Here is a 71,621-nt window from a genome sequence, read left to right on the forward strand (position 1 = left end):
GTCATAATGATTATTCAAATATTTCCATGTTAAGAATATCATGAAATGAGATTTTAACAGCATCTCTCTTCACTTCACTCTTAAACCTTACAGTTCAGACAGTGTGAGGCCTCGTTCAGCTCTTTCCACGGTGTCATCACTGGAAGAGTGAGCACCTTTGTCCTTTACATGCCGATTAGTCCACATTGTTGAGCATTAACACACTCTTCCTCTTTTTGTCACCTGAAGCTGCAGACGGTGTTCTATTCAGAAAACACTCATTGCTGTGGTCTGCTTACCAAACTAAATGGTGGTAGCTTACAAGACCTGAACAGGACAAAACTCCAGAGCAGCTGCTGGTGTTTGTTCAGATGTCATCTGGAATTATAACTCTGTTATTCTCAGAAATTTAAATGTCTGGAAGAACCGGCTGCTGGTGGTCAAAATGCTTTTATTCATGATAATGTCACTGCCAGTTCAGCTGCCAGCCCACAAAACAGATAATGACTCGAGGTTTTTTTCTATAAATAAACATAGGTTTACTTCATATGTATAACTTGGTGTTTTTACTTTTACCTCAATATTTCACACTGCCTTGTTTGGTGTCATTCTTCCAAGCACAACCACACAAGTCTGAATTTAAAGGGTTTTTTTTATTTTTGTTTTTTCATTTTAAAACACAGTATTAACAAAATTAATCTAAAATAATACAAATATAAATCCGAGTAGGAAAAAGTTTGATTTTTTTACTGTGGAAAACCACATACACGTTCAAAGAATCATTTTTATAACTTGAAATGTAAGCTTTTCATTTTCCAGCAGGAACCTCAGAAAGATCCCGGGGTTTAAGCTAACCAGTCCAGCGACGGGAGACTGTGTAGAAAACAGAGAAGATATTGATCACAAAACAAAGAGATTTTTCCAACGTTCAGTCTATGATATTGATGCACTGCAGTAGCAGGTGAATGCAAAAGAAACATCTTAAAAGCACAAACAAATAAGAGAACAATAATATCAAGCCCACACAGAACACTGGGTCTTTGCTTCATAGCACGCTTCACGGGTTTTTATTTCTGGTGCCCAGAAGTCTCCCATTCTCATATCTTCCTCTGCATATGACGTGCAGAAAAAAACAGTCAGTAATTTCTTGCACGCTTTAAAATTTAGGTGCTTATGATATGTTTTCATAGCTCTTTGATTCCCGGCACGTCACGTCAAACATGCCAACATGGTTTTGTTGACCCTGCAGGCTAAACCACCAACTCCATCAAACAGCAGGGAAAAGGGTTTCGCTTGCTGCTTTTGATTGCACATATCTCACACTTGAACTTGACAAACCACTGTTATGCAAACCATACATACTTCGGACTGTTTTGAATGTGGGCTGTGCTGCGCTCAAATGCACTTTCAAAACACATCTTAAGTTCACAGTTGTCTTTCACACAGCATGTATTCTCCAGACCACTCGTATCTTTTCATTAACACTGTTATTTTCTCAGATATACTCAAGCCAGTATCTTGCCTCTGTTGTTTCCCTTTCTCTCTCTCTGTTTCTGTCTTCCTCTTTTACAACCTCTCTTTCTCCTTTCCTCCCCTCTCTGTTCTTTCTTGTCCACTTCTTCCACATTATCTCACCTCTATAATTGCACAGTTTCTTGTGGCCATGGGAGCATCTGGCTGCTGTTTCCAGTTTGTGCTCTCTAATTATCTCCCCAGAAAACACAAGAAATCAGCCACCTAAATGACGAGCATTTGCAGAAACAAACACAAACAGAGCAACAGCTGAAAACTGTTTGCAAAAGTGTGCCTTGTACATTCTTAACATTCTCATACTGAAAATCAAAAGTTCACAAAGTTTTGTGAATAAGGTTCTCATTGTGGCTGGGTGGGCACACTGCCTAATCAAACACTGTATTATTTCAGGGAGGACACGGAGCTCAAGCTCAGCTGAAATCCCAGCAGATCAGCTGATGCCAGTGCACATCAACTGATGGCTCTGCAGAGGCATTTTCGTGCATCTAATTTGGCAAACCTCATATACAGCCCACGGCTTAAGCTGCTGTCCCCTGTGTACATGTGCTGCATGCTACAAGCTGCCCTGAAACCACTTTCCGATCCTTGTTCAGTTCCATATCTACCAGCTCTCTACTGGGGGTGTGCCGGTGCTCTCGCTGCCCTACACTCCTTGCAGTATCTGCACAAAGAAGACTGATGCCAAATCTAAATAAGTGTAAATGGAGATTTACAATCTTCTCTCAACTATAGGGGTCCTGACTGTAATCTAAAAAAACAAATCTCACAACAGCAAGAAAAAAAACAAGATATCGAAAACTTCAGAATCAATCTGCCCAGCTCCCTGACAAACAGTTCATGTCATGAAACGTGTAAATGTCAGTTTGTGGTTTTAGGAGTTGTTATAATTGGAACTATTGGTGAACGGCCAGTAGCAGCAATAGTTTTGTTAAAGCCCAAGATGAATGGATTTATAGTTTATCTGGTCTTCGTGCTGGATAAACTGGGTTTTTCCTATAATAATAAAACTTTTCAATCACAGTAATCATCTCATTTTGACCCATATCTAAACAGATATCTGCGTATGAATGTGTCAACCCCACAGGGCGTCTTGCTGTTTCCCAACGTTTACGACTTCATCCTTCGCTCTGTGTCTGACCAGCTCTGCCAGTTATAGCTCAGATGAAGCCACATGATCCATGTCTCTAAAACATGATGATGAACTAAGACCAGATTGGCTAACAAGCAGTTCAATAAGCAGAGATCACTTGAACATGATTTATTCAAACAGAGAAATTAATGTACTTGGCAAACAGACTCTGATGACCCGTCATGGTCGAACAGAATCCTGGTGGGAGGATTTAGGACAGGACCTCCTGGAGTCTGGACGCTGGTGGTGGTGAAGATGAAGACTGAGGCTTGGATGGAGATCTGACTGACGTGTCTGTTAGTTCGAGATCGGGACAACGTGGGCTGCATGAATTGCCGAGAGCACAGAGTCAGACCACACAAAGCCGAGGCTGATTGGCTCAAAGAAGACAGGCAGGAAGATGATTGGACTACAGCAATGATATCATCATTGAGACAGTGTGGGGAAGTCATAGTGACATAGACAACAGAAAAGCAGACTAACACCAGGGAGATGAGTGATTACAGATCAACAGATCAACATTACTGAACTTACACTTCATTACTTGATGGCCATCAAGCAGCTGCTTTACTGAATAAAAGCTCCAAAGCAGGCAAGTCAAGGTTATTGACTTCTCACAACATGAAGTGCTAGAACCATTTCCCCTCTCCTACTGACACTCATCGGAGCGTTTTACACAGAGACAGTTGAATAAGGGCGGTGACCTTTAATCAGTTATGTCAATAAAAAACAAGGATGTCACCATTTGTTCCTGGCACGGTACAAATGTGGCTTAGAGTTGATACTGTAGTTCTGTCCACTGCAAAACAAAAGGCTGCATATGTTTGCACAGTGATACACAATCACAATCTTTGCTTTGCTAAAGTCTGCAAACTTAGTTTTTCAACTTTAGACTCTTATTAAAGGTTTCAGATGTACAGTAATGTTTCATAATTGCCAGAAAAGCTGATGCAAGCATGGAAAAGTCATTCACAGCCAAAAGAACAAACTGGATCTCAGTGGATTGTTGGACTCTTTGGTAGTAAACAACCAAAGCTTCTATTTTCTAGAAGAATCAGGTTTTGTTTGTGGTTTATATGACAAGACCACAATTTTATTGTAAGTTACTGTAATATCCTAGTACAAACACTGTAATGAAAATTTTGGAGTAATCCAGTTAATGCACATCCCAAGATCTTTGAGGTGCATGAATAATAATAATAATAATAATAATAATAATAATAATAATAATAATAATAATAATAATATTGTATAAGCTGGGAAAAATACATGGATGTGGTTCTGCTACGATAACAATATTAAAATCCATCATGTGTGTTCACTGTTAACTTATCATTTCATATCACTGTGTAGTTTATAGAGGGAAGCCCACAAATTTGTGCTCAGAGATGTAATGAAGTACATTGTTATGTTTGTTGTAAACCCAACACATACTGACTAACAGACTCTGGATGTTCTCTTATGATCATACTAGTCTGTGACTGTGAGCTTGCATGTGCTTTCAGTTTCTATCTGCTCGGCAGTTCTGTGTGGAGTACAGATGTACTGGGACAGTTTATCTGTGTTCAACTACCATCAGTAGACTGCAAATAGAGTACAAATAAATTCTAAAGAGGCTTCAGTGCCATCTTGTCTTTTGCTTAATGATTTTTCTGGTTTAATTATATGTTTGAAGAGACTGTGGCCGTGCAGCCTACAAGCTGAATGGTCCCGCTTCCCACAGTGCTCATTATGTGAAACGCTGCCCGTATCCGTTCTTTCTTCCATGGTGGTGAAGTGTTCACTTCCTCTGCACAGAGCTTGCGATTTGCTTGCTCCTTTTATCAGCAGTTTTGGGGAAACCCGACCAAAAGCATCTTTGTGGCACACAGTAAATGATCTGGCTCGCAGATGTTCGGATTGTCCTCATTAATCTCCTTATGAAGATGCTTTACTGCTTTTTGGTTAAACTCACAGAAAGACAGTGAGACAGCATCCTCCAAACCCGACCCAAGAGAGGATAGATAGGAAGACAGAGAAAAACTGGGGCCCACCTTTTGTAGCTCTGTTGTTTTCCTGTTCAGTTTTCACTGATTTGATCCAAGTGACCTCAGAATCTACTGCAGGCAACTCCCCAGCAATTCATTCCAAAGCAAATACGCAGAAAATATTATCTGCCAGTAGTAGGGAAGCTGAAAACAGTGCTCATTTGGGATTAAAGTAATAGATGGAGGACAGAAATATTATACACATTTTATTTATGTCAGTGTCCTCTTTCAGGATCTCCTGCTACAGTTTAATACACCATTGCAGGACTCCCACATTTGCACCTGGATGCTGGTGAGCACAGCCACAGACTCCCAGTGTTGGGGATCATGATGTATGAATCTGCACATAAGACGGCCAAAGTTTGAAGTCTTCTTCATGCAAGAAGCTTCTCCACAAATTTTGGTATTTCCAGTGTTTTTAGCTGTCCTTTGGAAAAAGATGAATATGTCCATGGGCTTTGAAAGCAAAGCAGCGATCTGGGATTTGAACAAAGTTGAAAAATTCATTTCTTGTGAGCGAAGACGACCTTCAGGGAAAAGTGTTTATCAAAACCACAAAAGACAGACATGTGGAACATTATTGCATTGTTTGTGTCTCATTTATCATCCGTATCTGGACATATGGAGGAAGATGGTCACATGACATGCTGCTGAGTTACATATATTTTTACCATTTTTAGTCACTTATGTTTTTAATTTCAACATGAATTTGGAGCATTTCTTATATTTGAAGCAGTTCGGCCTGATCTCCCGTGAATTGTTTCCATACAGCTAAACCTGATTCTGAATTATGTTTCACAAAAACGTAGCTAGCAGTTAAAAAGATGGATGATGTCTGCTTAGGTGGTGAAGGATATCACAAGCTTTTCACAGAGGACGCTAAAGTTCAGTTCTGGTGCAAGATCACAATTTCTTCCAAGCCAAGGTCCTTTTTTTGGGTCTCCTGCACGACGAGTGTTACCCCAAATAAAATGTATATAATTATATTTTTAAAAGAAAGATCGGTATGAAAGATATTACAAGCGATTTTTATAAAATCACAGCAAAGCATGTAATAGAAACACCAGTCCATGGTGTCAGTTTCACACTTTGCCTCTCCAAAGCTTCAAATAGATGCACACGTTTCAGTTGTGGTACCAGCAGGGGGAGATAATATATTCAAAGCAGTCACCGAGGAAGACGTGATGTATAGTGATGTGCAAGTACCACTGATTTCCTTTCCAATCTGAGACTAAGTAAAATTCAGGGTGGTATCAACAATACTGCTCCAATACCGATACTTTGTACAAAACCTTAATGTGTTATTGTATTTCAAATTATAGCTTCAGAATGATTACAGGACATCAGACTACTTGTTCGTACTGTTTAATATTGAAGAATTATCATATAGAAATAAAAAAAACCTGAAGTTGTGTGTTAATTGACGCTGTTTGACACGTATATCTTGTCATTTAACATGCATATATTTGCCTGGACATTTCAACAAAAACATTTAACATTCACACTTACCCTCATTCACAGTAGTGCTGTGCCACACTACAACTTTTAGTATTGATCCAATACCAAGTAAATACAGGGCCACTATTGCTGATATCAGTACCAATAATTTTAAGTTATTCAGGCAGCTTATTGGGGGAGAGTAGCATGCCATAACTTATCAATTTGCAAATTCTGAACACACTTTAGGGAAATAATGGAGTTTGATATAATCTTTATTTCACCAGGAAGTGAAACACCTGAGAAATAAACATTTTTAGCACTACTATGGAGTGGCTCATACTGATAGTGGTTTACATGTGAGAGACAGCCGGCTTCGTCAGTATTGGGTGGTGGTCTTAATTAACGGGTCCTCCCGTGTAATGAAGGGAAGACTTCACCTGCTGGGCAGCCTGTATAAGCAGGTTTTCTCTCGCGATGTCTCAGGCACCCAGCTTTGTTTTATTCCTACTTTGGTTTGATTGTGTTATAGTCATCTGTAACTGAAGTCACATCCTGATAGCATGTAGTTTTTATTTCCTAGTAAATTTGCTGAGAAACTGTTGTTGTGTGGATCTCCCTTCTTTGGCCCTGAATGAGCCTGGCATAACATGAAACTGGGGGAGACACAAGTCCCTTGTTGTTTTAGGAAGATCATACACCATAATAATCTGCTCACGCAGATATGCAGAGCCACTTGGTACCCCTGCTATGCCCCCTATGAATAATGGAGCTCGAGTATCCTGGGCCTGCATAGTGGGTAGTAGCACAAAGCAGGACCCTGCCCGGGTCTGGATCAGAACATGCTTGTCTGGTTGCTGCTTAGCAGATTCTGCAGTAAGATTTTTAATCCTGCTTCTTTCATCACACGTGTCCTTCTGGGGGAAATTAAGCTAATGTGGAAGTACCGTAAACTTTGTTTCTGAGGGCCTACAGTGGGAGATTATGAGGTGTGAGAAAATGGCCTTACTGCTCAGTAGATCTAAGAACTCAATAAACATTTTCCTGATAAGTTTAAAGTTGCTAGTTTGAATCTATCCATCCATTCTCTTCTGCTAATTCTTATCAGGGTAAGAAAAACCAGACAGACAGCTGGTCACACTCACATTCACACCTATGGACAATTTTGAATCATTGGTTGACCTTACCCCACTGATTGTCTCTGGACTGTGTGAGGAATAAAAAACGAGTTTAAAGTTCCCATGCTAATTAAAATGAGGGGAAAGCAGGACGCTCTCTGGGTCAGGCTTGCCCGTCTGATTGATGGGTAACAACATAGAGCGTGACATGTTGTTTCTCAGTCACGTTCGGCATCTGGTTTAAAAAAAAGTTCAGAGGGTGGAAGCCAGAGTTGAGAATTCACCCCACTACTCGCTTAATTTATGACCTCAGTGAACATTTTCCTTTTGTGTTCCTGGTTTCAAATGATCGCTGCAGGTTACCGTGGCTACATCTGTCTTTTTTATAGTCTGTGACTTTGTGCATCATTAGCTGAGTGGGCACTGACTAACAGGCTGTCATCGTGTCTGCAGCCTAAAACTTTTAAATGTTTCTGTGTGACAGACGCCTCAGAAACTAGCAAATATGTTAACTCTTCACTACATAGAGAACAGAGGACAGCTACAGCAAACAAAGAAATGAACCCCTGTGTCTGTAATATTTTATTGCCATCAGATGAACTGTCATTGTGGCAGATTAGCTCTTTTTCAACCAAGACTTAAACACTTAAAAGTTCAGGTCTACAGTTTTCACTCAGTGTCTCCAGGCAGGTTTTACTCCAGCTGCTGGTAGGACAATAATTCAGTGAGGGTGAAGGAATATTTTAAAAGGGGCAGGATGACAACTGTACATGTATGCACATGTTGCCCCACACAGATAAATATGTGTGTGCCTAAAATAGCAAGGTGGGCTGTTCCACACGTGTAGAGCACTCTGTGAGGAGATCCCAGGGAGGCGAGCGTCACAATTCAGCTTACACAAAGAAAAAAGAGGCGAGGAGATGAAAGAGACTAGTGAGGGACGCGGCAAGCATGAGAGCATGACATGGCTGAACCACAGGAGGAGGAGGAGGCTGTGATTAATGACATTCAAGCTGTGAAGGTGTCTCAGTGCAGAGCCAACCTCCCCATTGTATCCTCCTCCTCCTCTCGCAGTCACTTCTCTCCATCTGTTTTGATGCAGCTCATAACAGATCGTCACATTATCCTCCCTCCGTCTGGAAACCGCAGCAGCCTTGGGATTCAACCCAGCACCACACTCCTCTCAGTGCTGCACCTGGGAGGCAGCTGTACACAGCGCATTACCTGACTGGACATTTGAAGCAAACCCTCGGAGCCCTTTCTTCTTCTTCTTACGTGCTCACTGGAAACACTTAGGGTTTTGATTCAGCAGGAGCCTCTGCTTTGCTGCTACAGCTCCTTCAGCTGCTGCGAGGAAGTTTATGAGGAGCCAAGGTGCTTTTGCTCCTTTGATTTCTCACCTGGATGCTGAGGAGGTCAACAGGATGGACCTCACCTACATTTGTCTCCTCTTCACGGCTCTAATGTTGATCCAGCACAGCGAAGGTAAACCCGTTTTTATATCTGTCCAATTAGATGTTTGTTACTAGATGGGTGGGATGTAAGGACTCTGTTTACATGGTATAATTTACATGATCCTCTTAAAAGACAATGCATCACTAAGCAAATTAAGGAATATGTCATTCTTTGTGATCTAAGTATTTCTCCAGATGCTGATTAATTTTTATTCCACTTTCAGGACTCAGTTTGATTTTATTAGCCAGTGAGTTAATAAACAGGTTTGTGGACTACCATGGCAACTTGTTAATTTTGGAGCCCTGAAATTAATAAAAGGTAGAAAAGAGTTATCAAGCTTACAAAAATAATAAACAAGTGGTTAAATAAAAAATAATGACCTTTTTCTGTATCCCTTACATAAATACTGCTCATTTTTAATACCGTCACAGCTTCTGCAAATCAAGTATCAAAAATCGATTAGGAATATTTAAACAGTCTTTGAGATGTCAATAAATTATGAATTTATTCATTTTCATGAAGGAAAAATCCACAGCACTACACGTTATTTTTCATGACGTGAAAGCACTGCAACCTCAATGTTTTAATGTTCACATTATTCATATTTTAATTGAAAGCAGAAACAACATCAGGACTGTGAGGCTTTATAATGAGATCTGCAGCTAGGCGCTCTGTTCTCTGGTTTCCACAGTCGAGCTTATCGTGACATTTTATTATTCAAAAAGCAATCAGAGGTCATGTAGCGTGTAAGGACTCCCTCTGTTGTCGCTTTCTAGCTCTTGGATGATGAAGTTTTACAGTGTCAGTGTCACGGCACCCTGTGACCTGCTGCGCGTGAATATATAATCATACCCTTGCTCTTTCAGCAAATTCCTGTGATGAAGGTCCTACGAACAGGTAGCTGTGGAGGGGCGTCTCACACTTCAAACATGATAGAGGTCAAATTTAAAAAGAATATGTCTAATTCAGGCTAAAAATGTCAAAAGTGCGTTTATACTTCTCTCACTCTTCAATGTTGATGAAACTGGAACTAAAAGTAACTTTCCAACGTCACCATCTTCCAACACAGGATTGCTTTGTGTTTTAAAACGGCTGGTCTGGTTATAGTAAAACACCGCCAAATGTGATCTTTTCTGGGACCAAAAAACCAATGAGAATAATACTGGAATAAACTGTAGGTTCAAAATACGAAACCCCAGTGAGCAGCTTCACGGTGGATTCAATGACTGCAAAGTGCCTGTTGCTGCAAATCAAGCTCAAACTGTCACCCTTCTACCACCATGCTTCACAGTTAGTGCTCTCCAAGAAAAGTACTTTCTTTGACAGAAGAGGCTTTCTCCTGGGAACCCTTATAAATAAGGCATACCTGTTCACTCTTTCTCAGTTCAGAGAGCTGTTCACTTGGAGGTGGCTGTAGCTCAGATCACCCTCTAATTGGAAGGTTAGTGGTTCGATCCCTGTCTGCTCGAGTCAGCATGCCAAATATCTTTGGGTATGTTAATAACCCCAGGTTTCCTGCACTGGAGTTTGAATGATAGATAGATAGATAGGTAGATAGATAGCACGTAGTTAGGAAATACATAGAAGATGTTTTCGTGTGAATAAGGCAAGCCATATAGAGTGCTCTGAGTAGAGGAGTGCTGTATAAGACACCAATATTAAATAAATTCTAACAACAGCTGATCAAGCTTAAATGTGCAGCTGTTGTTTAACGCGACATCCGCTGGTTTCCTCTTTCTGGCGCAAAGTGGGCAATAAACAAACAAGAGAGAAAAGCTGATCAGCTGATCATTGATCAGTTTCATGATCATGTTCATTGAAGTAGAAACAGGAGAGGGAGGGCAAAGAATGAGCGAAGAAGAGGCAGCTGTGCAGCGTAAAGACAGAATAACTCCAGCTTTGTGTCTTTTTCCATCCTAGCTGAAGTACGGGACAAACTGTGCTCCTTTTCAGCTCAATACAAAACGCGTAATATTTTCTCTCAATGCGGGACGATTCCGTCTTTTTAAAGGAAGGTTGGCAACTCTACTAACGAACCTTATGAATAAAATAAAGTTCACTATCAGTAACATCATAGCACCCACCCAGCTGTATAGAAACTCCGTCATGCTAGCTAGCACGCAGTACGAGTTATTGTAACTGACTGTAAAAAGTCAGCGCAACAAAAATAAACTCCACCTAAACTTGGTTTATATCTGACCCAGATAGACTGCAGGTCATAACTTCTTACCTGAAGTTCAGTTCACCTGACACTCGGACCGGCGGCCGCCTCGGGTCTCTCCTCCTCCTGCCTCCCCTTTCTCTCATCCTCCTGCTGTCCTCCACCACTTGCTAATGTTACTGAATCTGTGGAAGCTCCGCGATAGCCACCACCAAACAACTGAGTTATTTTTACACACCGGCCAGCATCTGGCCAATCCACCACTTTTCATTGTTTATACCGTTACCAAAAAAAAAAAAAAAATCATCGGCCCATAAAAACGAAAAATCACCATAGACGGGTAAGACGGGACGATTTAGTCTGTGAAGCTGAGCGTGAGCCACACAGAAATCCAACCATGAACACAAAACGACCTCTTGTAGCCTCCAGCTAACATACCTGAGGGCTGCTGAAGAAATAAGTCTTACAGCTGTACATGCTAAGGACTGTGCGGTAAAACCCTTTTCATTGAAAATTAATTATTTTTCAAATGACTGATGAGTCAAGTAAAACTGTGGATTTAATGAAAGCTGGTATAATCTGGTCTTTAGCTGAGTTTGGGTAACAATGCCTGGTTTAGGTGTTCTTCAGACTGTTAGCACATTCAATCCCCAGATATCTGTGTGAAGCAGCTAGTAAAAATGTTTTCAGAAACCTTGATGGTAAGGCCCTCACAGAAGGAAGAAGTAATTTTAAAAAATACAAAAGAACATTATTTCACATTAGCCCGAGGTATAGCTTGAGCCTGCCAGGAACTTTAAAAATCAAAGCAGGCTGGGATATTTAACTTTTTGAATAGGTCTACCTGCAGAACTGGATTGTGGATCTTTCATTTCTAAAACTAGGGCTGTGTTGTGTTTTCATACTCCTAAATTTCCTGCACAAGTCTAAACCAGGCTTTCTATTATAGAAGAGTCATTTACAAAGAAAGCTTTGTAGGCTTGATAAAGGTGCCTACATAGTGAATAAAAATTAATTAATTATTTTAATGTACAAATTTTGAATTGAAACACTGGCAATAAAATCATGGTTTGTCAAACAGACTCATTTCATGGTGCAGGCGATGAAGGACAAACACATTAAAGGGTGTTTTAAAGAGTTATTTGTGATTTGAACTCATTTAAACTTTTGAAACACCAAAGACATAAAGTGGAATAACCAGTCTAGGTAGCAGCAGACCAGTGACCCCTCTGTTCTCAAAGATAACATTCCTGGTTTGGTCTTTAGGTTTGTTGGCTTGAACCACACGCAGTGCATACAATGGCTTACAGAGCCGATCTTCTCAAAATAATTTACAAGCATAACCAATTTAAATCATACTTTATGCTCATTCTTGCATGATGAATTTATATTTGTGATAATAATGTTGTCACATGTACAGTACGTGTCAAAGAAGCCTGACACCAAGTCTAATTTAGCGTGCCACATGCCAGCCAGCTGAAGTACAGCTGGGCACATTTATGTGCAATCCTGGTAAGAACAAGCCTGGGCCTTTGGTGCAGCATTACAGTATGACCCTCTTGGTGTTGCTGAATGAAAACCCACATCCTCAGGTAGATCTTAAAGGTTAAAGGACGGGGTGGCTACTTGCAGTTGCATGTTTTCTTTTACATTTACACACCACAAGCTAGAGCTAACCGTTGTGTGCAGTTAAAAGGAAAATATAAATGGAAGTTGGCTGAACATCTTCTCTATGAAACAAGAATTACTGAGGTTTGTCATAACGTGTGAGCACATTCTGAGAAACACCAGCGTGCTTCCTGTTTCTACATCAGTTGAAATCGTCATTATGAAATAGTACTTGTGGTTTCGGGTGTCCTGACCAACACTCAATCTACTCATTTCCTCTTGTTCAGCAGTGTGCATGCTCATTACTGTCACAGGGTACTACTTATGACTGAGGTGAGGCGAGGAGCTGCCTTTTCCATGAAATATTTAGCATGCTGAATTACTGGGTACATGCTACCTCCATCATCTTAAACAAATATAGTTTGGGTAGAGTCTTTGTTAGCGTGAGGACCTCAGAGAATTTTTAAAGCACCTTTCTGTCAACATGTTGTCCCTACTCTTTCTCTACTTTTCTGGCTGCGGCTGTGTTTTTTTCCGCTTACCAAACTGTCTACCGTTTTTCTTGCCATTTTTCTGTCTCCTCTATCTCCACCTTCCCGTTGGTCTTAATCTGTGCTGCGTGTTTTGTATTTGTCTATCACAGCCAGACATCTGAGCCTTGTTAGGGATTGCTGGAGAAAGCAGCACTTTGAAATCACAAGACAACACCACAGCCTTTGTCTTCGAGCACTGAGGACACTAAATAAAACCTAACAGCCTGTATAACAACAGAAACAGCCTGAGCTGGTTGAAAATGTGCAGATGGGTGGTAATTTGAAAGAAAAACTACAACCCTGACCCTTACAGTTTGAGCCCTACACTTCTGTTCCTGTCCATTTTTCCTTATAGTGAGACTGGTCACTGCAAATCAATGCAAAGTAATAACTCATATCACCCTTCTCTCCTGGGATAATGATGCCCCAGTCCACTAAATGATTAGATTAGGAAGAAATGGTGGGACTTGTACCCTGGGCACTCACCGGATTTCAGGCCAGCTGACTTTAGAATTAAACAAATGAAGTAAAAGAATTTGGAAGAATGGTGTTGGTATCTCCAACAGAGATCGGCAGGTTTGGACAGCCAGTAGCTAAGAGCAGGTAAACTGTTCTGGTAGCAAGGGCACAACACTTTACTAAAATATTTGGGAATTTTTTTTTTTTTTTCATTTATTTCATTCATTTTACTAATCCTTGAACACAATCTTCATGCCACTATGTAACCCTCTTTTACATTTCCTATCCCAAATATTTTGGAACGGAACAAGCCATCAGCTGTCAAACAGCTGTTTGGTAAAAAGCTTAAAAATCTACAAAGACAATCTTCAAAAAGTCACAAATCTCTAATGTTTTGGCAAATAACATGAAAGGGTTAATTTCTTCATCAAACTGCAACCTGTGCGTCAACAAAGGATAAAGTCAGGTTACCTTCTGTAGCTCAGGTGTCATCATAATCACTAACTTGACGCTCGCCGTTCTTCGCTCTGTGCTCACCCGTGCTCAGTCTGGAGCAACATGACAAAGCAACATGTCCAGGGTGGCCGTCAGACTTTCATCAGGGATGGTTGATGGAAAGTGTATTTTGTTTTTAAACTCTCAAGTGTAATTTTATTCTGCCTTTCGTGAAATAAAACTGGAGACACTGGGGCTTCAAATTAGGCTGAGAGTTTACTCTGGCTTTAATGTTGGCCTCAGTACCTTTTTATAATCTCCGAACGTTGTGCCCGCCAAGGGTAGAACGTTCGGAGACAATGCCCAAGAGTGCGCTCAAACTAAATACAGTGTTTTACTTCTTACACAAAACCACTGCATACCTTCTGTTTCTTTTCATGTGTTTATGAATGCTGAAGAATTCAAAGGACTGAATGTTACCGAGTCTTTTCCTGGCTGAGAGGTTTGTACCTGCACACTGACTTCTGCCAGTCCAAACAACCAGCTCATGGATTAGCAGCTGATCCATGTGTATATTGTCAAATATTGTCAAACCCCGCGGAGCCTACCAGACTCTCATAACAGGGGCAAGAAATTAAACTTTGGCTCAGCAGTCCGCACACGATGCAGGATCCTGAACAGGGGGTTTGCCTCTTGGTATTTCCCATGATTTTATTTTTGTTCTTAAGCCAAAGATGCAAAATAGCACACAAGCTTGCATGAATACTTGCACATGTACATAAAGTATGCAGGTTCATATGCACAGGCATGTGGATACCTGTGCTAAAGAATCACAAAATACTAAATGCAAATTATGGGAAAGGAAATGTGCATCACGCTGAGAGCTGCTTAAAGGACTGAAAGGGTGCCAAATACAGAGACGAGATCATAAGGTCCAGGAAAAGTTAAATGTTTACATCCATAAAGTGTAATTCACTGCCTGTGGCAAGGAAACAATAAAGAACCAACTTTCAGCTTGAAGTCTGATATCACTCATGCTCCTATAGAGAACAAGACTGGCAAATATCCAAGTAAGATTTCAGGGACAGTGCTTCCCCCACAGTATGTGTAAAATTTATTATGCCGAGCTCAAGATCAGTCTGATATGTTGTTGTTCTTCTTATTATTATTATTATTATTAGTAGAAGTAGTAGTAGTAGTAGTAGTTTTGTTCTGGCATTCATTAAGAGCATCACATTCATGGTCTCTTTTGTATTGTATTTGTGTCACTTTTATCTGTCACAGCTGCTTTGAAATGTTCCCTGATATGCAAACGACTGATGGATCTGAATTATGGATTCAAATGTTTACTAAGACTGATATTAAGATTCTCAAAGCTCACATTATGATGTTTTAGTGGCAGACAGCATCAGTTTGCAACTCAGGTTCTGGAAATGACACTAACCAGACAAGAACTGAACCCAAGGTGCTGACTGAACATTTTGGCACCTTGTTCCACACAGTGAGCTCTGCAGGAAGAATAAACTCAAAGTGGTGTTGCGTGACTTTTGTGATACATGATGTGACTTCTTACCCAGCTCGTGAATTAAATTGTCTTTTCATTTTACTTTTATTCTCTATGACGCGTTCCTCTTAGATATTTTCTGCTTGTGATTGAATTAACACGAGAAGCTCTGATGCCCACCCAGTTTTTGTTTGTTTATTTCTGGAACAGTTAGATGCTTAGCTTTCATTGGCTTCTGCCCAAGACAAACAAAACCTGAAACTTGAAGGTTTGAAAAACATCTGGAATCAGCTGAAGATGCTCAGCCTAAGCAGACCTAAGCAGACCCTGTATTTCCTCTGTCTCTGCAGGTTTGTGAGTATTGTAATTAACACAAACGTCTTTGGGACTGTGCACCAACCCAGTGTGAGTGTGAGTGATCCATTGAGTGTCCACCATCAGTCAATATCAGACCCCTAACTATAACCTTTTGGTGGCCTAAAATTGCCCCAGGAGGTTGTCTTTACCTCATTCAGCAGAGGTCATTTTGTCTTTATGATATAGTCATAAAATCTTGGCCTTTGTCATACAAAAAGGAGTATTTAATTAAATAAGGTGATAAGTTCAAAGAAGGCTGCGATGATAAAATAAAGATGATAAATGATATTTCAATTTTCTTCTTGACAGATCTCAGCCCTGAAATCAAAACGTTAGTGAGGATGAAGCGAAAGGCGCCGACAGGTGATGGCACTGAAAAGTTCACTTTTTTTTCCCCCGACAAACTTGAGGATTTGTGATACGCTCAGTGCTGCAAACATCTGCACGCTGCACTCTGTCATTATTAGTATTATTCTATCCTTTCTGCAGACCGCTCAATCAGTGTCCATGTCTCCGATTTTGCAGTAATTACAACAAGCTGCTTCTTTCGTCTTCAGTCAGATGTCTTAACTTAATCAGAGGGCAGGACAAATGAGCGATGGAGACATCTCCCTGTTCAAAAGATGCAAACCAGCGAGGATGGTTGCATCTGTACAGCAATCTCTGATGCTGTACGTACACATAAAACATGCATATTATATATTCTGTTAAAGAATATAAAAGCAATGATGGAGAAACTCGAGCCACCGCACAGCTGGGTGCCACGTGTTCAAACTGAGAAAGGCAAGGTCGACGTTGATGCCAGTTTGGTTTTTTTTCTGGCATATTTCTGGCCTTTGGACTTGACATCAATGCTCTAAAGTGACATTTTGGAAGCAACACTCACTCAGTCATCCTCTGGCACAGCCTCGGAAAAGATGAATAATAATGACTAAATAGGAACATAATAATTCAATATCACAAAATGTGAAACTGGTTAGTGTCATATTATCTTTTTAGCTTTCGATGCAAACGAGTGGCCTTTCAAGCAGTTGAAAGTCTTTATTGAGGAATTTAGTTTTGATGACAGAGATTTAACCTGACAAATCTCTGAAGGTATCTGAGAGGCAGCATTATTTGACTGTTTCCTCATGCAGGCCAGGATTGAAACCTCTAAGCTGCTTGTCTAACCTCGTCTATGTACAGTATGTAAAGGTCCCACTCAAGGATGTGTGTTTTTAGGAGGAAATGTGAGGACCATGGATAAAAAGTGTGAAATCTCCATGCCAAATGGATTCAAACCTCAGTATCGAGAAAGTCCCTCAGTTCAGGTGAGTTGGACTTGGCTGTCCGAGAAGTAACTGTGCAAACCAGTTTGGAAAATGTGTTTGTTTAATGTGTCTTCATGCTGCAAGACAAACTCCAGATACAGAAGCACTGAGACGTGAAATTTCCCAAAAACTTTTAGCCGAAGCAGAACTGATTTTTTATTTTACCTTGACTAATAACTAATAATAAATATAATTCCTGGTGTACTTGCACCAGCTTCAGTTACATAAAGAGGAACTACACTTTACAGGTCATTTTTCTTCTGTCAGATTAACAGTTGTTTTTATCTTTAAACAAAGATTTAGTTTTTTATTTGACATTCTTGCTTTGACTGAAACTCCACTGATCACGCCTCCGCTCAGTTTCTACCAACCAGTAAGGTGATGTGAAACATCTGTGGTGTCGACCCCACTGTGAGGTCAGGAAGTCTGGATCAAGCCTGAAGTGCTTTTAGGAAGTTGAAGCTAAACTGGGATTAAAATCATTTTACATTTTGTAGAGTTTTCTTCTCAAGGCATTTTATTCACATTCAGTGTTTCAAATCAGTCCGAAGGTTTCCTCTTAAAGAAAATCATCACAGATCCTTTTCAGAATATACTTGTGAAGTAAAGCAGAACAGGAGGTCCATTATCCTCCTCATCGTGTCGTGTCTGATATCGTAATGATGTCTGGCAGAAAGCTGCTGTGCTGACAGATGTGTCCATCTGGCACTGAAACATTCAGGTGTGCAAAAACACACATAACTTCGATATGACGTTGCAAACAGAAGCAGGTAGCTTTGTGTGGTTCCCGGTCTGTACTTGCCTAAATAAAACCTCCTCACTCCTCCATAACAGCACCCTGCTGCTCAGCATATACAAAATGCTCTGTATCAGTGCAAAGTGCATGCATATGTGTTAAAAATGTGACGCAAAATGAAATTCGAGCATAGGCGGGCTAGGCTCAGTCTCAGATACAGAGCAAGAAGTTTTGGCATCTGGAATCTGCCACTTAAAAAGAGCCATTTAATGTTGCCTTTTATTGGAGGTTTTCCGTGCTGGTCTACCTCCGGGTAGTCCCAGAAAATCCTGGAGAGATTATAAATCTCAGCATCCCCCAAAAGGATTTTGAAAATGTTGCTTGAGAAGTGTTTTACTGGGATGCTTATTGTAGTAAAAGGACCTCCACTGACTGGTGTGTCTGAGAATGCTCATCCTGCTGATGACGGCTGGGGTTAGTTGAAATGTGAGCCTTTATGAACTTTCTTTGGAAAATGTGCATGAATAAAAACCTAATGTGATTCTCTGGGACACAGCCGGGTGAAGAACAGAGCTACACCTAAGTTCATTTTGAGAAAAGGTGTTATTTTGCTCCCACGTGTAAATCGTGTAAATCCCTCTTGGACGCCTAAACGTTCTCCCATGCGCACCGAGAACAAGATCAAAGGCCGTCTGTGGGTTCTGCCTGCTTTATGGGCTCTCTGTGTGTACGTGTGCTTTTAAACATGTGTCTTTGTGTTTGTAAGTCTGTGTTCAGGTACAATATTACATGTCATTCATGCTAAGGGAGTTGTGTTAAGTTAAGTGGGAAGGAACAGGGAGTTGTTCTGACATTCCGGCCACAAAAACAAAGGCAATGATGGCTCTGGCTCTCTTATCGGAAAAACACCAGGCCTGTTGGAGGGCATGGTGTCATGTGACTGTAGCTGTGAATGTGCTTTTCTGGGGTGTTGATGAAGACCTTGTGGCTATAAAATTGAATAAAGTAATTTCCGACTTTAACAAAGTAAAAGCTGCACACAGACTTTCCTTTGTTGTGCACCCAAGGAAAACCTGTGAGTGAATGAACTAGTTAGGTTAAGAGTAGCTATTTCTACAGGTACTGGATTGATTGCCATGAAATTTCTAAAAGGCATTCATGGCCCCAACAGGCTGGATCTCTTTGTTGATGCATTAACTTATAATCCTGCAGTCGGCTCTACCGCCATGCGAGCGGCTCTTGAAGCTGCTTATGGTGGGTATCTGAACTTTCTTAATGTTTACCATCTTCACCATCCATCGTTTGTATCCTATTGATTTATGTTGACATTTCTTAATAGCAGCAAATGCAAATAAAATGAATAATAAACCACAATACAAATTTAAACATTAATATCTGTACCCAGTCTAGATATTAAAAACAATATTTTCAGTCTTATGTTTTACCAGTTTTCCAATCTGCCCCAGGGCTGGTGATATGAGCAAACCCTGGCGTTATAGTTTCTGGATATAATAACTGGAAGTATACAGGAATGAAAGTTGGATGCAATGTCCATTTTTTCTAATAGGTCTATGAGAAACTGACCCTACTGCTCAGTTGATACACGACCCCAGTAAACACTTTCCTGACGTGTCCCAGTGGCCATGCTTATTTAATGCATGCTCGTATTTCAGACTAGGGGGCGTATGCTTTTTTGCACTGGACCTGCCCAATGGGTCCTGTTAAAATGACTACAGAATTTATATACAGTCTATTGTTTTTAGGCATTTGCAAATTATCAGTGGCAATTGCACATGCAAGCTCACAGTGTAAGGATCCCACAGTATTCCCACTCTTCCTGTTGATGCTTCATGTCTCTTTGCATTTGAAACACGTACATAAAACATCAAGTTATGCAAGTGGCCAGAGAACAGCCAAATACATAGTAAAGCAGAGAAGAAGAGAACCTGTAGGAATTCACGTGCTGTGTAGGCAGTTTTTAATGTATGTTTGCACCTCGAGGTACAACAGATCATCATCAGCAAAAATGTAAAGAAAAGAGACAAAGAGACTGACATGTGGATAAAACATGATTGCTTCTCTCCTCAACACCAGCTTTAGATGAGAACTGTCTCATAAAGCTGCTTCACACGGCTTCTTCATTAATATTGATCTAAACAGAATTGGCAGTAAAAATTTGAATTCTGAACTCAAATCTCAAGTTAATGCAAACATCTCTCGTTCATCCACTCATGACAAAGCAGCAGAATCGCTGCATACTTGAGTAGATGATCATTAATAGCCGATAACCCTGCCCTGCCTGTGTGTTCCAGCCCTCTCTGTTTCGAGCTCTGTGCTGGAGGAGGGCCCCCCAGTGCAGCTCCCCCATACGGCTCACCGGCGAGAGAAACGCTGCTCCTGCGAGAACCAGAAAGACAAAGAGTGCATTTTTTTCTGTCACATTGGCATCGTCTGGATCAACACCCCGAGGTGAGTCTGCGAGAGAACAAAATGAAACATTTTATGGCTTTGTTTCCTCTGTAATGAAACGTTGGAGTGTTGCGATAAAGTTTACTGCCGTAAATGTGATGACAAAACAAAACCAAGAAAAGAAGTTGTCTATAATCTGTCCAAAGGATAAACAAAGCTCTGTGCGTGCAGCTTTAGCAGGGGGCCGTGGGTGGGAGGCTTCTGCAGCAGCTTCAGTCCATGAATAAGATTAACTTTCACTGTTTTGTCAAGGCAGTGATTTTCTGAATTTTCAGTGATTTTACCCTTATTCTGCCTCAGACCAAAGACATGCACAGTAGCACATTAGCTTCACTGCTGAGTCTGAAGCAGATAAAGTGGTGACATGGAGCAACCATTCACCAACCATTCAGAGACTTGAATGGTTGGTGAGGCTAGAAATTTTCTCTACATTTCTCATTTCATTTCCATATTTCTCCTTAAGAGAGTCAGACTCTGCAGCACCCGTCCTACTGAGCATACATGTGCACACTCAACCACTTATCCACATCAGGGTCATGTGAGGTGGTCAGAGCAAAAGGCAGAGTTCCCCCAGAACAGCTCCTCAGCCTTAGTCACATCCACTGCAACAAGTCTTTAATTAATGCCTGGTTCAGCTTTCAATTCAATTCAATTCAGTTTTATGTTTACAGCGCCAAATCACAACAACACACAAGACACTTTATATTGTAAGGTAGACCCTACAATAATACGTACAGAGAAAAACTCAACAATCATATGACCCCCTATGAGCAAGCACTTTGGCAACAGTGGGAAGGAAAAACTCCCTTTAAACAGGAAGAAAATTCCAGCAGAACCAGGCTCAGGGAGCGGCAGCCATCTGCCGCGACCGGTTGCTGTGAGAGAAGGAAGACAGGATAAAAGACATACTGTGGAAGAGAGCTAGAGATTAATAACAGTATGATTCAGTGCATAGACGTCTATTAACACATAGTGAGAGAAGAAAAAACACACAGTGTATCATTGGAATCCCCCAGCAGCCTACACGTATTGCAGCATAACTAAGGGAGGATTCCGTGCCTGCAGTGTGAGAGCGAAGTGCTCTAATAGGGTGATATGGTACTATAAGGTCATTAAGATAAAATGGGGCCTGATTATTTGAGCTTTAATACTAATACTACATTTCTTTAACTCTGTGAAGAGACAAGTGAGTAACAAAGGTTCCCTGAAACAGCCATGTCGGGTTGACTTGAATGTCTTTTCTAGTCCAGTTGTTCATATTTTTTAAAATGGCTGGCCTCAAATAAGAAGTAGGCGTGCAGCTCCCTTCACAATTGGTAGCAATTAACTTCATTTTAGTTCAGTATGCACAAGCAACGAGTAACCGCTTAGATGTGGTGGAGCTAATGAGAAAGCACACCTTTCCTAAAGAAGGGTTGTTTCTGCTCAGTTTCCTCTCCGTGTTTCAAAAGAGCTTTTTTTAACCCTTTAACACCAACTCAACAGAGAGTCTGAAATCATGGTCGGACCTTTATCTGCCCACAGCTGCTTAACTCCTCACAGCCTGCTCCCGTTTGTGTGTTGACATTTCATCCTCAACTGTTTCTAGAAATGAGACGCAGTTATAATAATAATAACTCAATTTACCCCTGTTCAAAATAATGAGATGAAAAGATTTAAAGGTAAAAATGTGGAAGATAGTGTAGAAATCTTAGAATAAAATGGAAAAAGTAGTCTGGTTTGAGCTTTACTATATGTATTTACAGCATCATCCCTTTTGATAAAGTGCAATTATGCTGTTCAGTGTTCCCTGAATTGGATACTGCACTGTAAGCTGTTTCATGTCATGCCAGTAAGTCACACTCCAAATTAATTGGTGTAGAAAAAGACAAGTCACCAAAATAGCTTCCAGAGGTTAGCCAAAAACGGCTCAAGTGGTGGTGGGACCGTCTCAGACTGTTAGCTCACTCTAAATATAGCCATGTGGTAAAATGCAATCTTCCTGCTTTCACTATAAAGACGCTTTAAAGAGCACTGCCAGCACCCGCCGTCACTAATGATGCCACTAAAGAGCATTGGGGAGTCCCGAGTGCATTTCCTTTTTCTTCACACACAGCGTCATTTAAAATATGAAACCTTGCTAACATGCACGTGACAGAGTGAACAACATGTTTTATTCTTGGAAATAACCACATCTGTAGACCTAAACAAAATTATCCATTTGAGAACAGCGCTTGAAGGTTCACACTGTCGGTAGGAGAGCAACAGACAGAAGATCAGAACAAGCTGAAATAATGTTGTTTTTTTTCTACTCGTGTTGTATTATTTAAAGAGAAAATATCGAGTAACACCAGTGTAACCTTTAAAGGACATCCTTTGGCTCCCTGCTATTTTACACCAGAAGAAAACAGAAATCTCGGAGTACTTGAAGCACAAAGGCTGTTTTTAAAGTCCGATTTTCACCTTCGCAAGTGTTCAAACAAACAGTGAAGTCAGTGAGGAGTTTCCCTCTCAGTTACAGATGGATGTGTCTGATCATCCAAAAAGGCGGTGATCCAAACTAAAGAGAGAGACGCCAGGATCAGAACCACCTTCAGTGAACTCAAACAAACGCAATTTATTTAACATCTGCTCGTTTTTGGACTCATTTATTTGACAGCAAGACAACAGAAAACATATTATTATTTTGGCACTGTCACTGACAATGTGAGCCAATAATTAACTGTCAAACTCAGTGCCTGCCGGCATGACATGCTGTCAGGGATGGCGTGGTCATATTTTAATGGGAGGACACAGTGTGAGATTTGAGTTGTGCTGCTGAATAGACTTTATTCAAAAGTTTTAAAAAAGTCCAAATGTAACGTGTTATCAGACGCCCCTCCACACGCGTGACCTGTAGGCGTATACCGCGGAGAAAACAGAAAATTGTGCAATGGGAATGATTTGTTTTGATGCAGACACCAAATGAGTAAAACATAATCGTTTGCTGAAAGTTTCAGGGATTGTCAGGGATTGATGTTTGTGTCACATCTGGCGAGGCAGACGGTGAGGCGTGGGGAGACTGGGGACCCAAGTGCAGGCAAATGGAAATAAGGGTGGAATGATAACAAAAAATGAGCCTTTATTGTCGGCTGTACAAATCCTAAAGAACTGAGGGAGCTAGAAATACTGAAACAGAAACCAACAAACTAGCAGTGATAAATCATGATGAATTCCAATATTAACAATAACACAAAACACTGGGTCACCGACCCAGGACCGTGACAGTTTGAAGCCCAAAGTGTTGTCCACACCAGCCTCCTACCCACTCGAACATCACATTATATCTTCCTTTGCTTCTGTCGTGATCTCTGCAGGCCTCTGCTGAGCACAACATCTGAATGAGAGGATATTTGTTTTTATATTTCTTCCTGTTGAATCACTCTCAGTACCTCCAGTATCATAAAGGATTTATCTTCCTCCAGGTCTAATGCTGCAAGAACTCTGGTCGTGTAGCTTCATGTAGACAAGAAGAAAGTCTTGTGAGGTTCACTCTGAGAGTGAGGTTCACTCTCAGTCATTTCCTAGCCTCACGTTTGGCTGTAGAAAACGTGCTCGTCATGAATCTGATCGTTCTTCAGATGCATCTATGAGACTGAACTTGGAAACAGTTTGGCAAAAGGCCAGGACGGTCTTGGCCCATCTTAATGCCTGGACCCAAACGCAGACTGAGGACACAGTTTTTTTTTTTTTTTTTAAAGGCAAATCTTTATTGAGACATAGCACCAGTCCAAGAAGGCAGCAGAAAGCAAAGTTCATAAATATAAATAAGTAACACGGGATGAAAACAGGAAGACAGATAACAGACGTCACAGCAAAGATGAAGAGCAAATCAACACAGGTGTAGACGAAGCAGTGAGGCAGGGGACCAATAAAGACTGAACGCAATATACACAAGACAGAACTGTACCAAAATAAAACAGGAAGTGGAACAGGAACACATTAAACACACCAGACTGAAACACTATTGGAATACAGAAAGGTGAAAATCAGAAGATATTTAATAATGAAGAGAAGACCAAAACACACCAAACACTTTCATTGCAGATGGGCCATGAAACGCTGATGCTGTGTGTCTCAACAGATTTCAGCCATCAACTTCATCCTTTTAATAACTGCATTTTACTTCCTACGCCTGAAGACAAACATCTCTTTCCACTCCTTATATTTTAGGGCTGACTTGTTATTTCAGTTCCACACATGTGAGTGATTGGAACTAAAACAGAGGGAAACATAACAAAGACAGTCTCTCTGGTTCATCCATCATTGCTGCTTATTGCACACGATGAATTGAACAGGGTAAAAACAAATAACTTCACTTACAGCTCTATCCTTCCCTTATAGATCTATGCTTCACTTATAGATCTATGCTTCACTTATAGATCTATGCTTCACTTATAGATTTATGCTTCACTTATAGATCTATGCTTCACTTATAGATCTATGCTTCACTTATAGCTCTGCTTCACTTATAGCTCTATGCTTCACTTATAGATCTATGCTTCACTTATAGATCTATGCTTCACTTACAGCTCTATGCTTCCCTTGTAGATCTATGCTTCCCTTATAGATCTATGCTTCACTTCTAGATCTATGCTTCACTTATAGATCTATGCTTCACTTATAGATCTATGCTTCACTTATAGCTCTGCTTCCCTTATAGCTCTATGCTTCACTTATAGATCTATGCTTCCCTTATAGATCTATGCTTCACTTACAGCTCTATGCTTCACTTATAGATCTATGCTTCACTTACAGCTCTATCCTTCCCTTATAGATCTATGCTTCACTTATAGATCTATGCTTCACTTATAGCTCTGCTTCACTTATAGCTCTATGCTTCACTTATAGATCTATGCTTCACTTATAGCTCTGCTTCACTTATAGATCTATGCTTCACTTATAGATCTATGCTTCACTTATAGATCTATGATTCATTTGTAGATCTATGCTTCCCTTATAGCTCTGCTTCACTTATAGATCTATGCTTCACTTATAGATCTATGCTTCACTTATAGCTCTGCTTCACTTATAGATCTATGCTTCCCTTATAGCTCTGCTTCACTTATAGATCTATGCTTCACTTATAGATCTATGCTTCACTTATAGCTCTGCTTCACTTATAGCTCTATGCTTCACTTATAGATCTATGCTTCACTTATAGATCTATGCTTCACTTACAGCTCTATGCTTCCCTTATAGATCTATGCTTCCCTTATAGATCTATGCTTCACTTCTAGATCTATGCTTCACTTATAGATCTATGCTTCACTTATAGATCTATGCTTCACTTATAGCTCTGCTTCCCTTATAGCTCTATGCTTCACTTATAGATCTATGCTTCCCTTATAGATCTATGCTTCACTTACAGCTCTATGCTTCACTTATAGATCTATGCTTCCCTTATAGATCTATGCTTCACTTCTAGATCTATGCTTCACTTATAGATCTATGCTTCACTTATAGATCTATGCTTCACTTATAGCTCTGCTTCACTTATAGCTCTATGCTTCACTTATAGATCTATGCTTCCCTTATAGATCTATGCTTCACTTATAGCTCTATGCTTCCCTTACAGATCTATGCTTCCCTTATAGATCTATGCTTCACTTCTAGATCTATGCTTCACTTCTAGATCTATGCTTCACTTATAGATCTATGCTTCCCTTATAGCTCTGCTTCACTTATAGCTCTATGCTTCACTTATAGATCTATGCTTCCCTTATAGATTTATGCTTCACTTATAGATTTATGCTTCATTTATAGATCTATGCTTCCCTTATAGCTCTGCTTCACTTATAGCTCTATGCTTCACTTATAGATGTCTTGATGCATGCTTGATCATCCAGGTAAGTAAATCTCCAAAAGTTGATTCTGTTCATCAGGACATTGCGTTTACTCCCAGTAGTTGGAGAACAAAAAGATTGTAGATAATTGGGACTCACGGATTTCTGGAGAGTCAGAGGCTTTCTAAACCTCATTAAGTATTACAAGAAAGCAAAATCTGGTTTTCTTAAAAATAAAAGACTCCAGACAGATTAATCCATGTACCAAAACACTGAGCCCATGTGTTCTATATACAAAAAAATAATGCACTAATTTGTAAATTATTTAAAACCTGTGTTTAATAAGAACAGTAAAAAAAAATGTTTGTTTTTTTTTTTTTAAATCAAACGTTGAAACTGAGAAAATTAACTTTTTTGATCATCCTTTTGTGATGAGATCTGGAAATACAAACTTCATATGTAAGCACATGTTGTTCCGCCAACTCTAAATGTCCTCCAGATTAATAATGCAGGATGAATTAGTCATCAGTCAAGAAGCTGTTTGGTGTCTGTTCAAGAAAAAGTATCTTCTGGAACAAATGACAGCCACAGAAGCAGAGCCTGTGATATGCAAATGAATAAAAGTGCAATGAAACGTTCTATTGTTTTAATCTTGATTCTTTTCCCTCCATACGTTTGTACTAAACTAAGTTAAATCTTAAACAGTTATCATTAATGTTTTTTAAACACCTGAAAGTCTAACAATTTCAATAAATCAGTGTTAAGCACAGGTTAACTGAAATTGTTCAGAGATTGAGTAATAAAGTATTTGGTGGTTAGACTCCAAGCTGAAGTGATGTAGGGCAACGTCCCCAACGATGGAAGGGCAGAGGATGGAGGTAGGACTGCTGGTGATGATGCAGAAGATGGAAGATGGAAACGTGGCTGAGACTGTCTGAAAGTCAGGAGTAAGGTGAAGATGAGGTGGAAGCTGTGCATGAGGGAAAGTCTGAAAGAGAAAGAAAGAAAGTCACAATAACAAAGTAGGAGTGAGAGGATTAAAGAGGTTGGGTATGGAGACTGGGTGATTGTTTTAGAGACATGATGACAGAAATTACAGTTAAATCACTTGATTCACTTTTCAATTCGATTTATTCATATAGCATCATATCACAGCCTCAAGGGGCTTTATATTGAAAGGTAAAGAGCCTACAATACCACACACAAAACCCCAATAATCACATGACCCCCTATGAGCAAGAACTTTGGCGACAGTAGGAAAGGAAAACTCCCTTCTAACAGGAAGAAACCTCCAGCAGAACCAGACTCAGGGAGGGGCAGCCATCTGCCATGACTAGTTACGTGTGAGGGGAGAAAGACAAGACAAAGACATGCTGTGGGAAACGGAGCAGCAGAAATAAGCCAAACACTCAGGAATGCAGACAGATGTGAGGACAAAGCTCCCTCTGTGAGCAAACACTGCAATCAAGAGTGAAGTGTTGTGTTATTGTAGGTTTTTCAGTGTTTGGACCCTACTACTAATATCAAAAAATACATATACTGTTGTATAAGAGTTATATAAGAAAACCTTCAACCTGCGCCACATTATCTGCCAATAGGGAATCTATATGATCGATAGCCAGGAATAAATACAGCCTTAAGTAGAAAAGAAGAGTTCAGCAGGTATGCAGAACAGTGGAGCCATAACTCATATCGCAGCAGTTCAACAGTTCAGGTCACTCAGATTTATTCATTCTTGTAACTTAAGAAAGGAGCTCAGTAACCCTTTGACACATAAGGAAAGAAAAAAATGAGCAAATGCAGCCAACAGACTCATAAAAACAACATGAAGGTCAATAAGCAGTAAAGAGGAAAGTCAATGATATTTTAGAAATGAGTAGACAGGAGTGCTCATGGAGGAGGCGAGGAGCAGAGGAAAGCTGGGAGATGAAAGGGTAACATTTTATCACTGGTCATAGAGCAACGAGAGCCAGATGTGTCGCCATTTAATTAAGGGAAAGGAAAAAGGGGAAGCCATTCAGGTCTCCAGTCAGGACTGAAATGTAGACTCAATCCAAATATTTGTAATATTAAGACACAGAGAATGTTTGTTACCATCAGTGAAGGTTTATTTTCGGATGCGCCCGCTTGTTTTGAGATAAGTGTTTTGCTGGTGAGCCACCGGCATCTGCTTGCTGTTCCTCCAGTGGTCTAGTTAACTCTGCCACTAATCCAGCAGCAGAGCCTCCTCAGACCTGCTGCCTGGCCGAAGGCCGTCTTGGCGGTCTTGCTGGCACCAGACGGATGAGCAGCGGGCTGAATCACTGCAGGAAAACTAACTCCTGCGGCTGTTTGCAGAGACGCTACTTAAATAGCGAGATGCGTGGAACATAATAAGGGGCACTAACGTGGACATAATTGGAAAATAAACGCCCTCAGTCATTCGAAGTCATGTTTGTGGTCTGGCTGTAATACAGGTCTGAAAGTCAGTTAAATGAAACTCTGGTTGAGAGTACATTTTTGGAAGTAACTGATGGATTGCTGGGAAATATGTTCCAAACGTTTAACATGCCCAGGGAATACTAACGAATAGCAAACTAGCGGCAGAGACGAGGATTTTGATTGCGGGTCTGAAGCAGGGACTCAATTCTGACCGCAGGGCATCAATGTGCATTCTGTAGCCCAGACCTCCCCAAAGTGTGGGGCCCGCCCCCTAGGGGGTCGCAGAGCCATGGCAGGGAGGGCGCAGTATGAAAAGGAAAGAAACAAAACGCTTGGACACTGCTAGCACGGGCGCCCACGGAAACGCAAAGCAGGAGATGAAGCATCGCTGAATATGTTTCCAAACCAACTTCATTCTAAGCCAAAGACTAGAAAATATGGTGAAGCATATCTTCCCTTTGGTTTCACCTGCACAAGTGCCAAGGTAGGTCTCCCCTGCAGAATTGGCTTTCCCTTCTTGGGAGCACACGCTGGGCTGTTCAAATCACGGACAAACAGTATCCCACATTCTTGATTTTTAGTTCACAAACACTTGTTGTAATGACTAACTACTGCTGACATTTTGGAGATGTTAGCTCTGTATACAGTAAAGTTACAGCGGGATAAAAATAATATCAGGCTGATCCTGCCACAATTTGTTCCCCGTTCAAATTAAGGACAAACAGTATCCCACAGCTGTTTATGTTTTTAAACCCATTTTGCACAGAGGCATTTTTTTGAAAAATGTATTGATAGCAATGTTGAATATTATTACACAGAAGAAGAAAAAACAACTACATGTAAAATAATCACACCGTGATGCCTCTGCCTTTGTAAATGGAGGGACAGTAACTGCGTGTAAAACCTGAAGACAGTCAGATTAACAGTAACAGTATTTTGTCTCTATCTGCCATTCTGCAATTCATCTCATGTAAACAATAACATGGTGCACAGCCTGACGTGAAAAGAGGCACATACCTTTGACGTTGCCAGACAAACTCTGTATTCCTCATTTTTAAAAGGAGTTTTAAAAATTCTCCGTTTTCGGTGATTCGAAATGCCGTTTACGTGTGGATGAAACAGCTGCGTTTTCAAAAATACCCGTGTAGGTGCGGATGTAGCGTAAAAGAGTTAGTAGTTTATTTTATTACTACCTGTCATTTATTGGAGGTTACTTGTATTTGCTTAATTGTTTACTAAATGTTTGAGGTGTGAAATAAACCGCAATGGAGCAAAATATGGGTGTGTGTGGTTGGAGGATGTGCTAGTGCGTGGGGGGGCGTGAACGTTTTTCGTGTAAAACAAAGGGGGGCCCAGAAAAAAAAGTTTGGGAACCACTGCTGTAGCCGAATGCTCCCTGGTTTATCTGTTTAAATTATTTATCAGTGGTTACTGATCTCTACAGGTTGCTTACATGAAGCTCTGGCTGATGGTCTGTGAACGTTGCCTGATAGCTTAACCTCAAAAAGTATTGAACTGTTAAAGATTAAGATAGCTATTCATACTCTTGGCTGAACTAGAAGGGGAGTTTGTCATCTTTCCGACGTCTGTGGGTTGTTGTTAGTTCCACAAAGGAGATATATCTCTCTTAACTCCGTGTGCCGTTTTATTTTGATCCAGAAAGTTAAAAATATACACTGTTTCGCAAAAAGTCTGGCCCAAATCTAAACACCAAACATAACTTTCTTCAGCGAAATTGTGTTTCTTCCTTCTTCATTTTTCCAGCAGACATATTTCTGGCATCTCTCGACAGACAAAATCCTCAGTAGTGTTTCAGCAAATTGTAAATGAAGCAGTCTCAGAGGGGACTACACTCTCGCTCCCCCACCCAGCCCTGATTTTAGACCAGCAGGGGGAGCACGCTGTGATGTGAGATTCTGGCCAATCACAGGTCGTTTCAGACCAGGTCAGGTGGGCATTAGAAAATCTGACAAAAGGAAAGCAGGGCTAGGTTGGGCTTGCCCACTTGTACGTGGTTTAGTTTTATAATGTTGTAGTTTCAGATATAAACTCAGTGTGCTGTGTTGAGAATCATTACCATTGTGCTCTGCAGCCTCTGTATGTGATGATCTCACCTGTCTGCCTGATTAGCGCAGCATAGGTCATCTTCTTCTTTGTCTGAGCTGCAGAATAAAACTCCACACAAGCAAACACATATCTGAGCGCACTGGCGGTCCTAGCCTGTTTGGCGCCCTGGGCGAACACTCCCTCTCCCACTCCCTCCCAACAATCATATGACCCCCTATGAGCAAGCACTTTGGCGACAGTGGGAAGGAAAAACTCCCTTTTAACAGGAAGAAACCCCGGCAGAACCAGGCTCAGGGAGGGGCGGCCATCTGCTGCAACCGGTTGGGGTGAGAGAAGGAAGAAGTTGGCGGAACAGTACTGAATTTCACCAGAGAAACACACACACACACATATATGAAGAGAGAGAGAGTATGCATTGTATGCAAACGGCTACCAAACAGCCATCATAATTTGTCATACAATGAGAACAGGAAGAATCAACAATTGACAATGACGAATTAATATTAAAATCTGTAACATAATGAATTGTTTGGAGTTTAGTCTGTTACTGTTACTATTTCTTCTTGGAGCAACTGTGACCCACATAATTTCCTTAAGGATTAATAAAGTATTCTGATTCTGATTGTTTCAGGATGATCTGCCATTATCCAATGACACATCTGCTTACCTGTATCATTTGCTCGTTTCTCCTCCTCTTCTTTTCTATTTTTTTTTAAACTGAGGACCTGATGGCTTTGAACTTTCTTGTCCATCTTCCATTGGTTTTAATTTTGCACTCCAGTATGAACATAAGTCCCCCAACCCGAGGATCACCACAACATAACCTAATAGACCTACACCTTAGTTCACAGATTCACTTTATCTAGGGTGCATTTCTGGGATTTCGCACAACCCAGATTCGCACAACCCCAATTCAAATCATGAATAGATAATGGGCTTGGATTTACATCATTATGAATGAAATGTGCTCTATTTGGAAGCAGCCGGTCCCCCTCCCCTATCGACGGGTTGTGTGTGAGACTTTAAATCATCAAACTGTAAAATATACATTTTAAATTGTTATTGATGCCTTTACCCCTAGTCTTAAGTGTATATTTATTTTCTTACTCTTCTTATATACATTGTTTGTTTACTTGCACTGCTGTAACTGGAGCCTCGTCGTCTCGTCTCTTTGTATGTAGCGGAGATGACAATAAAGTTTACTTTGATTTCAGCAGCGAGCAGGCGCACCGAGGGCTCTCGCGCTCACTTGATAGAATTTCGAAAAAACATCGGTGCATATATCATGTATCATAATGTCTGGTGTTTTCGTGTTTGTTGTTTTATTTTTTTATTTTGTTTTATTTTGCGAGTTGGTTATTAGATGCTGCTGCAGCCAGCCAGAGAATCCCCCGCCGCCCCGGCCTCTCCTCCCTGTGCCGCAAGCAGCAGGCGCACCTCGCAAACGGAGGGCGCTCTTACTCCCAGCAAATGGGCAATAGAAAACCGATCGGTGCCTATGCCATTCCCAATATGCGCTGGCATGATGTCGGAGCAGCATGAGTACGAGTAATTTTTTATTTTTATTTTTTTCCGATGCCCGTGATGCCGCCCCGGGCAACCGCCCGTGTCGCCCGTATCAAAAACCGCTACTGTCTGAGCGACTGACACTTGAATATGTTATTACATTTGATCAAATTACTCACCTTTAAAATATTAGCACAGTTAATGGTACATCTGTATAAAAACTGCTGACTTATTTATTGAACTGTTTATGGTTTTTGCTTAATTCATTTATTGTACACGAGTTAGCAGTTGCACAGTAAAAACAATGGCTGAAACAAGTTTTTAAGGAAGTTACACGTGCACATATTTGATCGGATTTCAGGGTTGTGGAGAGATACATCAGTTTCAATGCGTATTTTTAAAAAAAGCAGCATTGTTGCGTCTTTGGCCATAAATGTGGTGCAGATGCTTGATGTTTGTTTCAGTGATAGATAATTATGAACAGCTGAACTCTGGAGCAGTGTACCAACAGCTGTCTGCATGTGTTCCACAGAGGGAGTGAGAGTCATTTTTTCAGGGCCTGAGTAAGGTAACAAGTGCAAAAAAATTAAGCCCAGCCACACAGCCAGCTTTCACCTGGAAGAGTGAGGTCTTAATCCACGAAACTATAAAATTGAGCTGCTTTTAGTACAAGGTCAGAACACCCGTGCAGCATCACATTCATATGTCTGCCTTCCACGACTTCATTTATCACACGACCTTGCAGATTTATCCTCCGACCGCTTGGAAGGGCATCATCAGAAGTTTTGAAACTACTGTGAAATGCCGACAGTATTGACAGAGAGCGTGTCATAGCATAATGTTCATTATAAAAGTGATATACAAGGTGCGACTTCCAGAGATTTTGTACAATTATGTCTAATGTTCATGTTTATTGCAAGAAAAAACTGACAGAGGTGTGCTCACTGTCATGTATGCACAGAGTTCACACTCACATGCCAGTAAGAGCAAAGGTTTGAGACGAACAGGCAGAGTAAATAATCTGAAGACACATCAGTGCAAACAAACAGAACTAAAGGGCAGCATCCTTTAAGCCAAAGTGTGAAAGCACTATGGCTCTTGTATATCAGCACCATGCTCACAGATAAATATAGCTGCAATCAGAAAAGTGCCCAGAAATGATAATGATAACAATAATAACCTTTCTTAAATAACAGAGAGTAAATAATACACTGAGAAAGCTGGAGTCACCGACTGAGATCGTTCACCAAAGACGACAGATGACCTCTTTCTTACTCTTCTCACCTGTGACCTTGCTCAACGACCGCACAGGATGATCTGCTCCCAACACATCTGGACCTCATGTTAGTTTAGTGGAGAACTGAGTGAATATCATAATTTGTTGAGCTTGATACCTATCACTAGTGTGGATAAACGCTCTAACTCAGTTTAGCTTCACCTGCAACAGCTGCAACAGTAAAAATATTCTTACACACTTCAAATCAAAACAAACTGACGTTAAGTATCGGTAAGATTTGGAAACACAGTCTTACTTTGGTTGTGATGCTAAAGCTTAACAACCGCCATCTCTTAAAGAGGCCATATCAGGATGGATTTGCTATAATGGCTGTGATATTCTCTACAAACATACCAGCAGTCCAAAACGCAAAGCAGAATCCATGTGACTGTACAGACTTGGAGCTTTCAGTGTCCAGTCTATACTATATGTGTTCTTCAGTGTGACATTTATTTGGATTTGATTCGGCTCAAAATCAAAATGCTGATAAGTTCCATGAAAGTCTGACTGAACATTGTCGCCTGTGGATTTCTGCCATGCTGCCTGGAGAGCAGTGTAAACTGTTCCACAAACTGCATGTTTATTACTGCGGTCATCCAAAGGCCCTGATTAGCTTTAACTACTCTGCCTACAGACTGGGATTTATTACAAGCACCAGTGCATGAAACCCTGTTCAACCTCTCTTCTGAAAATTCCCTTAAATCTAAACAAGGAAATCTGTAAGCAGGTCCTTCCTGCAGGAGAGCAGAACATGCCTCCTGTGTAAGACCTATCTGTTGCACATTTGAGGGTGTAGATGTATATGGAACCAGAACTTTTAGGAATTTGTTTACTCAGTCTTATACGAAGATTGTGGGCACATCATCAGTTCCTCCCTCTGAACAGAAAACACCAAAATATGTCAGAAATGCCATCAGGCAGTGATTTAACTTGAAGCCAGAGTTGCTGCTGGCGTGATCACGCTGCGCTGCACAGACTCTGCACATATCTGATGACGGACAGGAGAACTGCAAGTGTGTTTAATGCATGTTTGCAGTGCCTCCATCATATCTGACAGTGAATATCTGACTCTGACTCTTCCAGCCAGCTGGTGCCTTACGGGTTCGGATCGGTGCGAGTGAGGAGGGAGCTGAGCCGCTGCCGCTGCACGGATTCAGAGGATGCTGAGTGCATGAAGTTCTGCACCGTCCAGGAGAAACCAAGGTAAGCACCGGCACATGTGACACACACACTATTGAAGACACATCGTGGACTGAGAACAGTCAGAGACGTGTCCTCTCTTTGTCCTCAGAGCTGAGAACGCTCCTGTGAAGAGGAAGACGGACAAACAGCTGAGAGGATACAAAGCTGCATTCTGGGAAAAGAGGAGCAGACCTGCAATCAGACAGACCTGAGGAAGAGGAGGCCGACCAGTGACACCAGCCCCTCTGGTTGAAAGTCCTTGATGTATGAATGAGAACAAATGGACCCGGCATGGACATGTACAGTGTGTGTTTGTGTAAATGTAACGACAGTGGAGCGTTAGGACAGGAGTGCTGATCACTTATAAGCTCATCTTTCTAACATTTAGCTGGCATCCTGCCCTGCTCAGATTCTTTAGAGCTGAGGGAGTTGACTTTTCTGTTACCGGATGATTGCAGCTTATTTACAGCACAGCAAGATGGAGGACATCTCCATCCAGGCTGGACCAGAAACCGCTCCAGAGCGGCCAGTGTGTGTAAACCTCACATCTCTGAAATCGTCCAAAGTTTAGAGTTTTTCCAAATGAGTTTCAAATATGTCGTCCACAGAAGCTACATAGGGTTGCTGCCTCGGTGAAGGAGGTTATGGGTCATCTAAAGTAGATTCATTTGGTTGGTTTTTTAACAGTCAAATATGATCATAAAATCTCACGAGGGTTTCAGGCTGGGTCGATCTGAGAATACGATGAAGCAAAACCCCGAGGCCAGTAGAAGAGATAACTTCAATTTCAGGTCATTTAACACAATGAAATCACATCAGAACAAAGTCGTCATTTCATTCGATCAAACTGAACTAAGTGGTGAATTTTTATTATTTAGAGAAAGACTTGACGAGCACAACAAATCTGATCAACCGTGAGTGTGCCGACCTCAGCAATCCACACCGCAAAAAATGAGTTTATGAGCTTGTTTCCATGGATACAGTGGTGATAGAGGTCGATTATCTTGTTAATAATTTCACCTCCTCACTACGTACGACTCTGGATACTGTAGCTCCAGTGAAAGCTAAGGTCTCTAATCAGAAGTACCTGACTCCGTGGTATAATTCTCAAACACGTACCCTAAAGCAGATGACTCGTAATCTGGAGAGGAAATGGCGTGTCACAAATTTAGAGGATCATCATTTAGCCTGGAGAAATAGTTTGCTGCTTTATAAGAAAGCCCTCCGCAAAGCCAGAACATCTTACTATTCATCACTGATTGAAGAAAATAAGAACAACCCCAGGTTTCTCTTCAGCACTGTAGCCAGGCTGACAAACAGTCAGAGCTCTGTTGAGACAACCATCCCTTTAACGTCAACTAGTAATGACTTCATGAACTTCTTCACAAATAAAATTTTTATCATTAGAGAAAAAATTACCAGTAATCATCCCACAGATGTAATATTATCTACAGCTACTCTTAGTACCATTGATGTTAAGTTAGACTCTTTTTCTCCAATTGATCTTTCTGAGTTAACTTCAATAATTACTTCCTCCAAACCATCAATGTGTCTTTTAGACCCCATTCCTACAAAACTGCTCAAAGAAGTCCTGCCATTGATTAATTCTTCGATCTTAAATATGATCAACCTATCTCTAATGGTCGGCTATGTACCACAGGCCTTCAAGGTGGCTGCGGTTAAACCTTTACTCAAAAAGCCATCTCTAGACCCAGCAGTCTTAGCTAATTATAGGCCAATCTCCAACCTTCCTTTCATATCAAAAATCCTTGAAAGAGTAGTTGTCAAACAGCTAACAGATCATCTGCAGAGGAATGGTTTATTTGAAGAGTTTCAGTCAGGTTTCAGAGCTCATCACAGCACAGAAACAGCTTTAGTGAAGGTTACAAATGATCTTCTTATGGCCTCTGACAGTGGACTCATCTCTGTGCTTGTCCTGCTAGACCTCAGTGCAGCGTTCGATACTGTCGACCATAATATCCTATTAGAGCGATTAGAACATGCTGTAGGTATTACAGGTACTGCACTGCAGTGGTTTGTATCATATCTATCTAATAGACTCCAATTTGTGCATGTAAATGGAGAGTCCTCTTCACACACTGAGGTTAATTATGGAGTTCCACAGAGTTCAGTGCTAGGACCAATTCTGTTTACATTATACATGCTTCCCTTAGGCAGCATCATTAGAAGACATAGCATACATTTTCACTGCTATGCAGATGACACCCAGCTCTATCTGTCCATGAAGCCAGATAACACACACCAATTAGTTAAACTGCAGGAATGTCTTAAAGACATAAAGACCTGGATGGCCGCTAACTTTCTGCTTCTTAATTCAGATAAAACTGAGGTTATTGTACTCGGCCCTGAAAATCTTAGAAATATGGTATCTAACCAGATTCATACTCTGGATGGCATTACCTTGGCCTCCAGTAACGCTGTGAGGAACCTTGGAGTCATTTTTGACCAGGATATGTCCTTCAACGCACATATTAAACAAATATGTAAGACTGCTTTCTTCCATTTGCGCAACATCTCTAAAATTAGAAATATCCTGTCTCAGAGTGACGCTGAAAAACTAGTTCATGCATTTATTACTTCCAGGCTGGACTACTGTAATTCATTATTATCAGGATGTCCAAAAAACTCACTGAAAAGCCTTCAGCTAATCCAAAATGCTGCAGCAAGAGTACTGACAGGGACTAGAAGGAGAGAGCATATTTCTCCTGTTTTGGCTTCCCTTCATTGGCTTCCTGTTAAGTCCAGAATTGAATTCAAAATCCTGCTCCTCACATACAAGGTCTTAAATAATCAGGCCCCATCTTATCTTAATGACCTTGTAGTACCATATCACCCTATTAGAGCACTTTGCTCTCGCTCTGCAGGCCTACTTGTTGTTCCTAGAGTATTTAAAAGTAGAATGGGAGGGAGAGCCTTCAGTTTTCAGGCCCCTCTTCTGTGGAACCAGCTTCCAGTTTGGATTCGGGAGACAGAAACTATCTCTACTTTTAAGATTAGGCTTAAAACTTTCCTTTTTGCTAAAGCATATAGTTAGGGCTGGACCAGGTGACCCTGAATCCTCCCTTAGTTATGCTGCAATAGACGTAGGCTGCCGGGGGATTCCCATGATGCATTGAGTTTTTCCTTTCCAGTCACCTTTCTCACTCACTATGTATTAATAGACCTCTCTGCATTGAATCATATCTGTTATTAACCTCTGTCTCTCTTCCACAGCATGTCTTTTATCCTGTCTTCCTTCTCTCACCCCAACCGGTCGCAGCAGATGGCCGCCCCTCCCTGAGCCTGGTTCTGCCGGAGGTTTCTTCCTGTTAAAAGGGAGTTTTTCCTTCCCACTGTCGCCAAAGTGCTTGCTCATAGGGGTTCATATGATTGTTGGGTTTTTCTCTGTATCTATGAAGCGCCTTGAGGCGACTTTTGTTGTGATTTGGCGCTATATAAATAAAATTGAATTGAATTGAATTGATAAATTCTAAACTCCTTGCAGTTACTTGTACAACCACAAGACGTCTGTGTTAGCAGTTCCTGTTTTTGCAGCTTTCAGTTTGAACAATAGCTGTGGATTAAAAGCTTTCAGACAAAAACACCATATTCACAGTGTTATGACTCTGAGTTACAGCTTCCGTGGTTTAATCAAAAAGTCAAATGTTTTAATCTGTATAAACTTTATTTAATCTACAAATCTGATTTTTAATCTAAAAATATAAAGACTCAGATATAAAATTACAATTTTATTCTTGAAATATGTCAGAACTTCAGCAAAACAGTAAAATGCTTTGACTCTTCTTGTAAAAATGCTAACTTATTCTTAAATATGTCACAACTTGGTCTTTTTTATTTAGCATCACTTTATAATATTCAGACTTTTATCGTAAAACAAAGCAGCATATTTTAACTTTAATCCTGAGCTCCTGGATTTGTCTGAGTCTTACTCGTGGCCTCGTGTTGCTCTCGGAGTTTCTCTCTGATTACGAATAAGCTGTTATGAACATCATGAAGTGTAAAATGTGAAGTGTATGTGATGTATTATTATAATTTTAGTTCAGCACACAAAGTGACCAGTTTGTTCTAACAGGAAACGATGTGTCTGACTTTGAAGCTTTGAACTTCAGCTGTAGAGTCTGCTTTCTAATCAGTTAAATATGCGAACAGCTCTGTTTTTCTTTTTTTGTAATGTGGTTATAAAGTATAAAATGAACAGTTTTTCTTTAATATTTTGGAGTTGTGAGATTTTGGTATAGAGTGAGGTCACTGCCATGCTCTATCAGGTAATAAAAGTGAAGCTGAGCAGCTGCGAAAACAATGACAGACTGTTCAGATTACAAACATTATTATTATATATTTATTATTAACATTCTGTACATTCACCTTTATTTTAAAGGTGAATGTACAGAATGAGAAACATCATATGATTATTTCCACGTTTGCCACGAGGCCAACTGTGAAAGCAAAAAAATAAATAAATAAATGAAATCTGTGTACGTGGAGGATGTGGGACAGATTCAGTCCTCTAAATGGAAGACACCACCGTTTCCATTCGACTGAGTGTCTGTGTTCTTGTGTTACTCTATTTTTTCTTAAAATAGAGCAAGGGTCATCATACTTGCCCAGGTCTAACAAACTAACGTTGGCAGTTTGACTCATTGACTTGCACCGTTGTTCTTCACTGTGGGGATTCAGGCTGGGCAGGTGTTCTGGTCGACCCACAGAGATTCAAATATGAATATAATCTGCCAACATCTTTTACTTCACTCCCGTTTTTGTGGTTGGTCGTGGCAGCTGCACCCCACATGAAATCACCACAGCCTGTTTGGGTGAGGGAATGATGGAGCCTGGTTCTCCCAGAGGTCACTTCCTGTTTAAGGAAGTTTCTTCTTCTCCACTCTCAGAAAGTGCTGCTCACTGTTGGCTCTCTCTGAGGCTGTAATGCCTGTGATTTTAAAATACAAAAACAGTAGATACTTCATGGTACCTACACCTATCAAGTATTTGAAAATTCATGGCAGTAGATACTCAGTACATAGAAACATGCATATTGTAACATATTGTAGTGATATTGCACAGTGGTGTACTCACTCGAGTTGTAATGTTAGAGTTTTCGATATGGATGCCTGAATGTGAATAATAACATATATCTTTATACTTTTGTAGACTCTCTTTGTCCTTTATTTCATGTGATTGCATGAAACCACACTGCAGTACTTATTCCTCCATCATGTTAAAGCAAACCTGAGAAGTGATGCAAACACATGTGACTGTAAAAGAGAAATGTTTACCCTTTATGATGCTCTTCTATACACATGAAGAACAATGAATAATCATTTAAACACACATGTGTCTGTAAGCTGCAGCTGTGTATGACAGGCAGTGACCTTTGACACCTGAGGACCTGTGAGTTCAGCTAATGGTCAGGTTATAGCCATGAACAGAAATGAAACATCTTCAGGCAACAAAGAAATTTGAGAAAATAACAGGATGTTATGTTTGGGGTTAAAACTCCTCCTCTTAAGTGCCTGCTTTAAGAGATTTCACCACTAAGTGGCAGGAAGACTCAAACAAAATCCATAAAGTGACCATTAGACTGTGAATGTTTAATCTAATTACAGCAAAATGTCCACATGAATATTTCATGTCTATATGTCAAAGTTGGCCTACTTTAGCATAAAGACTGGAAAGAGAGGATATAAAACAAAAACAAGCAAGATTATTTAGCAATTCATTTCAGTTTTATTTATATAGTGCTAAATCACAACAACAGTCGCTTCAAGGCGACTGTATATATTATTGTAGAACCCTCAACAATATATACAGAGAAAAATCCAACAATCATATGACCCCCATAAGCAAGCACTTTGGCAACAGTGGGAAGGAAAAACTCCCTTTTAACAGAAAGAAACCTCCAGCAGAACCAGGCTCAGGGAGGGGCGGCCATCTGCCGCGACTGGTTGGGGTGAGACAGAAACATAGAGTCATAATTTTGTTTTGTTTTCAGTTTACTAAACTTTACGGTTCACTGCTGAGACAAAGTGAGTGGTTTTAAATAGTGTTATGAAATTATAGAAAAATCTTTCATGTCAGAACTATAGGACATTATGATAATTCTGCTCTCCTGCTCTTTCTTCGCTCACTGTGTGATAATACACCTCTCTGCATTTAAATCATTAGTCATTATTAATCTGTGGCTCTCTTCCATAGCGTGTATTTGTCCCGTCTTCCTCCCCTCACCCCTAAAAAACCCAGAGGTTTTTTCCTGTTAAAAGGGAGTTTTTCCTTCCCACTGTTGCAAAACACTTTCTCATGGAGGGCGGGTAATATGATTGAAGGGTCTTTAGCTTACAACATAAAGTTCTTTGATTTGATTTGACACTATATAAATAAAATCATATTGAATCTGCTGTTAATACAATAATAATACAACAATCATTTTATATTAAAAGTTAAATCCAGGAATTTTATGTTGACAGGTAACAATGAGAAGTTTATTAAGGTACTTTTTATCAGTTTATTAGGTATGAAACAGTTTGTTATTCGTGCGTTTCTGACAAATTTCCTCTCAGGAGCAATAAAGCAGGTCTTGTTGTATCTTATCTTACAGGAGTTATTAGTCTGTCTCTTTACTGTCAGTGCAGCAGGAAGTGAACCTTGTAGTATTAGTGCAGGGGAATGTGAATGTGTGGAGGCTGAGGTAATGGATGTGGGTGTAGGCCATGTATACATCTTCCCCTTCACTTATCTTTCATTACCTGCAATCCTTCTCTAACCTCTGACTTTAAGCGGGTGAAGCAGCCAGGTGGAGAATATAAAAAATGTTGGTGTTGGACGTAAAAATGCGGCTGATTAACAACATTTTTCATCTACAGTACATTGTGTTAAACCTTTTCCAACCACATGTATACTTTCACTACAGTTTATGATTATGTTCATGTGTTTAATGTCCCAGGCAACATGTGGAGGAGGTTTTAATGGAGAACCAGAACTTCTTGTTTAAATTGTGGCTATTAAAGCATAAAGACTTTTGCAGAGTCTGTGTACAGAGCATGCTAATTAACCTGTGATCATTAAAGGGGCTGTAAGTAAAGCCAACAGTTAGAATCCAATCACATAATCGTGTAATTAATAAGCAGCTCTAGGAGCCGCTGTTTCTGGCTTTTCTGTTAATGTTTGAACAACACGACTTTTCAAAGAGTATTAAATTGAATTTCTTGTGGAATTAAAATCTATTTTTAAGTGTTCATTTTAAGAGCTAACTTACTCCTTCATAACAACCTTAAGTTAGCATTCAGGGTGTGGGTGCTTTGACTGACAGGTAAGAGATGCTAGAATGTCATGATGGTTGACCAATCACAGGGAGGTTTTAATCACCTGTCTGAAGCCTTGGTTATTTAAAGGCCATCAACTCTCTGATGATGATTGAGGTTTGATCTCGGCTTGTTTCCTGCTATACTCTCTCAACACTGTAAAAATGAAAGCCTGCTCCCCTCAAGCTCAAACTGTTGAATGACGCATGAAACAGTTTCAGGTGTTTTTCTCCTGAATGAGGCAGTAAAACATCTTTGATTACTCACACGGGACCTTCTTATACCTGCTGAGATAAACAGAGATGGATCTCACGTAGTTAAGAACACATTACGCTGCTCTTATCATACAAAAATACAGCAGGTATTTTCTCTCAGTCTTGGCAGACACAAGACAACATATAAAATTTAATCCTGTTATTAATGTTTCTGTAACATGAAGCTTGGAACAGAACCGTCTGTGAAATAATGTTTTTATGATGTCATGAATGCCAAACTTTTATAATGTAAAGCATCAAATAAGGATATTTACTTTGTAGATATGTTTAACTACTTCAACAATTAAAAGCAACCTGTGAACACCACCGCTGACATTTTAAGTACTGGTTACTGAACACTTGTTTCACATTTTCATGAAGTTAAATATAAAAGAGCTACGAGACTATGAAAGGTCCTCATAGTCCCCCATAACTAAAGCGTTTCTGCCATTTTCACTTGGGACATAACAGCCTGAGACTGATAAGCTTATTCTTCTCTGCTGCCTTGGCAATACCTCAATGCTTCAGGGAGATGTGGGAGTCTTTGCACCTCTGTGCAGACTGCTGCATCCATGACTTCAGATAACAAATCAATGGAATCTATGGATGGATGATGTGTGGTAAAACGGATGGATGGATGATAGATGATAGGTATATGGATGGATGGATAGATGGATGGATAGATGGATGGATGGATTTATTGGTGGATGGATGGATGGGTGGATGAATGAATGTATGGATGGATGCGTGGATGATGGATGCATGCGTGGATGATGGATGGATGGATGGGTGGATATGAGCTGGTTTGTTGCCAGTTTGTGTTTCCAGTCTCATAAAGAAATGTTTCCAGTTTCACTGCTTTTATTTGAGTTTAGTCCTGCAGTGCTGCCTGTAGGTAATGGTGTAGAGGTTGTGTAGCAGTGCCATCTACTGACTGCAGCCAGAACTACACTGAGACCACAGAGACTCATGACGTATTGTAATTTTGTTCATGCTCAACACATAACAAGTGAAGGTACTGCAGAAGTGGCTTGAGCCTGACATCGTTCTAATGGCTGGTTTTTCTAGTGGGTTTATGGACTCAACATGATGTGATGGTTAGTGAATGTTTTCAGTATATGCTGCGTTGTTTTCAGACTGAGGCTGTGTTTCATCTGAGTCTGTTAGATTTGCTTATACACTGTAACCTCTGTGTGTGTGTGTGTGTGTGTGTGTGTGTGTGTGTGTGTGCGCGCGCGTGTGTGCTGCTTAATAAAAGCCTTCTTTGCTCTTTTTTTTTGTACTATCAGAACTTTATGATGCAGCTGATAAGGACTCGTGCTACGTGTGTGACTTCTGCTCTTTATTCCAAGGGTCATGGTGCGGTTTTCAGGTTTCCTTAAGGAAGACTTCAGTTTGCAGATAAATCCAGAGAGCTGGGACTGTGTGTGAATCTCCTGCTCTCTGCATGTTTCCCGTTGAAGCTGTGGATTCGCTTAAGCTTCATGCAGATTATTTTCTCCATCAGAAGGTAACGTACTTTAACTCTGAACACAAAACAAAATCAACCTGCAGACTTATTTTGTTCGGTGTTCATTATGATCATTTGATCAGTTCAAACATTTTTAGTATTTTAACACCAAACTGAGCAAAGTTACACAAAGTGAGATGTTTATTGTTAATGATTGTGAGACTTTAACTTTTACCTGGCAGGTGGTGTTACTGAGAAACAGCAAGGTTCAAAGTTCTTTACATGGAGCTACAAAATATTGTTAACATTTATCACTGATTAACAGATCACGACTCACCTGCAGCCAGGAGAAAAGAATCAAACAGGACCATTGAATATAAAATGATTAATCTCAGCAGGAAGGATTTTAATGTTTAATCAAATGTGTTCATGTTCAGGTTCATAAAGTTTTTATGCAGATATCTGAAGTGTTTTATAAAACTGAACATTTCCATGGACTTGTTGTCATGTGAGAAATGCTTCATGTTTCATGTTGATGATAAATTTGAATCAACGCTTTTTATAAAGTTATCTTTTTAGCATTTTTATTAAATCATAAGTACCATAAAGAGAGAAAATTCATTAGTTTTCACCATGTCTTCTATAAACCAGGCTGAATGATACATGAAGACTGCTCTCAGTCTTCAGCAAACTTAATTGTTTTAGAAAATCATCATCATAAACAAACTGTAGCAACAAAAGCATCTACAAATGTGATTTGGATGTTTTCTTTTCCTGACAGAAGTTATGAAGAACACAACCTCATAATTCAAAATGCACTGATGGAAAAACAAAAAAAAACATGTTTCTTTTAGTATTACTGCACCTTAAACCATGATGACATCACTGTTTGCACAAATTAAGCTCATACTGAAGCAGCTGGGCTCTGCTCTTTGTAGTATGAAGGTTTCACTGACCTGCAGTCTGACCGGCTCTGATGGTGATTATGAGAATGTAACAGAGTCCTCGGGTTAAAGCAGCTTCTCTCTGTGTTTCCTCTAAAGGTGAAGATAGAACAACTCTGTAATGGACGTGGACCTGAATCTGGGTGGTGAGGATTTTCTTTATTCTGTCGTGCAGCTGACTTGTCTGCTGCTCCACACGAGAGCAAACACCATTCTTAAGAAAGAAACGATATATATTATATGACTTCCATTTTCTGCAGCTAGTCTTGGTATACACAGCAACACAGTCTGAAGTATAAATGTTGTTGTGCTGACTGAGCGTGTTGTTGTGTCTGTGTGAAGGTGTGTTCTCTTCTGTGGATCAGTGTGAGCACAGAAAGGAGGGAGTCCCTAACTCTGAATCCACTCTGTGTGGGGAACATGAGAGCCAGATCAAAGCTCAGAGGTGAGAGGACCGTCTCTAACTGTCAGGACTCTTCTCCAGGTCACAAATCAATATTGAATCGGTGCATAACTTTCCCAGAACAATGTCAGACTCTGTAGTTTTCTCTGGTCCCCTGTGACATATGAAGCTGCATGTTCTCCGTAAATTGCTGGCTGTCTAGATAGTTGGGAAACTTTCTGGAGGAAACCTGGTCTTATTAGGAGAGACGGCATCCATCCCACTTTGGATGAAGCAGCTCTCATTTCTAGAAATCTGGTCAAATTTATCAAACCCCCCAAACTGCTTCCTAGTTGAGACCAGGAAGCAGAGCTGCAGCTTCTTAATGAACCAGCTTGGATTCACTGTCAATAAGTGCTGGAGTTTCTTTAAAATATTCCAGCATCTTTCCTGTACAACATTAAGCACTTTGAAGTAACTGTTGGAACTGAATCTTCATCGTCACGATTCGTGCTCTGAGCTCTGTGTGTGTTGCGTTTAAGGGTAAAGCAGCAGGTTGGACCAGACTCTGCCGGACCTGGAGCTGATCCTGAACCGGGTTGGGTGTCTGAATCCCTGAATAGAGAACGGGTCATGAACATTTACACTCCCATCTCTCAGATGCCATTCTCTGACAAAACGTGAGCTTTGACTGAAAATTACATTTCTTTCTGTCGTTTCTAGAAGCTTCTATAAACCTCTGCTTATAATGTGTCTGTTTTATGTTTCAAGACCAAATAAAAAGCAGACATTCGATCCTTGTGTAACCACATGTCTGACTGTGACATCCAGTGGCTCCATCAACCGTGAAATTAAATTTAAAGGCTCAACGTAAGGATGAAAATTTGATTATCATTTGATATTTTTAGAATATACTGTGTATGAAATGTATCCTGTTTTTTCTGACATTTCCACAGAGATGAGCAGCAGCAGAATTTAAAGGTTCCCCATCACCAGCCTGATAGTGGGCACCAAACAGCTCTGCATGACATATTTATGGTATGTAAGCACAGAAAACACATATCACCATGGAGAAATACTGCAGTGTTTCTGCTTAATACTACTATCAATCAATCTACCTACAATCTTTTTCATCACAGCTCCTGCTGTTTGGGAACAACGCTGCTTTCTGCTCTCTGCTCTCTTAAATTTAGTTTAGTCCAAAGTTCATGTTTCTGTTTTCATCAGAGCCAGCTGGGGCTTGAAATGTTGTACTCTTTCCAGGTTTGTCATTACTTATATGGTACAAGTAATGACAAAAATATCTCAAAGACAGTGACCTTGACTGAGTTGGTGCTTTTTCTGCACTGAGCACTTCACAGACAGTTAGATATACTAAATGTGGTGTTGTGTTTAACAGAAGCTGACATTTCTTTCTAGCAACTTGAGGAGAACATTATGAGATTTGTGAAGACCGAGCTGAAGAGGTTCCAGGAGGTCCTAAATCCAGATTACAGAGATGGTGGACTTGATCAGAGTGAAGATGAGGGCCTGGGTGGTACAGCTGAAGAGCAGAAGAGCAGCAGACAGTCATTTCTAAAGATCACACAACACTTCCTGAGGAGAATGAAGCAGGAGGAGCTGGCCGACTGTCTACAGACCAGTAAGATCATTTAAAATAAGATAAGAAATACACCAGGATTACCCATAAAAGTTTGTTCGGTGACCTCCAGCTGTGGTGGAGAGGAGGTCCAGTTTGCAACCTATTATAGAGACAGCCTTCATGGTCAGTTTATTTAATCTGCTGGTGTCACCAGCTTCCACTGGTGATAGTGTGATTTTCTTTGCTAAAGGAACTAGGCGTGTTGTTTTCACTAACACTGGAGTCTCACTATGCTTGTCAAAAGCATAGTGAGACTTTTACTGGACTGGAGTCAATCCAGCTGTAAATGTGACAGCTGGGCAGCACAAGTCCTCAGGACCTTAAAACTGACATCACAGTCCAGCAGGGGATGTTTCTCAGTGTGACAAAGGGATAAGCAGTTGTAATGCGCTCCACTTGTCCCAGATGTGTTGACTTTTTTTTGCATATTATGCACCTTATTCTGTCTCTATATTTATTTGCTATGATTTGCTATTTGTCAAAGTAACTTTGCTGTACTGACTATCCTGGGTTTGTTTGTGTACGCATTCTGTGGCCGGCAAAACAAACTTTCTGCAAATTAAGGCAAATACTCAGTTACATGTTTCTTTATATTCTATTATGTTGCAGATTAAGTCATTTTTTCATACTTTGTTCTTTGTTTTCAGTCTTTATGTAGGTCAGGTGTGTGGAAAGGCCCCCCTAGCATTTCCTGATTTTAAAGTGCTGATGATATCAGACATGACATCAACAGGTGGAAACAAGGGGGGGATCCTTCTACCATAGAAATGCTTCCTTTTGTTTCTTTCTAGGTCTGCAGGGATTTTTTGAATTTTTTTTTTTTTTTTTTTTGTAAATAGAGCCGTTTAGTTGTGTAAATGTGCTAATCAGAAGTGTGAGGAGCTTTTTGTCATTTTTAGTCATCTGTGTAGAGTTTTAGGTCCCTCAGCTCAAGTGAGTGGTACTGGCTGGACTAACTGAAGGGAAATTGATGGCCCTATATATATACTCAGTCTCTGACAGATTCAGATGAGGGAGGACAGGTGAGCTGTGTTATTGCATTCATGTACTTTTGAGTTTTGGTAATTAAGTTAATTAAGTTTCACGTATGATGGAGTTCACTGTAAATTCTCGAAATGTCTGCTGAGTCTGCTTCCTTACCACCTTCCTTGACGTTCGAGTCTGACTACATCACACTCAGATGTCAGGATTCTCTTGATGAGAGAAGACTAGTAGTGAGAGGTAGTGAGAATATGTGAAAGGTGTTGTGTGGTGGAGAAGACTTCAGAAATAAAAGTCGAGAAAAAAACCTGTTGAAATTATTTATCTTTTTGTTGTCTACAGGCTGCCCACTCATTGTCTGTCACCTTAATCCTAGTGATTTTTTTTATTCCACTCCGCTCCATAGTAGTCATTGTTTTTGTATGTTTCTTTAGGAACCCATGCTGCAGAGTGCCAACATAAACTCAAAGTTTATCTACAGAAAAACATCCAGTGCGTGTTTGAAGGGATCACTAAAGCAGGAAACCCAAATTTTTGTAATCAGATCTACACAGAGTTCTACATCCTAGAGGGGGGGACTTCAGAGGTCAATGGTGAACATGAGGCCAGAAAGATTGAAACAGCATCCAGGAAACCAGACAGACCAGAAGCAACAATCAGACAAGAAGACATCTTTAAAGCCTCACCTGTTAAAGACAAGCCAATCAGAACAGTGCTGACAAAGGGAGTGGCTGGCATTGGGAAAACAGTCCTAACACAGAAGTTCACTCTGGACTGGGCTGAAGACAAATCCAACCAGGACATCCAGTTCATGTTTCCATTTACTTTCAGAGAACTGAATGTGCTGAAAGAGAAAAAGTTCAGCTTAGTGGAACTTGTTCATAACTTCTTTACTGAAACCAAAGAAGCAGGAATCTGCAGCTTTGAAGACTTCCAGGTTGTGTTCATCTTTGATGGTCTGGATGAGTGTCGACTTCCTCTGGACTTCCACAACACTAAAATTTTGACTGATGTTACAGAGTCCAACTCAGTGGATGTGCTGCTGATAAACCTCATCAGGGGGAAACTGCTTCCTTCTGCTTGCCTCTGGATAACCACACGACCTGTAGCAGCCAGTCAGATCCCTTCTGACTGTGTTGACATGGTAACAGAGGTCAGAGGATTCACTGACCCACAGAAGGAGGAGTACTTTAGGAAGAGATTCAGAGATGAAGAAAAATCAAACAGGATCATCTCCCACATCAAGAAATCACGAAGCCTCCACATCATGTGCAACATCCCAGTCTTCTGCTGGATCACTGCTACAGTTCTGGAGGATGTGCTGAAAACCAGAGAGGGAGGACGGCTGCCCAAGACCCTGACTGAGATGTACATCCACTTCCTGGTGGTTCAGTCCAAAGTGAAGAAGGTCAAGTATGATGGAGGAGCTAAGACAAATCAACCCTGGAGTCTAGAGAGCAGGAAGCTGATCAAGTCTCTGGGAAAACTGGCTTTTGATCAGCTGCAGAAAGGAAACCTGATCTTCTATGAATCAGACCTGACAGAGTGTGGCATCAATATCACAGCAGCCTCAGTGTACTCAGGAGTGTTCACACAGATCTTTAAAGAGGAGAGAGGACTGTACCAGGACAAGGTGTTCTGCTTCATCCATCTGAGTGTTCAGGAGTTTCTAGCTGCTCTATATGTCCATCTGACCTTCATCGACTCTGGAGTTAATCTGTTAGAAGAAGAACAAACATCATCTCTGCTGTCTAAAGTAAGACCCAAATCTAAACTCAAACATCTCCATGAGAGTGCTGTGGACAAAGCCCTAAAGAGTCCAAATGGACACCTGGACTTGTTCCTGCGGTTTCTCCTGGGTCTTTCACTGCAGACCAATCACAGTCTCTTACAAGGCCTGCTGACACAGACGGGAAGTAGCTCAGAGACCAATCAGGAAACAGTCCAGTACATCAAGACGAAACTCCGCAAGAAACTGTCTGCAGGGAAATGTATTAATCTGTTCCACTGTCTCAATGAGCTGAATGATCGTTCTCTGGTGGAGGAGATCCAACAGTCCCTGATTTCAGGAAGTCTCTCCAAAGATGAGCTGTCTCCCTCTCAGTGGTCAGCTCTGGTCTTCATCTTACTGTCATCAGAAGAAGATCAGGATGTGTTTGACTCAAAGAAATACTCAGTTACTGAGGAGGCTCTTCTGAGGCTGCTGCCAGTGGTGAAAACTAATAAATCTCAGCACGTTGATAGAAGTCTGGAGTATCCGAAACAACTAAAGAGGTAGAAAATGGAAATATAAATTAACATTTTTAAATTATACTCTAAACCAATTGCTGTTTTCATTAATGATACAGTATGGTAGCATACTATGCTAATTCTTTTTGTTAGCAAGTGACTCATAAAAACATTGAACTCGAACGCATTTTCAAAGGTTATTTTTTGGCTTTCACATTTTATAGGATGAAACTATTGAGACCAACATTTTTAGGCACTTTTGTTTGTTTTTTTAATCAAAGTCAGATTCTTTTGCACTTCTTAGATTCTTAAAACACTTTTGTGGTTTACAATTTGACATTACCAACAAAAGTAACTTGTTCGCCCCCATCAGTAAAATAGCAATTTGATCTAAAACAGTGTCTCATATCAGGAAATTTGAATTCTTTGCATTCATGACTAATGTATTGTGCTTGATCATTTGTATGTCGCTGTCACTATACTTATCTACAGAGTGGACCACAGCACAGAGCAGGTGTTAAGGTTTGCACTGCAAAAATGTAAGTTTGCACTTTTTATTCATCTCTTATTAAATTCAAATGCCTAAATCACTTAAGATGCAAGTGAGGAGCTGATTAGATAATTCAGCTTACTGAAGGGGCACCGATTGTGGAACTGATCTTCTGTTCGTGCTTGACTGTGCAAGAATTAAGATCTATAAACTACTATTGTTATTTCTTTGCTATTACATTGTACTTTCTCTGTTAGACTTCTGCGAACTTGAATTGGACCCAAATACAGCGCACAGAAACCTCAAACTGTCTGACAACAACAGGAGGGTGACACGTGTGAGAGCGGTGCAGCCATATCCTGATCATCCAGGCAGATTTGACTACTGGAATCAGCTTCTCTGCAAAAATGAGCTTACAGGTCGCTGTTACTGGGAGATTGAGTGGAGAGGAGTGATTGACGTCGCAGTGACATACGGACAAATTCAAAGGAGAGGAGACGGCGATGACTGCAAGCTTGGATCCAACGATCAGTCTTGGAGTCTGAACTGTTGTGAAGATGGTTACCGTGCTTGTCACAACAACTTTAGGAAGGACGTAGATATGGCCCTACCCTCCTCCGTCTCTAACAGAGTAGCAGTGTATGTGGACTGTCCTGCAGGCACTCTGTCCTTCTACAGAGTCTCCTCTGACAAACTCGTCCACCTCCACACCTTCAACACCACATTCACCGAACCTCTTTATCCTGGTTTTGAAGTGTGGTATGGGTCTTCAGTGTCTCTGTGTTCTGTGTAGGAGGGAGCGTTTCCACATGAGTGGAAACATGTTCCCACTGCTGACTGACTGCAGCTGCTTAGACCAGCTAAGAAGAGAATCATGTAGAGATATTTGACTGTTCAAATTTTATTTTAAAGGGCAGAAATATTTTTAATGTACGAAATTATCAGCATAGAAAATCAATGAATGGAACGGCATTGAAATTTGATGATGTCATGTCAATGCATGTGTGTGTGTGTATGTTGATAATAATGCATAATGCATATGTTCATAAATGATAAAGTGTCATCACGTGGCCCAGGCATTAAGGACGGTCAAACTGTATTTTTTCTGTTGGCAGAATAACCAGTCATAGTAACCGAAGTCAAGTGTCATACATGTCTTACAGTCTCTTATCACATCAAATAATGGTACTGCAGTATCGGCAGCACATTGTTTTTCATAGTATTCTCCTCCCACAGAGATTTTGGTGTAACTATAACATGTTATAACAGGTTCTTCCAGAAATGTTTTTATAGGGTTTCTGATAATCTGAGATCAAATGATGACTGGATGTCTGAGCATTCCCTTTTTTCTTTTCCATTAAATTTTATATTAAATGTTTATTGTAATTACTTCTGTTTTGTGTGTCTGTCCTGTCTTTTGTACTGTCTGTCATACATAGTTATTGGTAAAGCCACTGTGCACAGTATGTATATGCAAATTTACTTCAGTTTTACTAAATGCTGAGATGCGTTCAAATACTGAGTGTCTTTGAGATTTTATTTCTGTTTTGAAATGATTTAGGATTCAGTACGGTCATGTCAGAGGTCAGGTTTTGTGCAAATCTTGTGAGCGTGACAACTCACAAAAAGTGTTGGGAAGGTTACTTTTAAAATGTATTCCACTACAGATTACAGAATACATGCCCCAAAATGTATTTTGTAATGTATTCTGAATGCTTTGGATTACTTAATATTGTCATGATCCTGGGTCCTTTTGACCCAGAGTTTGGTGTTTTCTGTTCTTCCTCTGTTTAGTGTTTACTCTGTTCTGCCGTGTGTTCTTGTATTTAGTCCGCATTTCTTAGTTTGTGTCCTTTCATGTGTAGTTCCTGTTTTATTGTGAAGGTCTGCGTCTTATGTGAGTGTTTTCAGTTTGCCTCCCTAGTCTCGTCACGTTAATCACTCCCAGCTGTGTTCCCCACCTGTGTAAATTCCCTGTGTTCTCTGAATGTATTTAAGTTGTGTCTTCTGTCTTAATAGTTGCTGGTTCGTCTGTGTTGTTTCCCCTCGGTCTCCCTGCATCTCTCCATGTGTATTTCCCCGGACCTCCCTGCATCTTTGTTTTTGGTTTGTTTTGTTAGTTTTATCCAGTTTAGGTTCCAGTTTCATGTTCCCAGTGCCTTTGTTGTTTGTTTTGTCCTTTGTTAATTAAAAACTCACCTGCACCAGAGCTGCCGCGTCCTGGTCCTAAATATTCCACACGGCTTGCCCCGGCAAACCGTGACAAATATATTATCAAGTTTTTTACAACTACATGAATGTACTATTGCTGTGTAATGTATTACTATTACTGAAGGTTACTCACCATACCAATAGCAACTAGATTTTTAAATCTTAACATAAAATGAGTAACAGTAGGGTGGAGGCGTTGAAAGGCTGCTCCAACGGAACTTATTGTTTTGGAGGAAAACAAGAACACAGTGTAAAGTCGAGTCTTAATAGATTACTTACAACTGGGCTCGTCAGGCACTCTTTTTGGTTGCAGTGGTTACTATTATATTTACATGCTTCCAGCTCCTGTTTCTGCTCACTGACAACTCTTACTTTTCAACTCCCTTTTTCTCCCTCCCTCGCTCACAGACACATAATGGGTATGGTAGTCCCTTCTCCCCACAGCACGGACTAGACTGCCCATGAGGCTACATTCTTTAGGGCTATGGGGACTCCGGGAGACGTTTTCTCATGGACTCCGGCTCCCAGAAGAGCGTCCTTCCCCCGACCGCTGCTGACAGGCTAGCAGCGAACTGCGGGCCGCAGCTCATTGCAGCTAATGGCTCTCCCATCACAACGGTTGGGGAAAGGTTGGTGACTGTTTGTTTTCATGGCCGGGATTTCCAGTGGAACTTTGTTGTTGCCGTTAGCTCTGTACCTATCTTAGGTGCTGATTTTCTGTGTGCCCATGGACTGCTTGTCGATGTTGCTAACAGATGTTTAATTGATATTCTCTCGTTTTCTTTGCTACCCTGTTTTACTCGGGCCACCGAGCCCCTGATTCGGGCTAATGTAGTGACCTTCGGATGTTGCTCTTCAGCGTCTGCTTTTAGAGTTTCCATCGCTGTCTGTCCCTAATTTCTCTAGCACGGTAACGAGGCACGGGGTTGAGCATTATATTCCCACGGTCGGGCCCCCAATGTTCACATGCGCGCGCCGCCTTGACCCCGCGAAACTGTCCGTCGCTCAGGAAGAGTTTGCATTGATTTTTTCTGAAATTGACTTGGTGCAGGGGTATCACCAGGTTCCTGTGCACGCCGAAGACGTTCCTAAAACCGCTTTCATTACCCCCTGTGGCTTCTTCAAGTTTTTGCGCATGCCATTTGTCGTGAAATTCAATTCAATTCAATTTTATTTATATAGTGCCAAATCACAACAAAATTTGCCTCAAGGCGCTTCATAGGTACAGAGAAAAACACAACAATCATATGACCCCCTATGAGCAAGTACTTTGGCGACAGTGGGAAGGAAAAACTCCCTTTTAACAGGAAGAAACCTCCGGCAGAACCAGGCTCAGGGAGGGGCGGCCATCTGCTGCGACCGGTTGGGGTGAGAGAATGAAGGAATACAGGATGAAAGACATGCTGTGGAAGAGAGACAGAGGTTAATAACTAGGGATGCAACAATACTCATATCGATATTGAACCATTCGATACAGTGCTTTCGGTTCGGTACGCATATGTATCGAACAATACAAAATTTTTTATTTATTTTATCAACTTTTCTTCTGACGATGCTGTCTGTGTTGAGCGCTCAGTGGATCTGCGCTCGACAGTGCAGCCTAGGCGGAGTAGTCGAACGCAGATTCACTGAGTGCAGGGCAAGCTAGCGAGACAGAAGTTAAGCTCTCTTGCAACATGGCAAATTGAACCTCCCCCACCCTCATTCAGATCTGGCGTTTGGAACTATTTTGGTTTTCATGTGACGTATGACCCTGAAGGTAAGCGCGTCATGGACAAAAGTAAAACAGTATGTTGGATGTGCCACGCAATGCTCAATTACATGGGTGGGAACTACTGCGTTAGCGCAGTTTGCTCGTTAACGGCCGTCTTGGCCGTCCAGCCCCACGCACGGGGCGATCCGCGGTAGCTCGTTAATGGAGATTTGCCGTGTTGTGGCGTTAACGTCACTTCAACGAGATTAACGCTGACAGCACTAGTGGGAACACAACGAATATGACTGCACATTTACTCCGACATCCTCCTAGTGCAAAGACAAGTGGAAATAGACAAAAACAACAAGCACGCATGCTACAAACTTTACCCGAGTCATTTAGACAGCCGTTAGCACACGATTCTCCTTATGGGGACCTGATATGTTTAATATGCTGCTGAGAATATAGCCCAGAAGAAGCGTATAGTATAGCTTTTATTTTGGAAAGCGCCATTTCTCTGTAATAAACTCTCTTTTCCAAAGATGAGTGATTCCTCAATCAGATATATTTATTTTTTTATTACTTTGTTGTTTCAGCAACATTAAATTTAAAAACTGTACGTTTGAGTTAAAATATATATTTATAATTTGCGCTGCTGATGAGCACGACGGGTGATGTATCTGGAGAACACAGGAGACGGAGAACACATCAACCCACGATCCAGGCAAACGGAGTTCAAACACAGCGGAGGCCAAGTTTACCACTAGTGGTAGCAGGATGAATTGGAGGAGTGGCAGGCAGCGCTGGCTTAAAAACCCTCCAGATGGAGGCCTGGAAATTGGAAGCAGGTGATGAGCTGGCCAACTCCACCGCAGGGGACGGGCAACAAGAACCTGGACCACACCCGACCAGACACTTCCATGGCATATGACATCGATTTATTGATCAATTATTAAGACATGCACTAACAGAGACTTGGAAGAGAGAGACCTAATGTTTAGTAATCCACATTTCACTGTTTTACTCTTTAGTTCAGATGTGGATACTGTATTGTTCTTTCTTTGTGATTTTTTATGTTTGTTTTTTGTCTGTTTGGGAGCTGACACAGTCTCTGTGGAGATGGGTTTTGGGGAGGGTAACAGGAGGAGAGAAGCTGCAGAGAGGCGTGTAAGACTGCAACTCTACTTCCTGGTCCCAACTCTGGATAGCCCTATTTTGGAGGGTTTAATAAATTTGTCCATAATTGTCCAGCCTGTCTCAGCTTGTCTCACCAATGTTTCTTTCACTGTTAACTATTAGTTTGCTGTTTCCGTGTGAAGGTGTGGGCTTTGCTATGGATCAGTGTGAGCAAAGAGAGGAGGGAGTCCCTCCCTCTGCATCCACTCTGTGTGGGGAACATGAGAGTCAGACCAAAGCTCAGAGGTGAGAGGACCGTCTCTGACTATCAGGACTCTTCTCCATGTCACAGCTCAGCACTCACATCACTGCTCCATCATTATTCACACTCAAAGCTCTGTTTGTGTTTGTGTTAGACCAAAGCTGTGGCTCAAATCACACTCTGCTGGACCTGAACATGAACCCAGCTCTGTGTCTGTAAAGAGTGACATGTCCCACGACGTGCCGATTAATTATAAAGAACAATGGTCTTCAAAAAGTTCTAAAAGGTACTGTAAGTTTTTGTTTTCATGTATATGTTTCAGAAGACAGTGAGTCAGGGCACTACACCAACATGAGGTTGGATTAAACAGAGAGATACAAATTTTACACTGACAGAGTGAAACTTCAGTGTTCTGAATAACGATATTACAACAGTCACCTCAGGCCCTTAATACTGTAATCTAGACCCAACAATCATAATCTCCTATGAGAAAGTAGAGATAGTGTCTGTCTCCTGAATCCAAACTGGAAGCTGGTTCCACAGAAGAGGGGCCTGAAAGCAACATGAACACAGAAATTACATCCTGATTGTTTCCCAGTAAACCTCCTCACTGGCTTCCTGTTTTTCACTACTGCTCTTTGTCTCCACATTACACTGCTGTAACCTCTGTGAGTCCAAACTGATCAGAGATGCTCATGTCTGACCGATGAGGCAGTGATGTCATCACTCAAATCTGTGTGTGTGTTTTATGTAGAAGAAAAAAGCTGTGGTACAAATCATACTCTGCTGGATCTGAACCTGAACCCATGTCAGCGAGCAGCAAACATCATATCAGACTGAAAAAGAAGCCCTTATTTAAAAAACAGTAAGTCTGTTTATTATACAGAAATAATTAATCAGTTATTATTCAGAAGTTAGCATGTTATGACCAGAGCGATGTGTGTAAAATTATAACATGTCCCATATAAAGCCAATGAGTTAAATAAAGCACAGCTCCACTCTTTGCACTGCTAACCACTTTGCTTTAAAGTTAATGAGTCTGAGTTAAATTGCTGCTGCAGATTTTAGAGCTAAACATGTCAAAATTACATGTCTCAGTTCCCTGTGAACCAATTACTCTTCTACTCCTGCGACCTTAACCCTTGTTATGGGTTTAAAAAAAAAATAACTCTTTGAAAAGTACATGTTTAAAAAAAAATGAAGTTCAAAAATCTTCATGTTTAAAGATGGATGAAAATACTTAAGAAAAAAATCCTGGTTGAGGTTGTCATAATTCATGCAAGAAAGGGTTAAAGTTCACTTCATACAAATCAAGGTTAATCTCGGTGCACTTTACAAAAACAACAAGGTCAGTGTTGAGGGGGCCTAGGGGCGGATGTTTGGGGGTGGACCCAAATGCAGACACAAGAGGACACAGTGATGAGATTTAATAATCAGAATCAGAATACTTTATTGATCCCTAGGGGAAATTATTTTTTATTACAGTGCTCCATTATAAACAAACATTACCAAAGACAGACAATACTCTAACTAAGAATAGCACAATATATACAGGTATATATATACATAAAAGTCACTTATTAATAAATAGCTGAAAAAGAACATGTGCAAGAAGGGTGTAGCTGTTGCAGTAAACAGTGTGTTAAGTGGATGCGTTGTACAGGGAGATGGCCAAAGGCAGGAATGATTTCCTGTGTCGTTCAGTGGTGCTTTTCGGTACTCTCAGTCTCTCACTGAACATGCTCCTGTGACTGACCAGCATGTCATGGAATGGGTGGGAGGTGTTATCCAACATTGTCTTTATCTTGGACAACATCCGCCTCTCCGACACCACCTTGAGGGAGTCCAGCTCCATCCCCACATCATTACTGGCCTTACGAATCAGTTTATCGAGTCTGTTGGCATCTGCGACCCTCAGCCTGCTCCCCTAGCATGCAACAGCATAGAGGATCGCACTGGCCACAACAGACTCGTAGAAAATCCTGAGCATTTTCTGGCAGATGTTGAAGGACCTTAGTCGCCTCAAGAAATAGAGACGACTCTGGCCCTTTCTGTAAAGTGCTGTGGTGTTTGTAGCCCAGTCCAGTTTATTGTCGATATGTACTTCAAGGTATTTATAGTCCTCCACAATGTCAACTCTGACCCCCTGGATTGAAACAGGGGTCAAGTATTTCCTGGTCTTCCTAAAGTCCACTATCAGTTCCTTGGTCTTTGCCACATTGAGCTGCAGATGATTCTGCTCACACCACGTGACAAAGGAGTCGACAACAGCCCAGTACTCTGTCTCATCATCCCTGCTGATGCATCCAACCACCGCAGAGTCATCAGAAAACTTCTGAAGATGGCAGGTCTCTGTGCAGTGGCTGAAGTCTGTGGTGTAGAGGGTGCAGAGGAAGGGGTGCCCCTATGTTGCTGATTACCTTGTGAGACACACACTGTGGGAGACGTACATATTGTGGTCTTCCTGTCAGGTAATCAACAATCCAGGACACCAGAGAAGCATCCACCTGCATAAACTTCAATAAAGCAGGAATGTAGCGGACATCTCTGAGGTGATGTAGAACAAACTACAGAAGTGAGAATTTGTAAAGTTAATAACAATCAGTGTGGGGTCAGTGGGGTGGATCAGAGAGCGTGGAGTGGTGGAGGTGTGCTCCAGAGAGAAAAGGAATGTCAGTAGATATGGAGACAGAAACTATTATAAAGAAGGGACAAGTCCGAGTTCAGATTTTCAGAAAGATTAGAGATGAGTAAAGACAGTTTGGACATGTGCAGAGCAGAGACAGAGGATGTGAATATGTAGCTGCCAGGCAAGAGGAGAAGAGGCGCTCATCATCATTTAAAAACATAACACGTCTTCCACCTGTGCTCTTAAAGCACTTTAACTCGGTGGTTTATAGCATCAGTTAACAAGCGGAAGCTGGAATGTAGCTCTATGTCATCAACTTCTTCTCTCACAGCCTGTTAAATTTCAAGTTCTTTTACTGATTAGTAGTGATTTGCATATTGTGCACAGCCAATGCAGCACAATAGCCCCAAGCTTTAGGTGATGAGATGGGAACAAAGTAAATGTGGGGCAGAGATTACAATGGTGAAGTTAACAATGTTACTAATTCTCCTCCTTCAAAAAATAATTCAATAATCATAAAGTTTGATACAGTTTGTTTTGTGCTGAGTCTTCTTGTTCTTCTGTATTCACTTCTTGTGTGTGTGTGTGTGTGTGTGTGTGTGTGTGTGTGTGTGTGTGTGTGTGTGTGTGTGTGTGTTTGTGTGTGTGTGCGTGTGTCTGTGTGTGTGTTGTGTTTAAGCAAAAAGACACAGAGCAGCTTGGACTCTGCTGTAACAGAAACTGGACCTGAATCAAGCTGCGAGTCCGCGAAGAGCAAACAGACAAAAGACAGACACAGCAAATTTCAGAGCTGGCCGTTGTCTAAAAACTAGTAAGCTTCACTGTGTGTGTGTGTGTGTGTGTGTGTGTGTGTGTGTGTGTGTGTGTGTGTGTGTGTGTATACGTGCGTGCATTTGCATGTGTGTGTTTGATATAGTTTCTTGTGCCCACTGGTTTTGTTTCGTTATGCTGTTGCAAAAAAAAAAAAAAATTAGTATTCACACATTTTGAGAGCAAAGTGGAGTTCATGATGGTCAGATAATCCTGAAAAAGCTAATATCTGTCTGGAAACCCTCTTCTTGGCTACACCAAGAAATTCTGTCCATAAAACCAGAAGTAAAGAGCAGCCTAGGTGCAGGTCATGTGTTTTTACACACTGAAAAAAGCAGCTCCAAGAACACTAAGTACAATTATTTGTGTGACTGCAGATTACAAGAAAGAGCTGGAACAAATATAGTGACATGCAATAGCGTCATATAAAAGTATAGAGAGTAAAGGAGAAGATTGAGTGCTCAGTGCATCATTGGAGATCCTTCCTAAGGACTCCTTCAGTGTGCCTCCTTGTACTGAAATCATTTGACCCATGTGGTACCAGTTTTTTTTGGTTTGATTGCATGTTTTTACTTTTTGCCTCCACACCAAGTTTTTACCTTACATACCCTACTTTTTGTTCAGTGGATGTTTTATGCTGAATTTTTCAGTGGAGTGAGTTAAATCTGTGTACTTCTAACAGTGTCCTTCAGGAAAGTCCAGACGCACAGCTTGCACCCAGCTGTGGGTCTATAAAACGGCACGTATCTTTACAAGATGGACCCCAGTCTGTTGATAACAGGTACGAATATAATAATTTCATTTTGCTTCCTCCTTGAATACATCAGATCCAACATTTAGATAAGTAAGTCCCCAAAAGTTGATTTTGATTATCTGGATGTAGCGTTTTCAGTGGGATTGGGGAAACCTGCAGTCAGCTGAGACTGAAGAAGTCACTTGGATGAGTGATGAAACATTTCTCCCACTGAAAACACAACATCCAGATGAACAGAATCAACCTTTTGGGATCACATACAACAATGAGAACAGTATTTACTTTGTTTCCATCAGAATTTACTATAGAAAGGAACCCCTTAAACAAACTGTACTTATACTAAAGTTAAATGTGTTCTGCAGTGTTGACCAGCAGGTCCTGCACCATCAAACACATCTGGACTACGTATTTATGGTGAGTGGAAGTCTAGGTTGTTTTCTAGAAGTAAAGTAATGAAACTTTATTTTATTATGTTCCAAAACCCCAGTTCCAAACCGTGACTTCCCTCCATGACAATAGACGCACTCCACTCCCAACTCGTGGTGGCACACAAAAAAACACAGCTCAGCAGAATAATCCACTATAGCGAGGTCTTTAACACACATTAGTCAACGGCTGTACTTAATGGGTTTGACGCCGACAGGAGCTCAGCCACCCTCTTAAAGCCAGTGCTCCTGACAACGGTAATCAGCTGGCCACGGATATCGAGCGGCAGGTGTGGCTGCCTCCAGCGCAGGAATAATTCCTCCAGCAAACCAAAACGTGTGTATGTTATTTACGCAGTTGTAAATAACACACACACAAACACACACAGAGAGACTGAGTAACAGGAGAGAGATAACAGAACACAATAAATACATGAGCCTTGGACCCCTAGACCCAGGCCGTGACAACTGGGTACATTGTTTAGTTATGCCTGTATATAAATATAAATAATTTATTTCATTTTATTTTTATTATAACTTCAGCAGTTCAGTGTGGTGGTAGCACTGTTCCACCATCTGGCCAGCGGCTTTCTGTGTAAAGTTTTCCCTGTGTTTGTCTCACGGTGCTCTGGCGTTCTCCCACAGTTCAAAGGCATGCAGTTGTTGGGGTTAGGTTAATTTGATTCTAAATTGCCAATAGGTGTGAATGTTATCTGTCTCTCTGAGTTAGCCCTGGATCAGGGCGCACACTGCCTCTCACCTCATGGAATCAGCTCCAGCTCCTCTGTGACTCAGATAAGCGGAAGAGGGAGGATGAATGGAAGCAATGAATAAATTCTGGCACATTAACTGTAGTGTATTATTACAAAGGCGTACATTTCTCGTCAGTCTCAACTGAAGTTTCCTCCAGATGTTGGAGGAAAACATTTTCCATTTTGTGAAGAATGAGCTGAAAAAGATCCAGAACATTCTGAGTGCAGGTTACCCCAAAAATGCAGAGAATCTGAAGGAAAATGAGGAGGTGTTGGAATCTGACGAGGAGGAGAGGAGGAGTACCAGCGAGTCATTTCTGAGAATTACAGTGGATTTCCTGAAGCGAATGAAGCAGCAAGAGTTGGCTGACCGTCTGCAGCGCAGTAAGAGAATTTTAACACAATGGAAAGCAGAAAAAGAAGCAACATAAAAAGCTGACATTTCAAACTCTGTTTGTATAGATTCTACGCATCTCCATCACATCTATGACGTTTTCTGGCAGAAACAGTTGATTTGCAACTGATGGGCTGAATAGATTTAATGGACTGTGTTTAAAAAAAAGTTGACCTTTTATTAAGCTTTATTAACTTGTCATTGTTTTTATTTTGTAGGAACTCAGACTGCAAAGTGCCAGCGTCAAGTCAAGGCTAACCTAAAGAACAGGTTCCAGTGTGTTTTTGAGGGAATTGCTAAAGCAGGAAATGCAACTCTTCTGAATCAGATCTACACAGAGTTCTACATCCTAGAGGGGGGGACTTCAGAGGTCAATGGTGAACATGAGGCCAGACAGATCGAAACAGCATCCAGGAAACCAAACAGACCAGAAACAACAATCAGACAAGAAGACATCTTTAAAACCTCACCTGTTAAAGATAAGCCAATCAGAACAGTGCTGACAAGTGGAGTGGCTGGCATTGGGAAAACAGTCCTAACACAGAAGTTCACTCTGGACTGGGCTGAAGACAAATCCAACCAGGATATCCAGTTCATGTTTCCATTCACTTTCAGAGAGCTGAATGTGCTGAAAGAGAAAAAGTTCAGCTTGGTGGAACTTGTTCATAACTTCTTTCCTGAATCCAAAGAAGAAGATAGCGGCAGCTTTGAAGACTTCCAGGCTTTGTTCATCTTTGATGGTCTGGATGAGTGTCAACTTCCTCTGGACTTCCACAAAACTGAGACCCTGACTGATGTTACAGAGTCCACCTCAGTGGATGTGCTGCTGATAAACCTCATCAGGAGAAACCTGCTTCCTTCTGCACGCATCTAACTAGTAATGACTTCATGAACTTCTTCACAAATAAAATTTTTATCATTAGAGAAAAAATTACCAGTAATCAGCCCACAGATGTAATATTATCTACAGCTACTCTTAGTACCATTGATGTTAAGTTAGACTCTTTTTCTCCAATTGATCTTTCTGAGTTAACTTCAATAATTACTTCCTCCAAACCATCAACGTGTCTTTTAGACCCCATTCCTACAAAACTGCTCAAAGAAGTCCTGCCATTGATTAATTCTTCGATCTTAAATATGATCAACCTATCTCTAATGGTCGGCTATGTACCACAGGCCTTCAAGCTGGCTGTGGTTAAACCTTTACTCAAAAAGCCATCTCTAGACCCAGCAGTCTTAGCTAATTATAGGCCAATCTCCAACCTTCCTTTCATATCAAAAATCCTTGAAAGAGTAGTTGTCAAACAGCTAACAGATCATCTGCAGAGGAATGGTTTATTTGAAGAGTTTCAGTCAGGTTTCAGAGCTCATCACAGCACAGAAACAGCTTTAGTGAAGGTTACAAATGATCTTCTTATGGCCTCTGACAGTGGACTCATCTCTGTGCTTGTCCTGCTAGACCTCAGTGCAGCGTTCGATACTGTCGACCATAATATCCTATTAGAGCGATTAGAACATGCTGTAGGTATTACAGGTACTGCACTGCAGTGGTTTTTTATCATATCTATCTAATAGACTCCAATTTGTGCATGTAAATGGAGAGTCCTCTTCACACACTGAGGTTAATTATGGAGTTCCACAGGGTTCAGTGCTAGGACCAATTCTGTTTACATTATACATGCTTCCCTTAGGCAGCATCATTAGAAGACATAGCATACATTTTCACTGCTATGCAGATGACACCCAGCTCTATCTGTCCATGAAGCCAGATAACACACACCAATTAGTTAAACTGCAGGAATGTCTTAAAGACATAAAGACCTGGATGGCCGCTAACTTTCTGCTTCTTAATTCAGATAAAACTGAGGTTATTGTACTCGGCCCTGAAAATCTTAGAAATATGGTATCTAACCAGATTCATACTCTGGATGGCATTACCTTGGCCTCCAGTAACGCTGTGAGGAACCTTGGAGTCATTTTTGACCAGGACATGTCCTTCAACGCACATATTAAACAAATATGTAAGACTGCTTTCTTCCATTTGCGCAACATCTCTAAAATTAGAAATATCCTGTCTCAGAGTGACGCTGAAAAACTAGTTCATGCATTTATTACTTCCAGGCTGGACTACTGTAATTCATTATTATCAGGATGTCCAAAAAACTCACTGGAAAGCCTTCAGCTAATCCAAAATGATGCAGCAAGAGTACTGACAGGGACTAGAAGGAGAGAGCATATTTCTCCTGTTTTGGCTTCCCTTCATTGGCTTCCTGTTAAATCCAGAATTGAATTCAAAATCCTGCTCCTCACATACAAGGTCTTAAATAATCAGGCCCCATCTTATCTTAATGACCTTGTAGTACCATATCACCCTATTAGAGCACTTCGCTCTCGCTCTGCAGGCCTACTTGTTGTTCCCAGAGTATTTAAAAGTAGAATGGGAGGCAGAGCCTTCAGTTTTCAGGCCCCTCTTCTGTGGAACCAGCTTCCAGTTTGGATTCGGGAGACAGAAACTATCTCTACTTTTAAGATTAGGCTTAAAACTTTCCTTTTTGCTAAAGCATATAGTTAGGGCTGGACCAGGTGACCCTGAATCCTCCCTTAGTTATGCTGCAATAGACGTAGGCTGCCGGGGGATTCCCAAGATGCATTGAGTTTTTCCTTTCCAGTCACCTTTCTCACTCACTATGTATTAATAGACCTCTCTGCATTGAATCATATCTGTTATTAACCTCTGTCTCTCTTCCACAGCATGTCTTTTATCCTGTCTTCCTTCTCTCACCCCAACCAGTCGCAGCAGATGGCCGCCCCTCCCTGAGCCTGGTTCTGCTGGAGGTTTCTTCCTGTTAAAAGGGAGTTTTTCCTTCCCACTGTCGCCAAAGTGCTTGCTCATAGGGGGTCATATGATTGTTGGGTTTTTCTCTGTATCTATGAAGCGCCTTGAGGCGACTTTTGTTGTGATTTGGCGCTATATAAATAAAATTGAATTGAATTGAATTGAATTGAATCTGGATAACCACACAACCAGCAGCAGCCAGTCAGATCCCTCCTGACTGTGTTGACATGGTGACAGAGGTCAGAGGATTCACTGACCCACAGAAGGAGGAGTACTTTAGGAAGAGATTCAGAGATGAAGAAAAATCAAACAGGATCATCTCCCACATCAAGACATCACGAAGCCTGCACATCATGTGCCACATCCCAGTCTTCTGCTGGATCACTGCTGCAGTTCTGGAGGATGTGCTAAAAACCAGAGAGGGAGGACAGCTACCCAAGACCCTGACTGAGATGTACATCCACTTCCTGGTGGTTCAGGCCAAAGTGAATAATGTGAAGTATGAAGAAGGAGCTGAAACAGATCCACACTGGAATAAAAAGAGTCGGAAGATGATCGAGTCTCTAGGGAAAATGGCTTTTGATCAGCTGCAGAAAGGAAACCTGATCTTCTATGAATCAGACCTGATAGAGTGTGGCATCAATATCACAGCAGCCTCAGTGTACTCAGGAGTGTTCACACAGATCTTTAAAGAGGAGAGAGGACTGTACCAGGACAAGGTGTTCTGCTTCATCCATCTGAGTGTTCAGGAGTTTCTGGCTGCTCTTCATGTCCATCTGACCTTCATCAACTCTGGAGTCAACCTGCTGAGAGAACAACAAACAAAATCTCTGCTGTCTAAAGTAAGACCCAAATCTAAACTCAAACATCTCCATGAGAGTGCTGTGGACAAAGCCCTAAAGAGTCCAAAAGGTCACCTGGACTTGTTCCTGCGCTTCCTCCTGGGTCTTTCCCTGCAAACAAATCAGACTATTTTACAGGGCCTACTGAGACAGACAGGAAGTAGCTCACAAACCAATCAGGAAACAGCCCAATACATCAAGAAGATCAGTGAGAATCTGTCTGCAGAGAAAAGCATTAATCTGTTCCACTGTCTCAATGAGCTGAATGATCATTCTCTAGTGGAGGAGATCCAAAAGTCCCTGAGTTCAGGACATCTCTCCACAGAAAAATTGTCTCCTTCTCAGTGGTCAGCTCTGGTCTTCATCTTATTGTCTTCTGAAAAAGAACTTGAAGTGTTTGATCTGAAGAAATACTCTGCTTCAGATGAGGCTCTTATAAATCTCCTGCCAGTCACCAAAGCTTCCAACAGAGCTCTGTAGGTGGATCTGTGAATAGGTCAAAGAAATTGGATATTTTTTATTTTGTATGACTTAAATAAATCACTTTGTCTTCATTGGCAATTGTTCCGCAGGCTCAACAGATGCAACCTTTCAGAGAGAAGCTGTGAAACTCTATCTTCAGTTTTCAGCTCCCAGCCTTCTGGTCTCAGAGAGTTGGACCTAAGTAACAACAACCTGAAGGATCCCGGATTGAAGCCGCTATCTGATGGACTGCTGAGTCTTCACTGCAAACTAGAAACACTCCAGTAAGGATACAATTAATTAATGTTTAGATTTTGACTTATTTTAAAGGTTTTTCTTTAATGTTGTGTGATTTAATCATGATTCAATCTCAGTCTGTCAGGTTGTCTGGTAACAGAAAAAAGTTGCGCTCCTTTGGCCTCAGCTCTTCATTCCAACTCATCCCATTTGAGATAGCTTGACCTAAGCAACAACAATCTCAAAGATTTTGGAGTACAGCAGCTTTCAATGGCACTTGAGAGTCCTCACTGTAAAATTGAATCTCTGAGGTCAGAATATAGCCAACTAATGCTCGTCTGAAAATGTCCAAATGTTGAAATGGGTGGCCAACATATGTTTTTTGTTGTTTTTGTTGTTTTTGTTTTTGTTGTTTTGTTTTTTTTTAATTTATTCTTTGTTTTTAACTTCATGACCTCTATTTATCCAGTTTGTCAGGTTGTCAGGTCACAAATGAAGGCTGTGGTTGTTTAGCTTCAGCTATTAGCTCCAATGTCCCATCTAGCAATCAAAAAGAAGATGGTCATTGTAAAAGTATTAATCTTCAGGAACTAATAGTCAAAACACAAATTTTACAAAAATAACAGGCAGGCAATAGATAATAATAGATTAAATAATAGATGAAAACATACCATGACCTTACATACGACATACCAAAAAAGCTGAATGAATCTTGAACTACAACAAATTCTTCACCTAAACAGACACATCAATGACATCAGTGATATGTCTGTTTAGGTGTCTGTTTGGTTTCGTGAGGGTTAGGCATCAGAGTTACCTTTGACTGAAAAAGTTTAAAAATTAAAAATCAATGATTCATCACTGACAGACATAATTATTCAATACTGCTAGCTCACATTAAATAATTCATGTGTGCACTACTACAGACTTCACAACTGACTCTAACCTGGCTCTGACATTGTAACATTAAAACAGTGTTAGGAGATCTATTTTTGTGAGACCAGGTTTTTTTTGTGCATCAGCACAGATGCTTATTAGAGGTACCTGCTTCTGTTAGAGAAATGTGAGCCTGTTTTAAAGTCTGCCATTGTTTCTACACTACCCGTTGTTGTGAGAGCCTTCAGCAGCGACACAGTCCACACAGCATTGCAATAATGGCAACCATCACACAGAGGGAGGATGTATCCAATTTATCATGCTTATATTATTCACTCTCATTTTTTTCTCTTTGCTGCAGAGATGTAACAGTGTGACATCTATTGCTATCCAGCTTTTCTATGACTGAAGTCAAATTCATTCGTTAAAATCCAAATAAGCACTTAACACTTTGAATTGTGGGATTTATTTTCCTTTCCAAAAGGTATATTAGTGTATCCTCTTGTAAAGGAAGCATCAAAGTGCAGATACCTTTGTGTTGGTCCACTCCCACTCTGTGAGTTGTCTTTACTTAGAGACCTGCAGCAATAAATGCACTTCTATGTGATTTATGACTGATTTTGAAAAGTGCTTTATTGTTTGTTTATGTTAATTTTACTGTTATAGACACTGTCCCTGTGTCCTCCAGTCTGTGAATCGTAAAATGTTTCAGGAGGACAGAGGACACTTGTAGGAGGAGCTATAATCAAGGACACTTAGATGTACACTTTGCACAAAGTGCTTGCTCGTAAATTGTTGGCATTTTATCTGCATTGTTGTAGGGTCTTTGCCTTACATTATCAAGCACCTTGAGGCGGCTGTTGTTGTGATTCGGTGCTATATAAATAAAAGTGAACTGAATTAAATTGAATTTTTATTTTTGTCATTTTACGTGATCTGCCCTTCATTCTTTGTATCTCATTGTGAAATTTTAAAAATGCACAGCCTATTGTTTTAATTTAAAGTAGTTCCATTAAAAAATATTGGACACGCCTGTGAGACATTAATAAAGCAGTAGTGGGATGGACTCTGGCTTTTCTTTTTCCCTACTCTGTACCTTGACTTCTCCCCCGTCTCCTGCCTGTGGCCCAGGAATCAACCACAGGCTGAAGATGTCTCATTTTCTAAAATGGATCTGTCAGAGGGACAATAACTGATGCTGACAGGTGTGTATAGATGTGTTTTTAAAGTATAAACAAATAGAGCAATAAAATCAAACTCAATTATGAGCTGTCCCTCAGAGAAGGGCTCATCTCAGACTCATGTAAAACTAAAGAAACTAACCTTGAAGGCTTTCCTATGATTCCTGTCATGTGAAACTTTATTTTCTTAGGAGATAAAACTGTTCAGATTTAGGTCACATAACTTCCAGACTATTTTCACGGCCAGAAGCCGTCACTGTGGAATGCTCTGAATATTGATCCAAAATCACAGGAAGATTCGGCTGATCCAGAATTTCAGTCTCACTGTCACAGAAAACACGGAGGATCGTCCAAATCTAACCTCAGTATTTAGGCTTCTGAAGTTCAGGCTCATTAACTTTATGAGGGAAACATACTTTGTTCTTATGATCTGGACCTACTTGTCCCACTGCTCCAGCACTGAAGCCATGTACACTGTGCTCGGAGACCTCTGGGGAGTTTGTCTCCGTCGGGCTTAAACTCTAAATCTCAGTTTTATAATCTGCGCAGGAAGAGGGGGCGTGTCTCTTTACTTTACCTTCTTCCGCATTTATACATCCGGGTCACGCACGTGTTTTTCCGGTGACACGTGACATAAACAAACGGCACGCGGCGGGTGTACGTGGGTTAAGTCCGGATTGTGAGTCTTACCGGTAACAAACAGATCCCGGATGTTGGAGAGGCGGTTAGCATGGTGAAGTGTGTGGTTTCTGGGTGTCCGAACCGCGTAGCTCACTACACCCGGGGGGCCTTCCAGCCACCCCCCAAGAGGTTCTTCAGCTTCCCCAAAGACCCGACTCGGATCCAGGTACGAGCTCCGCTGTGTGTCCGCTGGCTTCGTATGAAGGAGGTTTACTTTGAAAAAAGTATTTTATTATCCTGAAAGAATTTCCAAAACATTCAAAGACTTTTCCAAACAGTTCCTTCTAAACCCTGAAAATGTATTAATGGATTGCATTTATATAGCGCTTTTCGAGAACATCAAAGCGCTGTACAATTCCACTATTCATTCACTCTCACATTCGCACACTGGTGGACGCAAGCTACAGTTGTGGCCACAGCTGCCCTGGGGCAGACTGACTGACTGAGTTTTCAAACTCAGTTTGCAAACATTCCCAGGCTCACGTTATTACCAGTCTTTGTTTGTTTTTAGTTTTAAAGTAAAGAAATGGTTTGGAAACTTTTTTAAAAACACATGAAAACCAAACTGAGTGACGTCAGCAAGTAAAAGTAAGTAAGTGAGTAAAATTTTATTTATATAGCACCTTTCAAGATAAAAATCACAAAGTGCTTCACAAAAGCTAAAACATAAAAATCAACCAAAAAGCAACCGTTGCTGTTTGCTGTCATGAAACACTGATTAAAAACATGAACTAATAATGCTGGTTTTTAATTTCATTAGAGATGAGTTATTGTGATTCTGAGGGCGTGCGGCAGCAGGCAGATAGAATAAAAGTTGAAATAGGCGTTAGAACTTTGGTGTAGGTCATGAAATCGCTGTGTTGAGGTGTGGTGCAGTTTCCCCTGCAGTGCCTCATGTGGGGTGATCAGGTCCAACTGACCTGCAGTAACTCTGGCGGCTGTGCTCAGGTTTGGCTGGCTGCCCTGAGGGAGACGCACAGGCAGGACTCTGGAGAGGACCTCTTAATCTGTGAAGACCACTTCCTGCCGGAGGACATCTGCAGAAAGGGAGTCACCAGTGATGCCATTCCCCTCATGCCCCCTTACCTGGATGGGCAGCTGGGTCTGCTCAGCACCTGGGAGGTTGATTCCTCCGAGGAAGACGAGCAGTGGCACGCCGGAGGCTGCAGTAATGACAGAGAGGAAGATGAATTTAGAGAGGAACGTCCGACTGCACCGAATCCACGGCAGCAGGTGGGAGTCTGTTCTGATTTGGTTAGTTGTGATTTTTCAGAAACTGCTGAGGTTGAACTGAAGGTTTCTGTGGATAGCTGCATGCTTTGGACAAACTGCACACACGCAGCACATGTGCAGAAAAATGACAGCAGCTTCACTGTTAGTTGGACATGAAGAGGAATGAGCAGCGTGTTGACGTGTGCTGATAGAAACATTTCTCTGATAATAATTAGCTAATATTTTAAGAAAATGAATCATCTTTAAAGCTGTGAAATAAAAAGTATGTCAGAAACTCTCTAATGAGATTTACTGCTGTTCTCTTTCATAAATCTGGTTCAACTCAATCACCAAATTAGAAAGGTCAATTAACTAAAAGAAAAACTAAAGTAAATACAGTAAAAACAGAAGTGGCCCTAAAATTGAGCCCTGTGGGACGCCTAATGACAGAGAAGCAGAAGACAATTCAGAACCGAGAAGGGTGGTGGAGAAAGTTCTGTCTGCTAAGTGTGACCTAAACGAATTAAGTGCAGTGCCACCAATCCCCACTAGATCATTTAATCAAGATAGTAGACTATTGTAGTCTACTGTGTCAAAGGCAGCTGTTAGGTGAAGCAAGACCAGAACAATGTGGTTACCAGAATCACATGCCAGAAGCATGCAGTTAAAGAGCATTAATGCACGGGCACCAAGCAGGCATCAACAGGATCCAGGGGTCGCTGAGACACAAAAATATTAGGAACAATCCGTGCGCTGTTCGGAAAACGGCAGAAAAATTCCTTGGTGAAACTTCAGCCTCACTGACCACTTCATTTACAGTGGCAGCGATGACACAGAGACTTGGTTTCATGAATGACATGGGTCACAAAAGCAGAGCGACAGATGGTTATTATTATTCCAGCCAAATTCAAAGTCATCAACATGAGTCAAACATTAAAAGCCGAGGCTCATTCACCAATCATCTGGTTTCCATTTTTTTTTGCTCAGCCATCGTCTTTTACACATAAATAAACTGCCCCTCAGTAGGCTTCCAGAGGATGGCTTATCAATGAAAAGTAGTACAGTAGTGCAGCTTTAAAGAGATAGGAGCTAAAAAAAAAACAAAAAGCTGCTGCAGAGGATGAACATGTCAGTCATGCAAAGCTGCCCTAGTGAGAAACATCGGCGCTGATCTTGACTCTAATGTGATTCGATTGATTCACTTTATAGTTTCTGTTTTCCAGGATCCAGGCTGGGATTGGGACGATCCTGCCAGGGCTGATAATATCAGGTAACTTACGTCTCTGTGTTTTGTGTTGTCTGTTAATTAAAGTAAAAAGTTCTAACTGCCTCTCGCAGCTTGTTAGTTCAGCACAGTCTCAAATGCAGTCTTCTTTTCTTCTGCAGTGCTTCCCTCCAGCAGAGCATCAAGCACGGTGAGTCTTAGTATTCTACTCATTTCTAATCCTGGACTCTACTGCAGTACCTTTGAATGATTGTTACTGAATCAGACACAGTTTTGGTGAAAGCTCGGCGCTGTGAAGCAAATGGCTCCATTGTGTTCAGGCAAACCTCTGGGCTCGTTGACTCGCGGTTTCCTGGAGCTGCTGCTGGCAGCTCCTGATGGCTCCCTGGACGTCAGGGAGGTGGCCACGAACCTGCAGACCTCCGTGCAGCAAGTGCACGCCATCGCCAGGGTCCTGGACGGCATCAGCCTCATCCAGAGAGAGTCGGCCCACAAGATCAAGTGGATGTGAGTCCTGAACGAGAGGATGATGGATGTGTTAGGATTTGCCTCACTATCTTTTTCCATAAATTAAGTTTTTATGTGATTCTAATTTTCCTCCAGTCAAATTTGTGCAGGTTTGTTCTGCAGTGCAGTTTTTGTTTGAGTGCCTCTCACTGATAAACAGCAGGTTTGGAGGGAAGTTAATCATCTTCAGGTTAAATTGCAGGTTAAACGCAGCCTGCAAGGAGACTGTGAGAGCAGCTGAAGATGTTTTTTCCAGTTCGGGTTAGGAGTTGGTAGTTCCTCTTTTAGCATGAACCTTCTCTGTGTGCAGAGGTTGGAGCTC

The 71,621-nt window shown here is 41.0% G+C and overlaps 4 protein-coding genes across 5 annotated transcripts in view; all 4 read left to right on the forward strand.

The window, feature by feature from the left end:
- Positions 1-8,091: 8,091 nt before the first annotated feature.
- LOC146372238 (endothelin-2) lies at positions 8,092-39,670 on the forward strand. 2 transcript variants are annotated; one of them, XR_014802691.1, is made up of 5 exons: positions 8,092-8,708; positions 20,094-20,250; positions 34,408-34,527; positions 34,616-34,770; positions 37,741-39,670. XR_014802691.1 is itself a non-coding variant. In XM_084952687.1 (4 exons), the coding sequence occupies exons 1-4, from the start codon at positions 8,585-8,587 to the stop codon at positions 34,716-34,718; spliced, it is 504 nt and encodes a 167-aa protein (XP_084808813.1). In that variant the 5' UTR covers positions 8,093-8,584; the 3' UTR covers positions 34,719-39,670. The 2 variants fall into 2 exon arrangements, 1 of the variants encoding a protein (XP_084808813.1); XM_084952687.1 differs by having other exon boundaries at positions 8,093-8,708; positions 34,616-39,670.
- Positions 39,671-39,769: 99 nt separating this feature from the next.
- On the forward strand, positions 39,770-52,403 carry LOC146372239 (uncharacterized). Its single transcript, XM_084952641.1, has 10 exons — positions 39,770-43,586; positions 44,570-44,616; positions 44,813-44,915; positions 45,395-45,532; positions 45,624-45,722; positions 45,809-45,890; positions 46,272-46,494; positions 47,910-49,749; positions 50,197-50,243; positions 50,452-52,403. The coding sequence occupies exons 2-10, from the start codon at positions 44,592-44,594 to the stop codon at positions 50,985-50,987; spliced, it is 3,093 nt and encodes a 1,030-aa protein (XP_084808767.1). The 5' UTR covers positions 39,770-43,586; positions 44,570-44,591; the 3' UTR covers positions 50,988-52,403.
- Positions 52,404-61,004: 8,601 nt separating this feature from the next.
- LOC146372240 (NLR family CARD domain-containing protein 3-like) lies at positions 61,005-65,668 on the forward strand. The gene is made up of 5 exons (XM_084953448.1): positions 61,005-61,230; positions 61,459-61,990; positions 64,357-64,617; positions 64,957-65,394; positions 65,548-65,668. The coding sequence occupies exons 1-5, from the start codon at positions 61,005-61,007 to the stop codon at positions 65,666-65,668; spliced, it is 1,578 nt and encodes a 525-aa protein (XP_084809574.1).
- Positions 65,669-68,300: 2,632 nt separating this feature from the next.
- LOC146372241 (transcription factor E2F2-like) overlaps positions 68,301-71,621 on the forward strand; it is a 5,612-nt gene continuing 2,291 nt past the window's right edge. Inside the window, exons 1-6 of the mRNA XM_084952691.1 lie at positions 68,301-68,521; positions 69,304-69,588; positions 70,791-70,837; positions 70,954-70,982; positions 71,113-71,299; positions 71,610-71,621. The exon at positions 71,610-71,621 is cut by the window's right edge and continues 144 nt beyond it. Coding sequence (XP_084808817.1) covers positions 68,405-68,521; positions 69,304-69,588; positions 70,791-70,837; positions 70,954-70,982; positions 71,113-71,299; positions 71,610-71,621 — 677 coding nt within the window. The 5' untranslated portion in view covers positions 68,301-68,404. The remainder of the gene's footprint in view (positions 68,522-69,303; positions 69,589-70,790; positions 70,838-70,953; positions 70,983-71,112; positions 71,300-71,609) is intronic.

The sequence above is a fragment of the Perissodus microlepis genome, chromosome 15 (assembly GCF_051167445.1).
Source record: "Perissodus microlepis isolate ML-2025 ecotype Zambia chromosome 15, ASM5116744v1, whole genome shotgun sequence".
NCBI classification, from domain to species: domain Eukaryota; kingdom Metazoa; phylum Chordata; class Actinopteri; order Cichliformes; family Cichlidae; genus Perissodus; species Perissodus microlepis.

Bases quoted from the DNA above. Each gene is read 5' to 3' on its own strand.
- LOC146372238 (XM_084952687.1), top strand. From the start codon at position 8,585: ATGAGGAGCCAAGGTGCTTTTGCTCCTTTGATTTCTCACCTGGATGCT. The intron at 8,709-20,093 runs GTAAACCCGTTT...TGTGTGTTCCAG, and splicing joins GTTGATCCAGCACAGCGAAG to CCCTCTCTGTTTCGAGCTCT. The intron at 34,528-34,615 runs GTAAGCACCGGC...CTTTGTCCTCAG, and splicing joins ACCGTCCAGGAGAAACCAAG to AGCTGAGAACGCTCCTGTGA.
- LOC146372239 (XM_084952641.1), top strand. From the start codon at position 44,592: ATGGACGTGGACCTGAATCTGGGTG. The intron at 44,916-45,394 runs GTGAGAGGACCG...GTTGCGTTTAAG, and splicing joins AGCCAGATCAAAGCTCAGAG to GGTAAAGCAGCAGGTTGGAC. The intron at 45,891-46,271 runs GTATGTAAGCAC...ATTTCTTTCTAG, and splicing joins CTCTGCATGACATATTTATG to CAACTTGAGGAGAACATTAT.
- LOC146372240 (XM_084953448.1), top strand. From the start codon at position 61,005: ATGTTGGAGGAAAACATTTTCCATTTTGTGAAGAATGAGCTGAAAAAG. The intron at 61,991-64,356 runs GTGTCAACTTCC...GGAGTACTTTAG, and splicing joins ATCTTTGATGGTCTGGATGA to GAAGAGATTCAGAGATGAAG. The intron at 65,395-65,547 runs GTAGGTGGATCT...TTCAGTTTTCAG, and splicing joins AAAGCTTCCAACAGAGCTCT to CTCCCAGCCTTCTGGTCTCA.